Source organism: Calidris pugnax, unplaced genomic scaffold (assembly GCF_001431845.1).
Source record: "Calidris pugnax isolate Ruff unplaced genomic scaffold, ASM143184v1 scaffold41, whole genome shotgun sequence".
Classification (NCBI taxonomy): domain Eukaryota; kingdom Metazoa; phylum Chordata; class Aves; order Charadriiformes; family Scolopacidae; genus Calidris; species Calidris pugnax.
In genome coordinates, this window is record NW_015094509.1 from 27,715,413 (window position 1) to 27,786,227 (window position 70,815).

The following is a 70,815-nucleotide window of genomic DNA, read 5'->3' on the forward strand; positions in this document are numbered from 1 at the left end:
AAATAATAAGGTATAGGACACCAAACCAGCTTCAGCTAAGTTTGCTCTGGTCTGCTGGCAGGTGGCAAAACTATTGTGCAATTTAGAGAAAAAAATCCTACTTTTCTTTGCTTTTTCCCCCTGCTCCTTTGGCAAACTGGAGTCACTGGAGGTTTCTGGGCTGTATGTTTGAATGCTTGTTACAGTGGAGGAGAGAATCTGGGCTTAAAAGCCTGGTTTTCAGCCTTGCTTTGTTTGTGGCTCCCCACATTTTCCAGAGAAGGTGCAGCCCATGGGATAGTGATTTCAGCCAGCCTGAAATCAGCCTGCGCCTCCGAATGAGCCCCAGCACCCAAAGAGCTCTGAACCACAGCCCGTGTTGTAGCCTTCACCACCTCCTGTCTCCAAACAGGCCCTCTTCTTGCTTTTTGGTACATCTAACATAGTCATTGAGGCATTGGCTCAAGCTGAGAGGTTCTACTAGAGAGATGGTGTCTGTTTCCCTCTCACATGGCTGGGTAGGAAATGGTACTTCCTTGAACAAGGAGAAACCATAATGTTTAATACGAGGCACTGGAGAATCACACTGAGAATCTGGAGATGTTCGGCAGATCCTGCAATGTCAGGAGGGGCTGGTAGACATCTGTGAGATGTCTGCTGCCCACAGAGCCTGCCTGAGGCCTGCCTTGATGCAATATTTATATTAAAGCCCAAACTAGTGGCACGATTTTGTACAGGATTGAGAATTATTGATTCAGGCAAAGTGTTGATTTGGTCTTGACCAAAGACCTGGACTCAGGAAGTCTTCCAAGGCAGTAGAGTCCAAAGCTGGAGGGTATCACAATTAGTGCCATAAAAACCCACCTTTTTGAGGGGACTTGCAATCGTGTGCTCACACAAGTGTCAGATATATGCAGTATTGGACACAAAGAGTAATCTTCTTGCCACTCTCTGCACTGATGTAGGATGCTGGCCCAATCTACGAAACATTAGCCTTTTTTAGGAAGTCTGGCCCAGTGATTCCCACTCTTTTCTGTGCCCAGTAGAATCAAAAACCAAAGCTTGCTACAAGCTGCAGTTCAAAGGAGACACCTGGTATCCCTTGGAAATCATCATGGTCCTGGCACTGGGAACTCCTCTGCAAGGCAAATGCCCATCTTATGCTTGGAGGAGCACGAGAAGAACCAAGCATGCCCATGTGTGGACACCTGGACCATCTTGCGTAAGACACTGACACCACTTTGTAGCGGTATCAGACTCACATCAGGAGGTGTAAACACCCATACACACAATACTTCATGCTTATTTCATGCTTTTCACCAGATGATTGCGAATCATCAGCCATTAGCCAAAGGTTCCCCTCTCCTTCTTCTCCTTCTTCCTTCCTCTCCAACAACCCAGCAAAGAACCCACTCATTCTTGTCGTTTCTCCTTCCACAAGTAAGGAAACTGAGGCAGGGACTTGGCAGAGCTGGGGGCAACAAATGTGGTGGACCTGGATGTTCCAAGGACGGGTTAAACCAAGTGCTCTCAGGACTGGTTCAGGCACGCTTGATCTTGCCTTGGGGCAGAGGGAAGGACGAGGTCACCTCTTCATGTCCTTCCCAATCCTGCTCTCAGTGGTTTGAAGATCCACCCAGTTACTTTGGAAACAAGGCCCTCCCATCGATGACACACAAATTTCTCTTTGTCTTCCTGTTTATGTCTTAGAGATGCTCCTGTTCCCACAGTGTTTACAATGCTCAGGGCTCTGGAGCTGTGAACGGGTGGGAGCAGCACATGACACGTGCAGAGCTTCTTGACCTGTGTCAAGAGCACCACAGCACATGTTGTGAAGAGATCCCTAGATCAAGCCCCGCTTGCTGGTTCTTGCTTCTGCACAAAATACTGATGGGTTAATGTTGTATCACCTCTCTGAGGTGTTCCCTCTGCACAACATAACTCAGGTACTATCTCTCCTCCTGAAAAGTTCTCCTAAGATCACGACGCTCACCCACCAGAGAGGTGGACACCCCAAATTCATGGCACTGGGAATAGGGAGTGTGGAGATGACCTCAGAGATGGGACCAGGATGCCCACTGGCACCCTTTGGGGCTTAGAGAGAGTGTCAGCAGCATCGTGGCATGGAGATTGTGTTTGTTATCAGGTCACCAGGTAACGGCTGAGGCTCCTTGGGTGTGACTTCTTGGGAGTCTTGCCGTGGGTGGGAAGGAGTTAATTTCTCCTTGGGTGGGGAGGGCAAGGAACTGGGTGTGGGTCAAGTAGGCACATAGTGTGAAGCACAGGAATGGCATTACCTGGGAGAGCTGTGGCTGGATGTGGACTTTAACAGCGGTTTGAAACCACCTCCAAATAACCCAGCCTGTCAGGAGGACCTGAAGCAGAAGGTGGGTCCCTGGGTCAGCGTGACACAGGGCTGCAGAGGCAAGATGGGAACACTGGAAATCCTGGCAGTGTGACATCTCCCCAGGCACCCAGGTCCTGGGAACACAGTGTCTGTCCCACCTTGACTTTGCCCTAGTGTAAATGATTAAACAGGGTGCTGAGTAACAAAGAGTCCTTCCTGTGGCCCTGGGACAAGAGGAGGAAATCAGGGACTCCATCTAACAAGCATCATGAGCGTTAACGTGGAGGAGCTTTGTTTTTTATACCTCTCCTGCACCATTCTTGGTCCCATGGAAAGATGTGTCTGTGCATGGTGTGGGCAGAGCAGGCAGGCAGAGGGAGATTGTCTTATGAGATACGGTGAAGGGAGGACCTGGATGTGGAAAAAATCAAAGCATCTTCCCTGGAGGTGTTCAAGGCCAGGCTGGATGGGGCTTTGAGGAACCTGGTCTAGTGGGAGGTGTCCTTGCCCATGGCAGGGGGTTGGAACTCAATGATCTTTAGGGTCCCTTCCAACCCAAACCATTGGGTTGGAATCATAATTCTATGACTCTACCTCAGGTTGGGGAGCCAGACTGGTTGTGTTGCCACATCCAGGGTTCAAAGTTGTCATCTTCGCGAAGCACATAAAAAAGGCAACTGTAGTAGCAGCGGGTTAACTGCTGTTATCTGCCTGGCTCCCAAATAAACACCAATCATGTGTTCTGTTGGCAAAAGCCCTGTTCAGAAGCGGGAAGGTCAGTCACCTGCTGGAGAGAGGCCAGAGATAACGCTCAGGCCCTGCTGTGCTGTTGCCCAGAATTGGACTGAGGTGGTGGTGGTGGTGTGCTCCAGCCACCCTGCCTTGGCAGGCTTTCCACAGCCAGGTCTGCCCAGGCCAGCCTGGGCTTTGCTGTCAGGGCTGAGCCTCCCAAGGCCTCCTGGCATGGAGGAGATGTGAGGAAAGGACAAATGGCACAAATGCTGTTATTCTGGAATCAACACAAACCTGCCCCTTAAAGTGTCCTTCATGACATGAAGCCACATCAGTGGGCACCATGTTCACATGGGGGAATCCGTGCTTTTTTGCAGGACCTACAATTGCAGGATAATTCAGATTGGAGTGGGCCCTGGGAGGTCTCCAGTGCAACCTGCTGCATACCTGGGCGGAGGACGAAGAGTACCTTTTCTCATCTGTCACTCCTGGAGAGCAGAGGGTGGTCTGCAAGACCAACACTGGTTTCTGCAAAGTTTCTGACTGGTAGGTGGTGAATTACAGTTAGAGATGTGGTCAACATGGGTAGCTGGACTGTCTTCTCATCCACAGATGTCGTAGGCCTCCAGGATGGGTTGAAGCGTATATAGCGTTTGGGTCATCTTGAGATCCTACATCCAGACATGAGATTCATACAGGAGCCCAGCACTGTGAGTTAAATCAGGAGCTGAGCGTCATTGGTTTTACCACAAAACAAAACTCTTATATTGTTAGTGATATAATTGATGTCTCAGTCAAACACAGAGCTCTGGACTCCTCTCATCATGGAGGATGGCACATGGAGACACGCAGTTGCAGAGGAGTGAGCCATAACATCTCCATTTAACTGATGGGGAGCTGCACCATGAAGAGATTCGGTGGGATTCAGACAGAGGTATGTCCAAGCATCTCAAATAACGTGTGGTGCTTATGTTTAGTGGGTTTGCTTTACATTTAGTCAGTTAAATTGCTTATTAGTCTCCACTGATAGTGCCGATTAGCTCCTTGGTGGCTGTAAAGTGAGATCAGGCACCTAACGCCCATGGAGACACCTACAATTAAGCACTGTAAGCAACTCCCTCCTGTCCCCAACGGCTTTCCAAATGCCTGTTGGACGTCATGTGGGAAGGTTGTGGTGGAGGTGGGGAACGCCTCTGGATCTCCTGACTCCCCAACCTGCAAGCACCCATTCGCTCTTGCCAGGGTGCTGACACCGACATCTTGTGTCCCCACCTCCTCCACCTCCATTTCAGCATCTCCCCAAGCTGCCTCTTGGCTTGTGCTTTGAGGCTCGGGCTGCCATGTCTGGCTTGGCTTGTAGAAAGCCTAGAACAGAGGTGTCCTCACCAATGACCAGCACTCTGAGGTGCTTCAGGGTTACAGGTTAATGACAACAGCATATAATAACAGCAATTACATTATTACTCCTCTAATTGTCAGAGAAATAACAACAATTACTACTATTAATATTAATAACAATGGCAGTAGAAAAAGGCGTTAATATCTACTGGTAATTACTGTTACTTCTCCATATTAGTAATTATCATCTCTGCTATTAGTCCTCCTGAAATTGGAGGGCAGCGGTCAGAACTGAACCTCAATTAGAAAAAAAAGAAATTCCCCTTCCCATCCTCCTCTATATCCCCTGTCACGTAATTTTTTTCAGTGAAAAAAAACGCCAAACCCCAAAACTTTTGGAATATTGTTGCGATGTTGACCAAACCAGATTCTGAAAACTAAAACCTGGGAGTGACAGCAGCTCCTGTCCAGGTGGTTTTCTGTGATGGCAGGCATGGCCTGGCCCAGGTCTCTGTGTCTCCATGGTATGCAGTATGGAGGATGTCACTTGTTTTGCAGAGGCAGAGACAGCGGTGGGGAGCAGGGTTGTGGCAACAGGGACAACTTTGCCCACAGTGGAGGACAAGGGCTCTCGAGGTCTTCATTAGCAGGTGGGTCCTGCAGGTGCAGGGGTGTCACTGCTGCAGCCGTGTATCACCCTACTTGATGTTCTGTCACCAGTAATTAATATTGTGGGTGCTTGGGAAACTAAGCACTTAGGATCCATTTTTAATTGTTTGGGGATGATGCCAGCTCTGGGATTGTATCAGAAACTCGGCAACGCTGCAGCTTGGAAGCTACCCTGCGGAAAGGACAAGAAGTGAAGGGGAACATTCTCAATTCTGATTACCCTGATGGTGCCTGAGCACTCTTCTTGCCAGGTTGGTTGCTTGCTGTGGCTAATTCATCACTTACAGCCTAAGGGTGCTCTTACCATGCCCCTGCTGCCCATGCTGACCTTGGCAGGTTGTACTGGTGGTACCACGTGCTGTGAAACTGGTGGATGTGCTGTCTCCTCCGAGGTGGCACACAGCAGGCCAACATCTATCTCTGGTGATGAAACACAGAAAGAAACTTGTTTCTAAAGGGAACATGGGCTAGTTGGGCTTTTGAGGAGTGGAAGAGATAGAATCACAGAATCTCCATAGAATCACAGAATCTTCATGGTTGGAAGGGACCTTTGAGATCATCGAGTCCAACCATTAAAAAAAAAATAGCACCCTGGCAGGGCTGCGTGTATCTGCAGGAGGAGTGAGTGTGTTATGGACCTCCCCAGGATGGGGCAGAGAGAGCTTGTGCTCTGCTGGATGGTGCTTAATGGCCCCTGGATGAGCAAATCAGCAAGATCCCAGCACATCTATGTGCACTGTCTCAGGACATCTAGACTGGGAGACAAAAGCCAGTGAGTAAATCCTGGTGACTCATGAAGGTAGGTAGGATGGATAGACCCATCACTGGCAGCTCAGCCAGGGGAAAAAACGGTACATCCAAACCATCAGACTGTCACCAACCTGGGAGAAACCCAAGAAACGTGACGAGGACTTGACAGTCATTGTCCCTTGTTCCTGGAGCAGAGAAAAGCTGAAGGGCGATGGGCTACCCATGGCTCAAGATGTGACATTCAACAAGATCCCAAGAGGGTGCTGGGGCAGGAATAAGCCCCATTCGTTCATATTTCTGTAACCAGTGAAAAGCTGTCTTTGGATGTAAAACTGGATGTGAAATTGCCTTTGCCTCTGAGTCATTCCTGAAATCTCTCCCATTGCTATTTGTCAAACGCAATCACTCCACAAATAGCAAGTAGTGGCAGAAGCAGCAGCTGTGGCCCAGGGAATACACTGTAGACTTCAGGAAAATGGTGTCTGTAATGTGCCCAACTGATGCAGAATTAATCAGGTTTGAAAAAAGAACACGGCTCTCGCACCCTGGGGGACTGTAGCTAAAAATTCCTGCCTATGCGATCTTCCCGTCGTGCTCCTTGACATAACTTCTAAGAGAAATAAATGAGTTTATCTCCCACATTGCCTGCAGACCTTTCACATGGAAATAGTGGGATTAAGGAGATTAAGATTTAGCTTCAACTTGGATAAAGAACAACAAAGGAGAATGATTAACACTTGAAATGGTTCCCAGTCATTAGATCTGAAGTCCAGTCTCTGTATATTGCCTCTAGTGAGAGCTTTTCTGTTGTGTTCATTGCTGTCACATCTGATCCCATAAAAGAGCAGGAGTAAACCAAATGGTTCCCTACGCTGGGAGGGGCTGGCTCTAAAACACCCATAGTTTGGGCTATGGAGGGTGTATAAGGCATGGAAAAGAAAAAGGAGCTGGTGAGCTTTATGGGGTGGATGTAGAGAAGGCTCCTCTGAGGAGGACAGGGAACCGGGGAGAAAATAGGGTCACGGAGGTGGAAAGCGGAGGATAAGGACTGAAGTCTTGGTTTGAGGTGAGAAGGAAAGAGAAGAAGGTAGGAGGCCATAGACTTGGAGAAGATCCAACTTGGGATGGAGGACAAGAGCACAGGAGGAGTTTGATGTGAAGCCAGCTGTATCTCGGTATTGGTGGGCAACGCATGGGGATGAGAAGTGGCCATAGACTGTGTGCCCTGTTATGGATTTGGGGGGTTGGAGTTAAGGAGGGGAAGGGTGTGAGTGTGTAGTAACAGACCTGCTCCTTCCCTGCAGGATTCAAGCCTTCCTACTGAATCCAGGCTCGCTTCCCGAGCAGCTGGCTGCTCACAAGTTGTGGTGCTCAGGATCTCTAACTTGGATGCAGCATCTGAGGTCAGAAAAGGGCATGTGATCCCTGTTCCAGGTCTTGCATATCCTTGTACATTTTAATAGTACTCGAGGGACTGCGGAGCAGCCCAAACCAGCTTGAAGCCTTCCTCTTCTTGGCCTGATCGGCAGGTCATTGTTGGTTTCTTTACAGAATAACTTGGTCCCTTTTTGTCCTGCACCAGATGTTAGATGAGACCCAGATGTTTGCTCTGACAATGAGTCATTACCACAGTTGGAGCTGTCAAGAAAGCTGGTGGTTTTTGCAGCTGGAGCAGAGAAAGTCAAAGCCTTTTGCGCGCTTAAAAACACAGAAGTTCACATGCTTTTTTTGGGAGTCTGGAGCCAGCCAGACCGATCGGTCCCAGCAAAGGAATCCCTCCCTGTGGCCAGTGCAAGAATGAATTTATAGTGAAAGGCCTTTGAATCCCTTCTTCCCCTGCCCAAAAGAACACTTTTCCTGTCCCTGCTGTGGTCTCTCTGCCCTGACTGTTTATCCTGCTTGGGGTCAGGGACTTACCACCTGTCTCCATATGACACCATGATGGGGCCTCGCTGGGTTCTGAGGTCCCCAGGAGTCACTGAAATAGCGGTTCTAGGCTCACCCCTGGTGTGTGTGAGTTGTGCTTTCAAATACGTGGTGGTGACGTGGTTTAATCCCAGCCAGCAGCTAGGACCATGCAGCTGCTCGCTCACTCCCCTGGTTGGGATGGGGAAGAGAATCAGAAGAGTAAAAGAGAGAGAAAACTCATGGCTTGAGATAAAGACAGTTTAATAGGTAGGGGAAAAGCCAGTTGGGGTCAGCTGTCTCAGCTGTTTCCCCCCCCCAACTTCTTGTCTACCCCCAGCCTGCTCACTGGTGTGGTGGTATGAGGAGCAGACAACAACCAAACCCACCAGTGTGCTATCAACACTGTTTCCCATCCCAAATCCAAAACACAGCACCGTACCAGCTGTTAGTAAGAAAGTTAACTCTATCCCAGCTGAAACCTTGACATTCTCCACCCCTTATTCCATACCATTTCCATCATGATCACGTAAAAGGACTGGGATTTTCACTAGACAATTTGTGCTAATGGCTTTCATGATGTGGTGGTTTGTCTGCAGGACTTGACCTTCGCAAAGGTCCCTGGATACGCTTCTTGCTCATTCTCAACCCGTCTGGATTCTCATATCCCATTCCTATCTTCTCTGACACTCACTGCCATTCTGGAGTTTACAGCTGCACGCCAAAAGCAAATAGCTTTTGCAGACCATCAAAGATAATTCGTGAGCTTTTAAGCAGAGCGGACGCTGCCAGTGCAGAGAGACAGGCTCTGCATTTGCCACTCAGAGCCAGAGCCAGGCGAAGGCAGTGACAGCATGGGAAGGAATGGGAAGGAATGGGAAAAGTGTCAGAAGAAGCCAAAAATCGCTTGAGCAGAAGTAATTTTCCTGGTCCATCACTGATGTGCTGTCTAGCAGCGGCAGATGTGGTTGCTCTTAGGGAAGAAATGGAGCTCCTGGAGCACTTTCTCCTCTTGCCCTAAAAAGAAGTAGGAAGCAGCCTCTGGGACTTTCAGGGGTTGGGTGTATTTTATTTGGAGGAACAACAGAGGACACAAGCAATGTTACCTCTCTCTGCTGTGGGCATGCACTGAGAGCTCACACCCTCATACAAGCATTAGGAGCCCTACAACAAGAAGATAAGGCTGAGGATGCTGGACAAAAAAAGGAAAGAAAGGGAGAAATACTGAGTTAGAGCCGTGTATGGGTAAGTAGGAGTCAGAGAAAGTGAGGGAGAGGGAATTTCTGCCCTTGTAAGGAGGGCATGGAGACCTCCAGGGCGAGAGCACTCCTGCAGAGGGAAAATGGCACATGCCCCCAAGGGATATTTGTGTTCAGCTTCCCTGGAGAAATACCCACCATAAACCTAAAGAAGGGAAGTTATCCATAACCCAGAAAATACATGGAAATATTTTCCGTGCCGCTCTGGGAGAGCAGGAAGTTATTTTTGGTTTCTGCAGCACAGCAAGTGTCATCGGGAGCATGTGCAACAACAAGAGTTTTCAGCAGCTCCCATTGTATTTGCTGCTATTGACCTTATCGCTAATAAGCGCAGGATGTGAATTATAACGGCAAAGATGTAATCGGGGAGGCCTGGAGACAGCTCGTCTGCTCGGGACGGGCAGTTGCCATGACAGAGGCTCTCGAGTTGCTCCTTCTCAAGTGGAACATCAGGTGAAACAAAGACTCCGCCACTTCTGTTGACTTCAGTGTAATTTAGGGGATAAGTGACTTCACTGTTTTCCCTGGATGTGGGACGTGAGGACATTTTTATGACTGTGAAGAACAGAGAAAGTGGTGTTATTGCACTCCTGGTGAAAGACTTTGATATTCTGCGCAGCGCTCAGGCTGGGACATTAAATGTTATTCTTAGCTAGTGCTTATTAAGCCACAACACATGCAGGGATGCACCAGAGGCAGAGGATCCAGATCCTTCCTGATTTACAGCAGCTTAAACAACTTTGATGGTGCTATTACTCATTTATACCCGCTCAGAATCTGGCCCAGAGTTTCCAAGAGGTGCAGCACCAGGGGTTTAAACACTACAGATATTCTTTTGGCTGATCATGCTCGTTTTGCAGGGGTAGAACAAGCAGCCTATATGAGTAATGGCACAAAAGCTACGTCTTCTCTGTGCTGGGTGAGCGAGGACTGCAGGACACTGACATCCTTCCTTATAAACATGCCAAGGGAAAGAGATCCAGCACTGAGTTTTCACTCAATGTCACTGAATTTTTAGAGTTGGAAGGGACCATAGAGATCATCTAGTCCAACTCCCCTGCTGAAGCAGGATTGCCTAGAGCTTGTCAGAGCATGTTACTCAGGAGCATCCAGGCGGGTCTTGAAAATCTCCAAAGAAGGGGACTCCACCACCTCCCTGGGCAGCCTGTTCCAGGGCTCTGGCACCCTCACTGTGAAGAAGTTTTTCCTCATATTTGAGTGGAACCTCTTATGTTCCAACTTGTGCCCGTTGCCCCCCGTCCTCTCACTGGGAACCACTGAAAAGAGTCTGGCTCCCTCCTCCTTCAAGTGCTTTTTGTCTGTTAGAGAACCATCATCAATGTTAGAGAACATCAATGCAGCCTCTCATGGCCCAAGGTGCAAGGGGAGACCTTGGCCAGGCAGAGATGGTGCAGAGGGCTTCTGAAGGGCTTGGAGATGTCTTCCAGATGTCTCTACCTGACCCTTATGCTGATCATAAGTGCTGTGGTCTGGGAAGGTTAGAGAAAGGAGTCTCTGGAAGTTTCTATGAGTGGCTCCTTTTCTTCCATCCTCCTGTTTTGCCTCTGCAGCGAAATCATCTTCGAAACAACACAGGCCAAAAAGCAGGTTGAGGCTGGTGGCAGTCTCTGGTCTCTAGAGACAGTTGAGGAAGGTGGTCTGAAATTTAGCAGCAGCGATGGATATAGAAATTGTTCCAGGTCATAATGGTTTGAAAGGAAAAAAGAGGCAGGAAATATACCTTGCCATGATGTCTGTCTGGGGGAGGATTTATCAGAAGATAAGAAAGCAGCATTACATTACAATCTGCAGGTGTCTGTGTGTCCAGAAGGACACTGAGGAAAGTGACAGATTGAAGGGGGATGGGACCAGCAGGCAATAACAATAATATTGTTATTGTTAAATGTGTCAATGCCAATGATTCTTGTTTTAAAAGCAGGGGACACATTGTCATTTTAATGGAACAGATTGTTATTCCTTGACAGTACCTGATTCATGGCACTACACCTGGATCCAAGAATGAAGACTTCCTGATGGGAATGAGAATCGACTCAGAAGAGGATTTTTCCAAAGTGCTAAAGAAACAGAAATGATGGAGGGAACTGGGGATTTCAGGCCTTGTGCACTTGAAAAAAAAACACCCTTAGCCTCTCCTTTTGACCTGAGAAATGCAGTCCAACTACCAGATGCAGGTAAGCAAATCCCAGGAATCTCAGTGCTTTTTGCCAAGACCTCACAGCATTTTGCAGACATCGCAAGATGTTGAGGTGGATCTGAGTTCTGTGCTGTCAGGGGAGAGAGACAAAAGAGGATTTTGTCTGGGTGGTGCCTGAGCAGACATCTGCTACAGCTCAGCCCGTGCTCTCCTCCCAGCCAGATTTCTGCCACCTCCTCCAGCCATCGTTCAGTTTGTATGACTTTTATGAATTACTCAAATTTGCAGAGCGGGCGTTATCCCCAAAAGAGGAGAACGAAGGTTAGCGTCTCTCAGCATAACTTCTTCTCCATGTAAACAACCTTCCACTCTTGGCCCGTGTCTGAGTTCCTTTAGCCAGATCCCAAGGAGCCGTGCCACTTGTTGAAGTTTTCTAACACATCACTAGTGATGGCCAGGCTGTCCTTCTGCAGAGCTTGGCAGGGTGAAGCACAGTGTGTTGCGTAGAACGACGAATCAAAGTCCTGGAGGTATGGGAAGGCACCGGGCACGTGTCTGTCCCTGGCTACATTACAGCTCCGTGATTTTCTGTGCGTGTTTTCTTAGGTGTGCACCTCTCAGCAAAGTATTGCTGCCAGTTTGAGGCCACCAGGGAAAGAGGTTTATCCCTGAGACACCCACAGCTATATTTTGCAAGAATAAAGAGTTGTTGACATTGCTATTTACACAAAAAACCCCAAACCCTGAACGTTAACCATTAATTAATTTCTTAGCATGGTCCGGCCTCTCCAATGCATCCAATGCCAGAAACACCATCAGGTCGGTGTTTGTGTTGCTGGATCAAGCTGCTTTTTGGCTCCTGATAACAGGATGGTTCATGGCCTGTGGAACATAAAAGGCCTTATCATAGTCAACTAATGAGTACAAGGATGGATGAGCTGCTGGATGGGTTCTTGCTCCATTCCCCATTTCCCCTGAGAAGGGATGTTCCTAACACACAGTGGTAACAGCCACAGTGAGAACAGCAAAGATTTAATTCATGATCTTCACCACTGGAAATAGATGCTTAGAGGAGACATCTTTTCACTTTTATGAGGGCAGAGTCCACAGAGCAAGCACCTGTGATCTAGTGACTTTCAGCAGACCTCCATCCTCTGCAGCATAGAGCAAGAGTTATTCAGTGCTTCGGCTAATCTTAGCTGTCTCTATGGACCTGCTGCTGGGTCAAGCTGTGCAACTTGGAGTGGGGTTTCCACTCACTAATACAATGGCTGTGCTCCCCATAGAGTCTAATTCACCCTCAAGCACCAAAAAATACCATGTTGATCTGTATAAAACTCAAGGTCTTTGAAAACCTCAGTGTTTGAGATCTGATACAGCAGTCCACATGGGTCATCAGGTTGTGGTGCAACATGGGACAACCCCAGGAGCAAAGTTTGCATAAACACACTGCATCGCCAGCTCCTGCCCCACACCCAGCTGCAATGAGCTAAACTCCCAAGTTCTCTAGAGCACCACTGATTTTTCCATCTGCCTGTTTCTACCAGTTGGCAAGGCAATGGGACTCATTGGCTACAAAGGTCTACAAAGATGATCAAGGGAATGGAGCATCTCTCTGATGAGGAGAGGGTGAGAGACCTGGGGCTGTTTAGCCTGGAGAAGGCTGAGAGGGGATCTCATCAATGCAATATCTAAAGGAGAGGTGTCAAGAGGATGGGGCCGGACTCTTCTCAGTGGTACCCAGTGACAGGACAAGGGGCAACGGGCAAAAACTGGGACACGGGAAATTCCATCTCAACATGAGGAGAAACTTCTTTGCTTTGAGGGTGGCAGAGCACTGGAACAGGTTACCCAGAGAGGGTGTGGAGTCTCCTTCCTTCTCTGGAGATCTTCAAAACCCACCTGGACGAGTTCTTGTCCAACCTGCTCTAGGTGACCCTGCTTTGGCAGGACGGTTGGACTAGATGATCTCTGAAGGTCCCTTCCAACCCCTGTGATTCTGTGACTCAGTACCTGAAGCCAGATCCAGGAACGCAGCCCCAGCAAGCTCTGTGCCTCAAATGCTGGGACTGGTGAGGGTGAAGGGGATAATTTGCAAGTATTTTAAGTCTTCACCTGTTACAACCATGTGTCACATGTGAATACAATCTCCATCCACAAGATAAGATCTTGTGCCCTGCCTGGAGGGGCTTGCAAAGAGCGTGACTTAATGTAGACTGAATCTGAGCTTTGCAACAAAGCAGCACACTTTTATTTTTATTCCTATAGCAGTCTATAAATACCATACTTGTATATTTTGACCATTTGTGCTTTAAAAGGCCATCAGAAACACTCCCCAGCAAGTTGCTGTGGAAATAGGAAGAAGGAAGGGACGCTAATCGTAAATGCTCATATATGCCTGTTGTTTGGGTAAATTTTATGTGCAGTATGAGCTAAAACTCAGATGCAAATTCATGGTGCTTGATCCAGTGCCAAGGGAAAGCTCGAGTTCAATTGCTTCAAGGCATGCCTGTGTAGACATAGGCAATTTGAGGTTAACTGAGATGAAGCCACTGCTAATTTCACTTATTGGTTATAACCTTGGGCAGACTTGAGCCTTCTCCCAGGGCCAGAACATCAGCTGAAACACAGTGGCTGCCTGTACTGCAGCAGAAGGGTGAACTCTCCAAGCAAATTGCCCCATCTTGGGGGGGGGGGTGGTGGTGGTTTAAGAACTTAGTGTCTTAAGTGCACAAAGACTTCCTTCAAATGGTAAAGCACTTGCTTGGTTTGATGAAGACTAGGCTTTAATGGAGAAACAAGTCAGCTTGGACGTTCCTGCGAAAGCAAGGTTTCCAATCCATGGGAAATCTGCTCTATACTTACAAGCAGAGGCATAATTTACACTTAAAAAGATACAGTAGCTCCTTTCATCTTACTGGGGCTTCCCTTCACATGCTTGATAGTCCTCCTGAAGACATCCATCATGTCTTCTGTTTTGGTAGTGATCTATGTGCAACACAGCCCAGGCTTTACTGGCTCCTGTGCTGTCAGCAAGCAAGATTATTTGGGATACAGCTGGGTGGGGGTTGGACTAGATGATCTCCAGAGGTCCTTCTAACCCCATATCATTCTGTGATTCTGTCTCTCTGCTCTCCCGTGCTATGTCATTAATATCAACTCAACTCACCAGATGGATATGACTGGGAAGAGAGAGGATTAGGTAGATCCGATGATGTTGGCAAATGCAGGAGAGAGTAGATACAGTCAACACTTATGTTGAAATCATCTCCAGTTGGGATGTAGATAGCACCCGATAAATACCAGCCAGGTTAATCTTTCCTGCTTGGGGTTTTCAGAGCTTCCACTTCCAAAACCAGACTAAGCTAAAGTGCGGAGATGCCTGTGATAGGTAAAGAGCTGTTATGGAGGAGCTCATCTCTGCAGAGACATCTTTGCAAGTTAAACTGGACTACCCAAACTAGGGTGAATTTAAAGCGTGCTCATTAAACCTGGTCAAAGCGAAAGAAGCTACATAGAAATAAAGTTACTTTAATTCTTGCAGTGTCAACACAGAGGTTTAATGTGGTTTAAGCAAGAATGTAGAATGGAATCAAAGAATTGTCTCATCGAGCCCAACCATCAACTTAACACTGACAAAAAACATCACTAACCCATGTCCCACCAGCACCACGTCTACCTGGTCTTTTAAATACCTCCAGGGGTGACGATTCCACCATTTCCCTGGGCAGCCTGTTTCAATGTTTGATAACCCTTTCGATGTAAAAATTTTTCTAATATCTAATGTAAACCTCCTCTGGCATGACTTGTGGCCATCTCCTCTTGTCCTAATGTGTCAGTATATGGAGAAGACTGTAAGAGCAGGGTAATGTGTGGATGGTTTCAGGGCCCTGATGGACAACGGTGTCAAGGTGGTATCGTTTCTCCATATGGATATTTAGCCAGCTGTAGCCACTCACTGTCCTTCCTCCATGGAGCCTTCATCTCATCTGCAAGGTTGGGGACTCCTCTGCCTCTGAAACAGCAACAACCCCTGGGATACGGCACTGCTTTGCTAAAAGGGAAAAGGGGAAAGAGGGCAGTTTCTGGAATTCTGGCTGTTGCACACAACTGTTTCTGGCTGTGATGCATCACTACATTTTTCTGCATTGACTTGTCCCTCAGAAAAACAGATAAAATGGCCAGCGAGCTCCCCACCTCGCTAGGTTGGGTTGTAAAAGAGGCTTCTTATGTCAGAGCCTGGCTCTGTTTTGGGGCCTGGGCGAATTGCTGTGTCACCCTTTCACCCGTGGCTCTGTGTTTTGAAACAGGCTCCGCAGCTGCCGCTCCTTCTCCTGTTTTATTTGGAGCGAAGCAGCGGAGAGTCATCGTGGGCTGTTCCGAACGTTCTTCCCTTCGTGGCAGTTTGCCTGAGGACGGGATGAGTCACGGGCAGGTTACGTGCCCCGTCCACGTGAGTGTGAATTAGAGGGAAGGCTCCGGGATTACTGGCCATTGTCTCCCTGGAGCAGCCCACCAAATTGTGCATTTCACAGGGCTGGGGGCTGCGATGGCCTCCTCGTCCTTTGGGTCCTGCTGAAAGGGGGATGAGCTATTCCGTTCTGCTTCACCAGCTGGTGGCAAAACCTGTTAGGTCTGCCTGACCTGTCAAATTGTTAGGGTTCAAATGGATTAGGAGAGGAACGTCATAAAACGTTCCTGGCGTATGGATACCTCATGGCCTTGCAGCAGGCTGTGTGCCATGGAGAGAGTGTGTGCAAGCAGGGATGGAAGGGAGGTAATAGAAATATTGGCTCCCTTGCTGCGTTTTGAGCCATTAAAGTTTCTGTGCCAAAGTACAACCAAGGAGGAATTAAGCCTTGTGGGTTACGAGCCAGGCCCCAGAGCGCTGCGCACAGTCTCTGGGAGTTCAGACTGTCCTTTGGACGATCAGGGAAAGGGGGGATTGTTTTGTGAGAAGAACATATGGATCACTTAGTCAACCAAGGCTGAAAGATGCTCTTTGTAAGCAAACCAAAGGAAGCCTGGGGGCAAAAGATGTTAAATATGTTGGGGCACAAGGGGTATTTATGTTAAAAGACAGTACTAATGGAGGATCAAACGGGAATAAATTGGAAATGGGCATCTTTGACTGAAGAAGGAGATTAATATTTCTAAGCCTCAGGGACATTTTAGGAAACCTTTCCAAAGAAAGGCATCAAACCTGCTTCAGTGTGCAGCACATAGAGGAAAGGACTGCACAGGAGGGCAGGATGGCAAAGGACTGCCATCCTGTCAGCAGAGGTGGAAAGTGCCTGGATGAGGGTGTGGGATTTGTTGATGTCCTCAAGAGGGCATTGGAAGGGGACTTCTCAGTTTGTCACATGCTGCTCTGGCTGTGTTGAGTTATTGCCATGTTTCAGGGTTTCTGCCAGGAGGAAGGAAGCCTTTCCTCCTTCATGCAGAACTTGGCTTTGGGTTTAATTTGTTCTGGGGGCTTTTTTCTCTCCCTTCCCTGTTACCACTGGACTGGCCCAAGTGAAAAGCCAAGTGAAAATCAGCTTGGGATGCGGTAGGGTGAGCACTCCACTTGTGCCTTTAGAATTAGAAAGAAATGCTTCGAGTGACTATCTCATTCACACACCCAAAATTTATCCCAGAGTCAGACCTAACGTCAGAGAGGAACTGGGCTGGGTCCTTCCTTCTCTGTAATGCAGAGGGCTGGTGACATCATTTGACCTTGGCGACACACTTGCTGTCTCCTGCAGTGGCACGTTGTCCTTGGAGGCTTTGTATTTCAAGTCTGTTCTTGATTGCCAACTGCTTGGGATGCACATGAAGGCTGGTGGTCGAGCAAGGCTCTGAGCAGAACTTCTCGGGGGCTCTTTCAGACACACAGCTAATGCCTGGGGAAAACGCGTAAGGTAGCCGTGGTGGTCTGGTCTGGAGCTCTGCACTCCAAAGTAAGTGGTTCACAGGATTGATGTGTGGTGACTTATTTCCACCAGGACCTTTTCCTTCCGTAGTAACTTGGTAACCCAAAGAAAATTCCCAATGCAGGCATTGCCTAACCAGGAACAATTTGTGTTTGAGAATGGAAGGGATAAGTCATAGCTTTTTTTTTTCCTCTCTGATTTACTAGCAGTCGAGAAGATGACAAATAAAACAGTTTCAGACAGGAAGACAGGAAACTGTTAGGGTCTAGTGCAGTGTGTAACTGCACTGGAGCTGAAGGGTTCCTTTACATGGTGTCTGTGATACGACTGACCCAGAGTGTTTCCAAGTCCTGGATGCAGCAGTGCACCCAGGGCAGACGCTAATCACAGTTCATTTGGTGGTCGGGGCTTGGACCTGAGGTGGATGAGCTGCAGAAAAGTCTGCTTGTCGCCTGCAAGGTCTGTAGCAGGATGACATCCCTTCCAGGTGTTTAGCTAGAGGAGCTGCCCCTGCACAGCATCACCCAAAGACAATTCCCAGCCGTGACCTTGTTCCATGCCTGGCTGCTGCTGGCATTGGGATGCCCAGAAAGGCTGAGCAAAAGGGGCCAAACTTCAGCTACGTTGTGTTCTGGGGTAGGTGAAAGCGAGGAGCATGTCCATTTTCCTCAGCTCATGGCCTGAGGGAAGCAGGGGGTTCCTGGAGCAATCTTTGGGCTCCCTCCATTGCTAAGCCCAGGTCTTCCAACATAAGGAGGACATGGACCTGCTGGAGTGAGTCCAGAGGAGGCCACAAAAATGATCCGAGGGCTGGAGCCCCTCTGCTGTGAGGACAGGCTGAGAGAGTTGGGATTGTTCAGCCTGGGGAAGAGGGCTCCAGGAGAGATGGGCTTCCGAGAGAAGGCTCCGGGGAGACCTTATAGCCTTCCAGTCCCTGAAGGGGCTCCAGGAGAGATGGGGAGGGGCTCTTTATCAGGGAGTGTAGTGATAGTACTAGGGGTAGTGATTTTAAACTGAAAGAGGGGAGATTTAGATTAGACATCAGGAAGAAATTCTTTCCTGTGAGGGTGGTGAGACACTGGAACAGGTTGCCCAGAGAAGCTGTTGCTGCCCCATCCCTGGAGGGGTTCAAGGTCAGGCTGGATTTGAGCAACCTGGTCTGGTGGGAGGTGTCCCTGCCCAGGGCAGGGGGTTGGAACTCGATGATCTTTAAGGTCCTTTCAAATTCTAACCATTCTGTGATTGTGTGATTCTATGGCTGCTGCTGCGGCCATGGTGCCGGCCCTTTCCCCTTCCCCACGGCAGCCAGTTTGCTGCCTGGGCCCCACTCCCGGCTGCAGGAGCGGTGCCCAAAGAGCTCCAGCACCCCGGGGGCCCTGTCATGGAGGGCACAGAGTGGGGGTGCAGCCTCTGGAGGGTACGAGGTGTAAGCCCCGCCACCGAGGGGCCGGGGGTCCGCTCACTGAGGGGCCGAGGCCGGCGCCCCGCTGAGCAACCCCCCCGCGGCCTCCCCCGGCCCTGCCGCCATGGCGGCCCTCGGCCTTTCCCGGAGCGCCATCTAGCGGCGGCCCAGGGTGCGCGGGGGGGGGGGCGGGGCATGGCGGCGGCGGCGGTGTCCCCTCTGGCCTCTTCTTTGTCTCCTTTCCCCTCTTCTTTATCCCTTCTCCCCTCTCCCTTCAGCTTCCTCCGAGCGGTGGCCCGCATTAGCCCTTCCACACGGCGAGGCCCAGAAACCAGACCTGAGCTCGCAGCTCGGGCAAGGGCGGAGAAGGATGAGGAGGGAGAACGGGCCAGCCCGTGTTTGGTGTCCTGGCCCGGGGTGCTGAGGAGCCCCAGGAGAGGACATGCAGCTCTCTGCCACTGCCAGCCACCCAGACGAGGAGGAACATCAATTCCCTCCCCAGGTGCTGCCCTAAAGACACTTTGCTGTTGAGCTCTGGCACCATTTCTTGCTTGTCCGCAGCTAAAAGCAGCACCTGGGACCATCTGGTCGTGCCCACCTCATGAAGTTCAACCAGGCCAAGTGCAAGGTCCTGCGTGCAGGTCAGGGCAATCCTAAGCACACATACAGGCTGGGTGGACAATGGATGGAGAGCAGTCCTGAGGACTTGGTGGTGTTGGTGGATGAAAAGCTGGACATGAGCAATGTGTGCTCACAGCCCTGAAAGACAACCGCATCCTGGGCTGCAACCCCAGCAGCATGGCCAACAGGTCAAGGTGGTGATTCTACCCCTCTGCTCTGCTCTGGTGAGACCTCACCTGGAGTATTGTGTCCAGCTCTGGGGCCCCCAACATAAGAAGGACATGGACCTGTTGGAGTAGGTACAGAGGAGGCCACGAAGATGATCAAAGGGCTAGAGCCCCTCTGCTGTGAGGGTTGAGAGAGTTGGGGTTGTTCAGCCTGGAGAAGAGAAGGTCTGGGGAGACCTTATAGCCTTCCAATCCCTAAAGGGGCTCCAGGAGAGATGGGGAGGTACTCTTTTATCAGGGAGTGTAGTGATAGTACTAGGGGTAGTGGTTTTCAACTGAAAGAGGGGAGATTTAGATCGGATATCAGGAAGAAATTTTTCACTCTGAGGGTGGTGAGGCACTGGAACAGGTTGCCCAGAGAAGCTGTGGCTGCCCCATCCCTGGAGGGGTTCAAAACCAGGTTGGAGGGGGCTTTGAGCAACCTGGTCTGGTGTGAGGTGTCCCTGCCCATGGCAGGGGGGTTGCAACTACATGGTCTGAAGGTCCCTTCCAGCCCTAACTGTTCCATGATTCTATGATCTGCAGCCGTCCTGCAGGGCATAGGTGGAGCTCCAGGGGCAGAAGGCCTGAAGCAGTGGCTGACGTGGGGGCACTGGTGACTGACCCTCAGACATCTGGGGACATGTGTACAACAAGCTCTGGAAGGGACAAGAAATCCTTCCTGTCCTGGGCCATGCAGAGGCTGTGCTGTTAATTGCCAGCAGTAGGCTGGAGCTCAGGGCCAGGAGATCCTACCAGTGATTTCTCTGGGGTCCAGCACACCAAGGTGTGCATGAGGTAACCCTCAAGGCTCTTCATGCTCTCCCAATGAGGGAAACTGAGCCCAAACTGTGTTAGTCAAGAGAGTGATCAATATATCAATATGAAGTTGAAGGAAGTGTGTAATTACCTAGCCTGGCCTTCCCCCAAACAGGGGCTAGAGACTTCCCCTCCTGTCCATGGCTGGGTGTTGGTGTGGCTTTGAAGAGGGCACCAGGCTTGTTTTCTTGTCATGGAGACTCCCCAAGGTCCTTTAGAAATCAGTTTCTGTGGGTGATTCCCTTCAAACATAATACGTTCCCCATGTCTTTGCCTATTTGGATATGTTCCTGAGATAATTCCCCTGAGAAACTGTTCTCTTTTTTTCTTCCACATTTGCCAAAATCCTTGACCAAGGTAGCTGGTGGAGCAGCCAGATGTAAATGCAGAGTGGGCTTGATGCTTAGCACAAATCAGCAGCCTTCTGTAGCAATGTATACTTAAACGTACTGTAGATATGCAATGGGATGAGACATGGAAGCAAAAAAATGTAGGACTTTGGCAGTTCACCTGAAGGAGAGATTCATGAGCTAAGACGGGGGGAGGAGTTTGAGTTTCCCTCATCCTCCCAGCAAAATAGGATTTCAGCCACAATTTTCTGGACCCTTGGGAGCTCCGTGGGGATTTCATGCTGTGTTCAGCAGAGGGCAGTGGTTGGTTTGGTCACTGCTGGACTGGCAGCGTCGGACGTCCTAAACCACTGCCACAGACTTTGCTGAAATCGTTCTGCTGCAGAGTATCCGAAAAAGCTGTTGAAAAGGATGGTGCAAGCAGGTTCTCCCTGCCTTGCATCAGTGCAATGCAGACGTAATGGCGGGTTAGCAAAATCTCTTGGGGGAATTCAGCAAAACTCCCTCTTCCCACCCTGTGCCAGTTTACAGAACTAAAAAAGAATTTCCAAGGGAAAAAAAAAAGGAATATGATTCCTTGACCTGGTTTGAATCTGCTGATTTATTGCTGGTTTTCAAGAGGTTTGGCATTTTGTTATCTGGAAGTGTTTAATTGAACTAAAAAACCCCACCCTTAAATCTAGTGTATGTGTTTATAAAATTCCCCTAAACAGTAGATGTGAGCAGTGCTGCTCATGGGAGCGAAGGATACCATGCAGCGTCTCATCCTTCGGGCGTCCTGTTCCCGTGGGAAGGGAAGAGAGGGGGGAAAATCAAAAAATTCCTGCAACTCAAGGATACCAGCCACCTGGACTGAGCAACGTGTCTTGGGAAAGTTCCTCAAACATGGCAAAATTGGCGGAGAGCTGCTCTGCACTGCTCCAGCAAGCCTGGGAAGGGGACGCCGGGGGACAACGCCTGTGATGGTCCCCCTGTGGGCTGCTGGCAGGCCAGAGGCTGCTGTGGGAAGGAGGCCAAGGCTGGGGATTCCCGGCCAGTTGCTCCGTACGGGGGCTGATGACAGTCGACGTGACATCAAACTGGTCAGTGCACAGCACCTTTAGGGTTGCTGGAGTAGCCCAGCTTTAGGATCCCACCTCTCTGCAGGAAGAGTTGGATTCCAGTTCAGCGGCGCTGGGTGCACTGGTGTAAGTAAGGGTGGAAGAGAGGAGAGGGGAGAACGACTGTAACACAAGTAAAAAGGCAGAGTAAAGCTTGTGAGGAACTGGACAGACTGGGAGAACTGGGAGTGAAGTTCAAAAAAAAACCCAAGCTCTTCGCCGTGACCTGCCTGCCCAGCTTGGGCCCCTCACTACAAGAAAGACATTGAGGTGCTGGAGCGTGTCCTGAGATGGGCAAAGAAGCTGGTGAGGGGTTTGAAGAACAAGTCTTCTGAGGAGCAGCTGAGGGAGCTGGGGTTGTTCAGCCTGGAGAAAGGGAGGCTGAGGGGAGACCTTCTCCCCTACAACTCCCTGAAAGAAGGTTGTAATGAGGTGGGGGTTGGTCTCTTCTCCCAAGTCACAGGCAAAGGGACAAGAGGAAATGGCCTCAAGTTGCACCAGGGGAGGTTCAGATTGGATATTAGGAAAAATTTTTACACTGAAAGGGTTCTCAGCCATTGGAATGGGCTGCCCAGGGAAGTAGTGGAATCACCATCCTTGGAGGTATTTAAAAGATGGGCAGACGTGGTGCTGAGGGACATGGTTTAGTGGTGTTTTTTGTCAGTGTTAAGTTGATGGTTGGGCTCAATGATCTGAAGAGTCCCTTCCAACCGAGATGATTCTATGATTCTCGGGGCAGGATTGAGAGGGATCAGGGCTGACGAATGGCTCAGGAGTAATTAACTGTCTATGTTAATTATAATTAATATGGTATATATCATATATTTTCCAGCTGGGAAGAGCTGCGAAAGCCTGGAAAGATGGAGGAGCCCAGAGGAAATGGGAGGCCTGTTCTAGTGTATGGCCCAGAAAAGGTGTAACACCAATCCTGCCTGGTGCTGAGCGTCCTCTGTTCCTGCTGCCGGCAGAAGGGATGAGCCCAAGTCGAGAAAGAGCCGGTAAGATATTTATGCCTGTGTCCCAGCAGCTTTATCTTTTCTGCAGTTGCTGGAAAGACCTCGGGCAGGCAGTTTCCTGTGATTTTACGCGCCGCTAGCTGGGCAAAGAGGCCCCCCTGGAGAGCCATTAAAACGTATTTAATCTGTGAAAGGTTTTTGCTGATGGTGGGGAAAAAAAAAATGCACCTTGCCATGTATGGGAAAGAACTTTTGTCCTTGAGGGGACTGGAGAGAGAATGAAGGGACTCTCTCCCCCTTTGAGCTTGCATTAAAAAGCGAACACACCCCCCCCCCAAAAATTGTCTTGTGTTTTTGATCTGCTGAGGTCATCTGGTGGTGCCCATGCTGCTGGCTGCTCTCCCACCACAAACACATCTTGTGGGAAGGGGAAATTCCACAGACCCCTTGGGGTGGCCTTTGGATGTGGTGTCATAAGGTCCCGACATCTTTCACTCGAGACCGCCTGCAGAGATTGTGCCTCAGTTTCCCTCTTGCTTTCCCCCCACACCCCCTCTCATCTCCCTGTCTCTTTAGGGTTTGTGGCCTCATGGTAGGGGTCTGCAAGTCCTCTCCCCAGCCACGCTGAAGCCTTGCTTTCTCCACAGGCACACATGCACATCCACAGGCACACATCCACATGGACACATCATTGCACGGACCTGTCCCCTTTGGATTTATGGTGCTTTTTGTTTTCACTGTTTCTCAGGGTGTTTGTCTCCTGGGGTGTTTAGCTCTCTCAGACCCCAGGGTAGGCCATCAAGAGTGCTTTTCCTTGCAAAGTCCCCAACTGCCCCACACCCCTGGGGCTGCAGGTGAGAAGGGCTTCCAGGAATAGCCCTGAACAGACCCCCAAACGCTCCACCGAAATCCTCTCTGGCTGCCGGTGGGTGCTGGACTGGGATTTGGGTGATTTGCATTGCGTAGCAGGAATTTGCTGGTGTATTTAACAGGCTGTCACAAACGAGAAGACTTCCCTGCCTGCAGCTGTCTCTGCTGGGCTCCTTGCCCTGTTTTTCCATCACATTTATAACTGGAAATGCGCACACTGCATTGCCACCCATGCTGGCTCCGCGTGGCTCCGCACAGCGATGTCCCTGTGCAGGTGTCCTACCCTGCTCTGTGCTGATCTCCCTTCAGAATCTCATGCTCCCTCCTTCAGCAGTGCTGACAAATGACCCTCCAGGACATTCTTGGCACAACCCATTGATTTTTCTTGCCCCCCTGCCCCAGGAGCTTGCAGGACAAACAGCTGCTCTGTTGATTGTGAATGTGAAGTTGCAAAGAGCACATCCGCATCCTGTGTCCTGGCAGCTGCTGCTGCTGCTAAACGTGGCAGCTGTAAAGACAAGGTGCAGAGGACACCCCCCCTTCCAATCCTCCTGGGCTTGGAAGAGCTACACACATGGTTGCCAAGTGCAGAGTACATGGGCTTTGCTAAGCAGGTCTGGCCAGGGGCTGAAAGGGAGCTAAAAATGTTAAGGATACGCATTACTGCTGGTAGACCTGGACTTCTGGGTGGTGGGTAGAGAAGCACCATGGTCCTTGAGAGTCAGCTGTGTCTCTCAGTCCATCTGTGTCACCTCCCATCTGCCCCGGTGTGAAATAAGGGGTTTAACCTACATTAAACCAGTTGATGGACTCACACTCTTCTGTCTCCCATCCCCATCTCTCTCTGATGGCCCTACTTGAAAAAGGCAGCTGAAACATCTGAAGCAGCTCAGCAATTAACCACCAGAAAGTCTGCCCCTGGAAACATGCCTCATAGGAAGAGACAGAGCAATTTAATTTTTTTTCAGAGTGCAGGAACGGAGTGTTGTTTACAAATACCTTTGCTGGGAGAAAAAAAATCTGGCGTTGGGGGGGGTGTAGTAATCTGTTAGACAAAGACAAAGCAAATATCTGTGGCTTGGAATGTAACACTGTGAAGACAAAGAAGGTGCTTTATCTTCCCTAAACCCCACAGGCACGTTACAGCTAAACAGCAGGCTTTTCTGTAAAAGGGACTCCATCCCCAGATGCTGGGAGGACTGGGTGAGGCTTTCTCACGTGCAGTAACCCTAGAAAGAAGTCCTGTGGGCTTCCAAGTCCTCCCAGCTTTGGGTGGCAGCAGGGTCATGGTGCCTGGTTTGATGTTGCACGGGTTAACATACCTTACGGCGGCTCGCTGAAACCTCTGCAGGCCAGGTAACACGTTAGCAGTGGCAGAACTGTTGGGATTGTATAGACAAACCACCCAATAGTTTGCTTTAATTATGACAATACCGATCTGTTTGCTTTATGCAGTGTTTGTCATAAAGATGAAGCATGGTTACCAAAATTATCATGTAGACTAGTCTGTATACAAGAGCAGGCCAAGAGGTTAGGAGAGGAAGGGTTTCCGGGTTGGGTAGGAGGCACAAAGTAAAGCTACCAGATAAACAAGCCATAACTTCTGTCAAGAACCTATCAACAGATTCCCACCGCGCGCGCTGCGAAGGGGCAGCTGTGCGGAGAAGTCCCGTCTGAAGCGGCGTCTCGAGCGCCGCCGTGTTTTCCAAGCGATGCTGGCAGGGTGGCATTTCCAACTCTAAATAATATCAATCAAGGGAGGCCTGCCCTGGGAAGCCAGGCTTTTGGGCAGCCTCAGCTCTCCAAAACGTCAAAGGGTTGGATGCTGGGCTTTGGTCTCGGCTCCTCTCTAATGAGCCTCGCGAGTGGATTTATAGGGGTCCTTCTCTGGCTGGAGAGAAGCTGCCTGTGAGATCAAAGGAAGGATGAGCCAATGGCTGGGCTCTGGCCCAAGGCTTTCATGCTGTGCCCTGCTCTGATATGGATTTCCCCTGGGCAAGTGTCTCTTGGGGAAATCTGTTTAACTGACCTGCAGCAACCTCCACTTTTCTCTGTCCGTGGAGACAAACAAGCACTTGTAGGGCTGTTTTAGAGGCCTCTTTTGGAAGAGATAGAAGTGAAGCTGCTCTGAGTAAAGTCTTGGCTGTTCTTCTGAGCCTGGGTGCTTTGGTTGTTTTAAAGTCATTTCAGGAAAGTCCTGCTAGGGTACACTCAGAGACGAAAGAGAAGCCAAGGGGTCTTCTGCGAGGGAGAGAGGCAAGGTCTTCAGGGCATCCCCAAGAATACCTCTTCTTGGGCTGGAAGCTCAGATTGATGCTTGCTCTTTGGCTGTTCCTGCTGAGAAGAGCAAAGGTGACATGGTTGGCGAAGGAGACGTGTTTGGATCTTGATTGTTATTTTGGCAAAATAAAACACCGGTTCTGGTGGATCTACACATTTATGGAACATGGTTCATTCGCAGCATGGCTGTCTGAGAGTCAGCTGGTGCTCAAATATACTTCCCTCCATAAACCATAGGAGAATCAAACTCTGGATTGTGTTTTCTCACTGAGGCATGGTGCTGCAGCCCATTCTCTACCCACATTTATCTTTTCAACAAGCAGCTTCAAGCCAGGTCTCCAGAAAGCTCTCCTGAAGTGACATCTTTCCCTCCATGCAAGAGGCCTACGTGCTGTACCACACCGACTCCATCACATCTTGTAGTCAAGAGCAGAGCACTCAGAGAAAATCAGCATTTCACAACCTGTTCAACCCTTTTACAGCAGCTGGAAGTCGGATGCTTTACCTGAGAAAACTGGACAGAGTGGGTGATAGGGCTGGAAGGAGGCCAGTAAAGAGGTTTCTTTGTCCAGCTCAAATTGAGTCAAAAGGACATAACATCAAGTGTGATGGGGATCCATGTAATCACTTCGTTTCATCTCTCCTTGTGGTCCTAAGCACGTTTCATTTTTCTGGTGGGCTGTTGCCAAGATGGCCTTATATTGTCAAGTCAATGAAGAAAGCAGACCAGCAAGGGCTGCCAGTTGTTTAATTTTGTGCTATTAATGGAGCTTAAACTAAACACCTACGGTAAATATTTCCCTTTGCTTTTCTGTGGCCTGATGTTGACAGGTGATGGACAGCAGTCTGCCCTTCCCGATATGAAGACTTGGGTTTATTAAGGCAACTACAAGGGGAGAGATGAGAGGAGGCTACTTACCTTCTCATTGGGATGGCAGAAGCTCCTCCCTGCCAACTTCCACTGAGATTCCTGTGAGGTGAACACTTTTCCTTCGTGTAAACTCAGCTTTATTTCATCTGACAGGCTCTTTCTTGTTGCATGTCCACCTGGAAAGGAGAACCTCAGTCCTGAGTAGGGCTGTTAGCTCTACATACAGTCATGAAGGAAAAGCAAAATCACTTGTGTTAGAACTCAAACCCATACCTAAATTAATCTGATCTCTGGTGCTATAGTCCAGCATCCTGAAGGATAGTTTCATGAACTAAGACCTTGGTATACTGCCAGCATTGGCAGATTATAAAAACAGTTAGAGACTCTCAGAAGACATTGAGGTCTTGGAGTATGTCCAGAGAAGGGCAACGAAGCTGGTGAAGGGTCTGGAGAACAAGTGTTAAGAGGAGCAGCTGAGGGAGCTGGGGTTATTCACCCTGGAGAAAAAGACGCTGAGGGGAGACCTTCTCGCTCTCTACAGCTACCTGAAAGGAGGGCATAGCGAGGTGGAAGTTGGTTTCTTCTCCCAAGTAACAGATGATAGGACAAGAGGAAATGGCCTCAAGTTGCACCAGGGGAGGTTTAGGATGGACAGTATGAAAAATTTTTACACCGAAAGGGTTATCAAGCATTGGAAGAGGGAAGTGGTGGAATCACCATCCCTGGAGATATTTGAAAGATGTGTACGTACACAATAGATGCTGCTACTGGCCCATGAGGACACACACCCCACCAGATCCCCTCCTGTACCCCCTGCACCCTCTTTATCTTTCCCAGCACACAGGAATCCTTCCTGTCTTCTACCACAAGACCACAAAAACTCAGATGGATGTGGGGAGATCACTGTTGTCCCTTTCCTGGGCCTCACCATGGGAAGGGGATAAAGTGCTCTGCTTTTAGGCTTTTTCTTCCTAAAATGGGAGTCTTCCAGCTCTGATCCAAGCCCTGGAATCCTCCCCAGAGCTCCTGTTTTTGGGACTAATGATGCCCAGAAGGCAAAAAGCAAGCCAAGCCCTCACTTGTTTCCCTGTGTTGTCCTTTGCTGGATATCAAGTCCCTGTGTTCCCTGGCCACTTTCCCGTGTATTAGCCTCCTCATCCTTGTTCTCACCAGCCCTCCCCTCCATGGAGCTCTGCTTGTTGTTTAACCCCTTGGCTCCCTCTCCATTCCTCCTCCATCATTACATTGTCTGGGGCACGGGTTCCTCTGCAAAGTCTTCCTCATCTCCCCCCATCCCAAAGCAGCTGTGGGGATCTGACCTGCCTTCTCCTCCTCCTCCTCCTCCTCCTCCTCCTAAATCCTTGCCCAGAGCCACTCCTGCCCTTACAGCTGGAAGGAGGGAGCCAACAGGTAGAGAAGAGGCAGGGTTCAGACCAACATCTCGTCACTGCTAATGCAGGTGGCCTGTGCTGGTAGCCCTCATGTGGGGGTAATTCCACTTTCTTCAGCCTTTCTGCGAGTGGAGCCTACACCTGCTGCCAGTGCTCGTTAATGCTGATTAGGCTGAGTAATGAGACTCTTGTGTGCACATCTAAGGGGCAGCAAAGCCCAGAGGGACAAGGAAGGAAGAAATTGCCTTTGCAGATAGCTGTGCTGTTTCCTCTTTGCAGCTCTCAAGATGGTTGTGGAGGGAGGGCAGAGCTTGCTCGGAGCTCAGGAGGAAGTTAGTCTGGCAGATAACCTCATGTGTGGAGTCAGAGGCTCCTTTTCTGGTGTAGAACTGGAGATTTTTGGCTTTGCTGGCCCCAGCTATGTTTGCAGCGTGACTGAGAGCTGCGGCGCAGGTGGGACACAGCAGGGAGAGAAAGAGGTCAAGCTTTATTCCTGGATACCCATCCCCTGGCACAACAAAGGACTGCGGACATCTGTGTGTTGTGACTCAGGCAGGTAAGCTCATGGTTTAGCAGAGATTTCTTGTCCCAGGAATGGCTGAGATCCCAGGAAATATATGTGAGAATTTTTCATGGTCTTTTTTTTTTTTTTTTTTTGCTAGCCTCTGGGCAGCTGGTAGAAGAGGATATTTCTAATTCGCTTTATAGGATTTTAGATGCGCAAGAGAACCACAGCACATCAAAGAGGAATGAATGCTGTAATTCCCCTGAAAGGTCGGGGCTTTTACAGAGCTCTTTATTGCCATTAAGCTCTTTAGGGAACGCCGTATTCCGTCTATTGCAGACTTGGTGGTGATAGCATGATATTCAATGCCCATCCATCCCTATTACTGTTTCAGCCTCTGGGTAATGATCCAGATCCTCAAAGGCTGTTAAGTGCCTGATTTAGTTTGAAACCCTTGGGAATTTGGCATCTAAATCTTTAAATACTCTGCATTAAGGTCTGCCCTGCAAAAGCTGACTTCTATGTGCTTTACCTTAGCAGTCTCTGTGTGTATCTAATGGTGCGTGGAGGTACTCACATTCCCCGTGGAGGCTTCCCTATTGTGTCGTGTGTGGCTGTGGTTGTGCTCTTCTCATCCGAGAAAGGGCAGGTTGGGGTAGCAGCAGGACTATTGCAAGTTGGTGGTCACTAAGCGGCAACCCAAGAAGACACCCTGAGCAGAGTGATGGTGCAGGTCAAGGGGCAAAAGACCTGGCCTCTATCTCCAGAAACACAGAATAGAATCATAGGATTGTCTAGGTTGGAAGGAACCTCTAGGATCATCACCTGACACTGCCAAAGCCATTGCTAAACCATGTCTGTGGGCACCATGTCTACCCATCTTTTAAATACCTCCAGGGATGGTGATTCCACCACTTCCCTGGGCAACCAGTTCCAATGCTTGACAACTCTTTTGAAGAATTTTTTCCTAATAAAAACTGAGGGAGGCTTCAGCAGCAATGAGAACTGGCAGGTGGAAAATGCCTACCAAAACTCTGCCGTTGGGAGGAGCATTTCTGATGATAGCTGAGTTTTCAGTGTTGGTTTTCAACCAGAGCAGAAATGGGTGGCTTTAAATGGGACAGAAGTTTAGCAAATGCTGCACCCTGAGGAAAACCAAGATGTGTAAACAATATGGATTAAACAGAGACCAGAAAAAGTTGCTGAAAAAAAATAGGCTAGTTTGGGAATGATTTAGCCTTTTTCTGATTTTTGGAGACTGTGTCCTTGATAAAGAACCACGCCCTGCTGTGGAGCTGATATAAAATGAAGTACAACTAAAAGCTCTGGGCAAGGCAACAGGTGTTGTCAATTAAAGAGAATTATCCAGTCTCAGGGGGTCTTTATGGGAAGTGAATGATACGCTGACAGTAAAGGGAATTCAGACTACTACAAGTTAAGTTTCCAGCAGAAAGACGGCGCTTCAACTGAGACCCTGTTTAGGAACTTAAAAATTTAAGCAAATAATCTTAGAGATGTTATACTGACCTCAAATGAGCAACGGCACTGAGAAAGATGTTCAGACATTTCTGTATATGGCAAAAATACTGTCGATAGCAAAATAAAGGGAGGTGTGAAGCTGTGGCTTGTTGGAACAAAAAACCTAAAATAAGCTATGCACTGAGCCTGCGCTTTTCCTCCTGTTTCTCTGAAGGAGTCTTGGCAAAAGATAGTACTGTTAACAGCTCTGCATATGTGACAGGCATTTTCATGACAAACATTTCAGGTGGCGTGGAAAGGTCTGAGAGTGTGTTGTGGGTTGGTGGGCATGGGTTTTTGGGATTTGCAGGGATGTGCAGACCTTTGAGGAATAAACTATGTTCTCCAAATGAGGGGCTTTTGGAAAAGGGTGGCAGAAATGTGAAGTGGCCAGCCTGGTTGAGAAGTCAGAGCCTAATCCATGTGTGCTGCTGCATCATTTAACATTGACCTGCCAAGAAGGTGGTGTTAGCTGTTAGGTGCCCGTGTCAGTGATTTACAGATGAATAAGGAAATAGATGAGGTAGGAGGAAAACACAGTACAATTGGGCCCTGGGAAGGCTCGCTATGTTCATGGCCATGTCCAGAATGGGAAACAATGACCAGGACAAGTGTCTTACATCCTGTGGGTAGTGCCACAGTGTTGATGGCACTTATCACAGCCTCTTGAGAGGAATATCCTTTGGGAAAGCCTCAAAGAGATCACACACAGAGCAATGATGATTGCTGTGCCCCAGGATGATCAAGAGCCTGAGTAAATTGACCAACTGCAGCTGACAGTGTCATGCTGGTGGTCTTGGTGAGACCTGCAGGTCCCCATCCTAGTTGACTGAACACTGCCCATTTGTAGGTTCCAGATACATCATTTTATTTTGGGCACAGGACTTGGCTGCACAAGCAGAAGTGAATGCTATGGGATACCTGGGGGTACCATGGTTGGACTCGATGATCCCAAGTGTCTTTTCCAACTGAACAATTCTATGTAGGGCCATCAAGACAGTGCAGGACTTGCAGGAGAACCACAGTCTTGTGCAGCAGGAGCTGAAGGGGTGGTGACACCCCATCATGCCTACCGTAGCATTAGGGACTGTTCTATTGGTGACCGAGTCCTTCCCTTGGGAGACTTTGGTGCTGGATTAAGATGTATGCATTGAAGTATCTCCATGTGTGGCTGGTGTCTAGGGTCCTGTTACATCCCTGGAGACCTACACAGTATGGAGGCCAGGGTCACTCAGCTGGGATATCTCTGTTTCCATAAGCTGAATCACTTTCCATGGATTCCAATGCCTGGAACAGGAACTGGGAGACCCAGTGCTCCTGGAGACAACTCTACTCATCACTGGATAGATCCCTGTATTGCCGTGATGTTGACAATTCAATTTTTATTACCATTGGATTGATTAGGGGAAACATATGTGTGTTGCAAGAGGCAAACTCTTGCAAATTCAGTTGCAAGGGGCACTTTGAAGTGTGGGTTATGTTGTGTTCCTCTGAAATGGAGATGGCTGTCCCAGGGTCAGAGCCTGGAGAAGCAGAGTACTCTGGGATGCTCCAGCTTGGACCAACCATGAAGCTTGTCATTCTGAATGGTAACACCAGTGAGTGCCAGGAAAAGCTGCTCACTAGACTTGATGAAGTCATAGTAGAGCTCCAGCTGGAGGGGCAATAGGTGTGTGAGTGTGGAGACAGGGACCAGCAACACCAGTTACTGCTGTTCATGCTGCAGGTTGTGCTGTTTTCCCAGGATAACTCTTTGTATTCACATTGCTTAATTGGTACAGTGTAATCTAAAACATTTACCCCCTATTGTGGGCAGAATTTTCCGGCATCCTTAGCCTCACATACCTTTTAAATATGGATCTTAAATCATCCCAGAGGCTTTGTGCTGGGGTGAATTTTAACCTGGATGCCTGAGAAGGGTTCTTTTTCTACCCTTGGAAGCATCAGCATTTGAGTGACTGAGTGGATGGACTGATAGTGGGAATTAGGAGAGCAAGCCCTGATTCCACAACATGCCAGGAAGAAAAATCGAACAAGGGTAGTGTAACATCATAGCCTGGTTCTGCTTTTCATCTTGGCTGTTCTTCAGGGGAAAAAAAGAGCAGAACAGCAGACTTTGCTGGAAAGCATGTTCATTTTCACAGCTTTTTTTGTATGCTCATCTGCAGTTTTGGGATATAGTGCTCCAAATGAAGGTGGAACGTATCCTTAACCTCTCCCCAGATCCAGACAATGTGTATGAAAACATATACACCTACTTGTATTTTTCCTTATGGCTGAAATAGTCAGAGGACGCTTTACTGCTTGACTTCATCTTCTCTTCCCTGAGAAGTTTCAGACTTTTTCAGCAACAAATGAGTAGTTACTAATGACAGGTGGGTTGGAATACTTTCTCTCCCACTCTATTTGCATCTAAAATCTTTGTAGTGGATAGCTCTGTAAACATTTCTCTTATCGTTTACTCTGAAGCACATGCCCAAGACTCAAGGGCTTTCATAGAAAACAGAGATTTCTTGCTTTCTAAGTCACCCTGGGAGTGTTCCATTACGATGTCAAACACACGCACACACAAAAACCACAAGTAAAGAATTTGTTGCTAGCAAAATGTCTGTATTAAAATACAAAGAAAACTTTCCTGTTGGGATCAGTAATTAATAGACTCTTTTTTTGTATTGGTACTAACAGCACTCCAAGTTCCATTTTCCAAACAGACCACGATGTTCTTGAGGAATAAATTCCACCACCGTCATTCTGAACCTCAGCCTGAAAAACAAAGACGTCAAAGACAACGGTACCATGCACCCTAGCAATATTCCAGCAGCATTACACTGGTTTACTGCAGCGTGTCCCGTCGGGTGTGGGTTATATCTGGACACTGCTCGGTGATGGCAAGCTCACAGGGCTTCCTATTGTGTTTGTGAAGGCAATGATTGCATTGGGGCCCTTGGAGTTCTTGTTCATACCCAGGATGTCCACGCTGGTTTGCTCTGCTTCGGTTTTCCTGAAGATGTTTTTCATGGTTGACTGAAAGTTATTGGTGACAAAGCAGTAGACAATGGGGTCCATGCAGCTGTTGAGGCTACTCAGAGTCACCGTCACATGGTAGACGAGGAGGCTGGCATCATGGGCCATGCCTGTGTTGATGGAGATTGCTACCTGTCGCACGTGAAAAGGAGTGAAGCAGATCATGAAGATGATGAGGACGGTGATAAGGAGTTGCACAGCCCTCATTCTCCTCTCCCGACTCTGGTGCATGAGGCTGGGCTTGGACAGAGCACACATAATCCTGGTGGTGAAGAAGATGATTATGATGAGGGGGAAGAAGTACTCGCAGACCATCAGGACGAGAATCTTGGAGAGGCAGCACTCAGCAAACTTTATTGCCATGGTCAGGATAGAGAAAGTCACTGCAGTGGCAAAGATCCAAATGAAGACACAGATGCCCTTGGCACAAGTGGGGTTCCTCCACTTACGTGAGGCCTCCACCTGTACAATTGCCAGATAGCGGTCAACGCAGATGCACGTCAAGAAGAGGATGCTGCAGTACATGTTGACAAAGTAGCCAAAGATATGAACCAAAGAACAATTTAGGCAGTCCCCTGCACTATAGAACATGATGATCCGGACAGGCAAGGAAAAGCCCACCAAGAGATCAGTAACAATCAAGTTGATGGTGTAAATAACAGAGGTGGTTTTGTTCTTGGTACGGAAGCAGAAGACATACAGCGCCAAGCTGTTCAGCACGACTCCCACCAGGAAAATGATGGCATTGACTATCATCAGGGCAATCCACAGACTGTAAAATTCTGTGTACAGTTCTTTGTCAGGGTGGATGAACTTGGAGAACAAATAGATGCTGGAGTTGGGTTCCTGGGTGGAGTTCATAGAGTCAAGGGCTGGCAGTTGTGTGGAAGAGGTTGGCATGGTCGCAGACTTCCCAGCGATCTGGAAGAAAAGAAACATAGGTATATTGATGGTTATGTCAGCATTTGTGAGGACTCAAAATATTGTCACCTAAGAACATTTAACCAACGTATTGTACATCTTCAGTAGTTGTATATACTGCTGTACTCTCAGTGTCTCATCTGCCAATATTGAATTGCCAAAAATTTCTAGGAAGATACCTGGGTATATAATTAATGCTTTCAGTGGTTCTAGATGCATATTTTGTAGACACACAATCCTCGCTTCCGCTGCCCTGTGGTTTTAAGGCCTAAGCAAGAACAGAGAAGTGAACTGTGCCAAGAGGAGCAAAGGAGAAGGGAAAGTTGGGGGGATCAACACATGGCCATGTTTGGGCCAACCATGTGGCAAATGGTCCAGAGAAACAGGGTCTCTGAGAAGACAGGGTTCCTGAGTCCAAGCAGGGTGCTTTGATGCTCATGGAGGGCACAGGCCATTTTCTGCTGTGACAGGGAGGGTCAGATCATCATGAGGTTCCTACCAGGTCTTGTTTCCTGAACATGGCACTTATTCTTTGGAGTTCTTCCTCTATTGGAGCAGCTTTTTCCTGACTGGAGGCTCTTCCTGCCCTGCCATAGGAGCAGGACAGTGCTGGCAGCTAGAAGATGTTTGCCCAAACTATTGGTGCAACCATAGCCCCAGTGTCTGACTCCTAAAATACCACATCCCCTTCCTTGGCCAGGTGATCCCATCAGAGAGTGATAGGCAGCAGCATTTTCAGGAACTGTAAGACTTTCCTAAATTCAAAGGATGGCTGAATTTTCTAAGAAAACACAAGCAGGTTGTGTGGCATATTCTAGAGATCTGTACATGCAGCAACACCAGCCGGGAGATTTCAAACCAAGGGCGTCAGCGATGACTCCTGCCAGGGTTTGACAGTTTAATTTGCAAATCATTCCTGACTTACACACTATTTTAAACTGATTTGTATATTACAAAGATAAAAAAGCGCCCAATATATACAGAGACTTGGCTGGTTTCAATAAAAATAAATGGTTGAAAAATGTCTGGAATATCTCAAAGTGGCTGAGCAGGACTTTGAGGTTAAAAAATATCAGCTTGAATCAGCAGAGAATGATGCTGAAAGACTTGAGTTATGAGAGTTTGAAATCCCTGCTACCAGAGAGCCAAGTGTGGAAGGGCTAGGAGACAAGGAGCTGCAAACATCTTCCAGGGCTCACAGGAACCTCAGTGTGCCTAGGCTGTGTGTCTCGATGAGGAAGGCTTGAATTGCTAAGAGAGTATGGATATCCAGTTCCCCCAGTCATGTCCCATCCTCTGGCAGCTGGACTTCTGGCTGCACTAATCCTTTTTACTGCTTATGGGTATTGGGAGGATGGACCCAAGGAGTCCCGTTGCCTGTGAGATGCTTCAAGGTGTTGGTGGCCACGTACAGAGCAGAGGAGGAAGCTACCTAGAAGGTCAGAAGCCTTCCAGTGAAAAGTGGATCCTTGGGAGAGTTTCTGCTGGCCAAAAACAAATGTTTTGCAGGGGTAGTCCTAACCAGGTCCAGAGAGCATCACAGCAGCTCTGACCCTGCCTGACAAGGCCTTTTCCTGCTCAGCCACCAAAAGCTTTCTTGTTGGGCTAATGAACTACAAATCCCTGCCAGCCATACCTCTCAAGCTCTTGAACTCCTCCACGCCTCCTGACAAAAGCAGAAGGCTTCCAGCTCCCTGGAATAAAGATCTGGGGAAGTGAGATTTGGGATAAGAGATTCCCAAGTCTGTGCATTTGCTGGACACAGCGCTTCTGAGATGTCTCCCCAGTGCCGAGCAGAGGGGAAGGGTCTTCTCCATCAGCTCACTGGCAATGCTCCTCCTAAGGCAACCCAGGAGGCTGTTGGCCTTCTTTCTCACAAGGGTTCATTGCTGGCTCATGTGCAACTTAGCATCCACCAGGACCCCTAAGTCCTCTGCAAATCCACTTTCCATCTCTTTGGTCTCAGGCTGTACTGGTGTATTCCTCCCATCCTGGTAAAGTCTCTGCTGGATCCTCTCCTGTCTTTCAACATTCCCCAGATCAGCGTGGTTCCAAACCGGACACCTCACCAGTGATGAATCAGTGGAGGTAATAACTCCCCTCCATCTGCTGACCACGAATCTCCTAATGTAGCACAGTATGTACTTTGCCCTGTCTGCAGTGCACGCTGCTTGCTGGTTCTTTTCCAGCCCAAGATCCATCATAACACCCATGTCCTTTTCAGTAGAGCAGTTCCCAGCCTGTACTGGTGAATGGGATCATGGGATATGGCCAGACAGGCTTCAGTGGAGGACCAAGTGACCGAAGTGTGGGTGCTTTCCTGCCCCTTCTCACTTTGGAGGGAGCTGGGAATTAAATAAGTTTGGTAAATGGTCAATGTTCAAGATCAAGAGTCCTCATGGGATGTTACAGCCTAGTCATGGTTATTCTGCATGGTTCATTCAAGCCAGGTGAGCATGAAGCAGAACATTTGTTGAGGAAAAGCAGAGATTAGGACTGAGAATTTCGAAAACCAGGTGTGAAGTTCCCTCTGGAAATTCTCGGAGAAGTGACTTTGCCGTCATGATTGAGCTTAGGCCTGTTGGCCTGGAGTCTGGTGATAGCTCTAAGTTTCTTCTTGCCTCTCATCTAGTCTATGGAAGTGATATGAAAGAAAAAGCTGGGGTTTAATATCCTTGAGCTTGGAAGGATATTTATGTTCAAATGGCACTTTTTTTCTGTTTAGGTAGCCACTCAACCCCAAGTAGTTGAATTGTCCATTGGAATCATAAAGCTGTCCTTTGATCAAACCCAGTTTCAGATCACGCTGTAAGACTGGCACCCTGAAGCCTGGGGTCAGACCACCAAAGAACTGCTGGGCAAAGAGGAGCAGTCCTAACTCGTGTCCACTTTTGCACTTAGGCCATCTCCAGCAGCAACCGGATGTTGGAACATCTTGTGTTTCGGGAATGACCAGATTATCTCACCCTGCACTGATCTCTGGTGGCAGCCAAATAGCACACATGGTGATATTATTTTGTCTGGGTCTGACTGAGCCTGCAGACTCCTGGGGGAGAGTTTGTCTCTTTATGTTTTGTCCTGAGCCCTCTCTCAGGGAATAACAGGAAAAGCTGGACCCAAGACTGGCTGAAGGCAGCAGATTTGCAAAGTCTGGCACCTGAGGAAGGTGCATGGGGAGGATGCAGAACGCTGGCCCATTTTCTAATGATTTTCTAATAGTCTCACCCTCTGATCGTCTCTGTTTGCTTTGCTCTTTAATTACAAAAACAAACTGAAAGGAGCAGATGCCTGGATCTGCTCCCAGATTTCTCTTTGCAGATGCTGTCAAGAAGAGCACCGTGAAAGCCACTGCACTAGTGCAAAGCAAGAAAACAAGACTTTGTTGCCCCTTGAGTGCAGCGCAAGCTTGTATATCTGTGTTCATACAGAGAGTTGAGCAAGGGGAGAAGACAAAGTCACCCATCCCATCCCTTAGCGTGCCCTGAGTTGCGTATGCATTTGTCCTCTTATTGTAATTCTAAGGCACTGGCCGTTTTCTATGACTTTACAGCTTTTTAGTAGCTTGCCTCTGCTGGGAGATTTTTCTTCAGGCTCAGATCCTTTCTCACCAGCACCTGATATTCATCTCACATTTTCCCTTTCCTGCCTCAGTGAAATTGGTAACTCAAAATGCGTTCAAATGTTCCTGATCCTCACAAATGCTACTGAGGTACGTAAGGCACTTTACAGACTAAGAGACAAAGATCCCCTGGGTACTGTCCATACACAGAAATTAAAATCATCAGCACATGCAGAGTGATGATTTACATAGCCACCTCTTCCACTGAGCCCCATGTGCAGGGAAATAAACTCCAAATATAGTAAACAGCTAAAAAAACAGGTAGCATTTTGCTTGCCAAATTGAATATGCAAGGGAGGAGCTGAATTAGAGTTTGTGTCTTTTCCCAGTCCGTCGCTGCCCTGTCTGAACTCAAAATCCAAGCAACTACAAGAAAGCAGTCCCAACAAATTTAATTAATCCTGAAGACTTCCTCACTGACAGGCCGTGGAAAAGCTGCCTCTCGGGCTGCAGTGGGAAAAGTCTTCCTCTAATCAAATTGTTAACGATGGATGTTTGGGTGAATGGCCTTTTCCTTTCTTTGTGGGACTGCCCTCATCTCATGGCTCACAAGCAGAGGGGACAGAGAGCTGTGCTGGCAGAGCAGCAGCATTCCTTGGAGTGCTTTTAATGAGATGGAGCTGGACCAAACCCCCGGTTAACAGCTACTAAGTATTTTTCCATCGTGGGTCTCCAAGCTCTTGACAAAGGTACGTCGCCCCATTCTGCAGGAGGCCGAGCGAGGTGCAGAATGGCAGCGTGACCTTGCATCTGAGGAAAAACAAACATTTCCAATGATTTCCAATTCTGCACGCCTCCACCCGGACAAAATTACACCAACCAGGTCTCTCTCTGCTGTCAGAAATACTCATACAGGTGTTAAAGTGAGTCACTTCAGCGACCCATCACCATGGAGTGGTGGCATAGCGCGGCCAGTGGGGGTCATGGCTAAAGACATGAGAAGCTTTGCAGCCTCAGCAAACCTTTATTTTGCTATTTTTCATACTATTTATTGCTTGTGGCTCTGCCACCAGCTCATGCGCCGCTATAAGAACCACTTATTGCTTACAGAGTAAAGAGCCCTTGTGCTGACCCCCTTCCTAAAATCTTCAAAGAGTTTGGAGCTCAGCTGCCTTCATGCCTAATTTAGCTCTCCACCCCCCCCCAGATTTCCATACAATCCCTGTTTCTGGGAGCTGCCAGTCTGCAAAGCCCAAGATGGGCAAACACGCATCCTTCTGAGTGCTCTCTGACCGCCCCGGTTGGCCTATGCTGTTATATTATACCTCTCAGGCTGGATTTTGTCTGTCTGTCTGTCTGGGAGAACGTGGGTAGCATTTCCTTAAAAGTCCAGCAGGCATCTGGGTAGAAATGGGATAAGGGGAGGGACGGAGACTGGAAGTTGACCCGGTTTCCCTCGTTGTGATAAAGGTCCCTGCTCAGTGCTGGGAGAGGTGGGACTCGCTCTGAAGTGCTTTCTCCTTGTTGGGTGACACAACCGATTCTGTTCGTTCTTGGCCCAAATGGGAAACAGATGGTCGTCGTGCTGAAACCAGCTCCCCCAGCCTCTTCCCTCCCTCCCTCGCTGCTTGGCATCGTGCTTGTTCATTTAGAACAGGCAGCTCAGAGCTGTGTCTGCCCCAGGAGGATATCCCTGACCATCCTGTGTTTCTTTCCACCCAACTTTTTTGCTTGGTGTCAGCCTTAAGCCTCACCCTCCCCTGGCTGAAACGAACAGGGCTCCCTTCCTTGACCCTGGGGACTTTTGGATCCGGCTCAGCAATTGGAGTGATGGGATGCAAAAGAAAAAGCAGGTCAGGCATCTGAGCTTTGTCCTAACTGCTCTCCAAAAGGGTTATTTATTGGTGTGTGCAGATAGGATCTCTGCGTGCAGACCTGGAGGTGGAGAACAAGAGACACGCTCTGGGATCGGAAAGATGAAAAGGACATTGACAAACGTGAGCGGGTATTATTTAGTATAAACAGTTTTTCTCATCTCCCTGTCCTGAATCATTCCAACTAACATGGCAACCTGGCCCCTCTATCACCCCCCTGTCCCCCTCACCCTTTCTGCTGGTGTTACTCTGCTGCCTGGGATGGCAGCAGCATGTGTTTAGCTTTGCAAACTTTCCGTGTTTAAATTTCCCTGGGTGATTTATCATCGTATTTATAAATGAAGGGTTAAACTCACTCTCTTTCAGTTTAAATTGTATGATTCTCCTTCTGGCAAGCTCTCCCTCAACTCTGGCTCAAACTGGCCAAATATGGTGTTTTTGTGCATGTCGGGGACCTTGCCCTATGTGTGGTGGAGCTTGTTCTGTGCGCCTCGTGCTCAGCCTGGGGAGGGTGGGTTTGCTGGCAACGGAGGGAGAAAGGGGGAGAAAGGGAATGAATCCAACTGCTGAAGGGGAAAAGCTGGTGCCCATCTAGCCTTCAGACTGTGAGAAGGGAGCTAACGTCCGGGGAAGAAAGATCACACCCTAAAGCAAAAACGGGGCTATTCCAAAGACAGGAATCACCCAGTGTGTGATACACCCAACTGCTGGGGAACTGCAGTTGGAAATAGTCAAACTCACTCCAGAGCTGGGTTATTCCTTTCCTTCCAATGCCATGGAAATTAAAGGTGCTTTGGAAACACAAAACGTGTAGTTCTGTGGGTGTCAGATTAAATGACACCTGCTTTCCTATGGTTTTGTGGCTTGCAGTGGCTTGCAGGGCTGGATGAAAGCTTTGCCCTGGTTGAGATGCTTATTATAACTTTTTCCCATGTGGACACTTGGCTGCCTTAATGAGCGCTCACGTTCCAGCTCTTCCCTTGGCTCTGACACTTGTTTGACTTTCTCTTCTCTTTGCTGCCTAATTTCCTGAAAATTGAGGTGATCTTTCCCTTCTGCCAAATTTTGGTTGAAATAAGCCAACAGATTGAAACGCATTAGGAGGATGGAGGGAATCAGAGCTGACAAACACACAAACAGGCACTTAGAGTGGTCCTTGTTTCCTCTGATATGAACCTGCAAGATGTTTGATAGCACTCTCCACCACACATCATTCCATTTAGATCTTATTCTCTGCAAATTCACAATTGCTTTGGTATTGAAACACTACAAAGAGGGCTGGATGGCTTCTTTGCAAAGCCAGAGTATCGCTTGCCTCTCACTGTTTTCCTGAAGTGAAATAATTTAGATTATAATTTAGAACAAGAGGGAATGGCTTCAAGCTGCAACAGGGTAGGTTTAGACTGGACATTAGGAAACAATTCTTTACAGAAAGAGTGGTCAGACACTGGAATAGGCTGCCCAGGGAGGTGGTTGAGTCACCAACCCTGAATGCGTTTAAGAGTCGTTTAGATGTGGTGTTGGAGGATATGGTGGGGGGAGAAATTTGTAGAGTAGGGTAGATGGTTGGACTCGATGATCCCAAGGGTCTTTTCCAATCTGAATGATTCTATGAATTTCAGATTTATACCAAATCATATCTTCCTCATGGCAAAACCAGCCTGGTTGGGGACAGGTGATAGCTAATTGCCTAGTGTCTGCACTGGTCAGCTATGGCATGTTTGCCCACGTGTAATGAAGATCATGATGGCCAACAACTCCTATTTTATCTAGTAGTTTGACTGGTCATGTGCTGAATTACAGCCTTTTTCTGGAAGAAGAAAGGTATGAACTTACTTTGCACAACCACAAGAGGGATTAACCCCCACTACTGACTTTTGCACCTCAGAAGTTGCCCACGAGAATCAAATTTCCCACCTGGTCAGAGGAAAAAAACTTGGATTTCCAGTCCCAGGCATGTCCAGGGGTTGTCCTTCAAGTCATGTAAGCAATCACAGAGTAAGGATGTATGGAGGTTAATGCAAAGTGGGTTGTTGGGCTGGTGTTGCTGATGTGCTATTGAGCCATTTGTCTCTTGCCTGATGTGCCCAGTTAGCCTACCTGTGGTCTTTAATCTCCAAGGCCCTGCTGGAGGTGGTGAGTGGTGATCTGAGCTCCACCCACCATGCTGCGTTTAGTGCTCTGTGTGCACGTGGGTGGATGTCATGCTCCCCAGCAAGCCAAAAACCAAACGCAGGTCCTCTGAGAGTGAGGGACCCAGATGCCTGGTTGAGTTTGGGACAAGCAATAGACTGTGGGTACTCAAGTCGTGGTTTAGTCCAAGAGGTCATCCTAGGCCATGAGGAATCACTGCCAGTTAGAAGAGGGAGAGCACAACTCTCCAAACTGCATTCCTCTTCTTCAAGGAGCAAAGTGACCCAGATGGGAGGGAAGCCACTTGGCTTGGCCCGGATGCCCACGCTCTGTGTCTAGACTTGAACCTGCTGCTTAAAACAAGATGAAGGACCAGCAGTGCAGAAAGATCTGCATGGTCCTCCCCCAGCCCTGTCCTGGGCATGCATGGAAAATATGGAATGAAGCTCTCAAAGATACACAGAGCAGGAAATTCACGTGCTGGCAAATTTATTATGAGCTTATACCTCCTCTGTGCCCATTTGCAGCAGCAATGCCTCAGCTTTTAAAAGAAGGAGCCCAGACAGATGACCATGTACAAGCAAACAAAGAAGTAGGACTGTACATACATTGCCTCTCTGGACCTGCCAATGTGCACCCAGGACTGGTGGTCACCCAGAGGTCCTTCAGCACATCTCTAATGAGGTTTGCTAGCACTGGTCACCTTAAAGTGCTAATAAAGGGTTTACTTCTCCACTTGCTTGTTTATACCACGCTGTGTAAAAAAGTCCCTCCTGAAACCTTTAGACATCTACAATGCCTGAGTGATACCGTTGCATTTTTCATGTCCCTCTTTTCTGCGTTACCAGATCTTGGCCTTGGAGTGATAGAAATATTGCGTGTCTTGCTGAATGCTCCATAAATCATGCTGTTAGCATTTAAAAGACCAATATCTCATCGCCTGTCAGGGCTACTACCAAGTGCCATCTGTCACAGGGGAGCATGGAGTGACATCTCTGCGGTAGGTGCTGTGTATTTCTAGCTCTGATACTTGAAGAGAAATCAGAGCATGACTTCTTGCCTGTATCCCTCTCTGTCCTTTGTGGACCAGTAGAAAGTGAGGGAAAAGCACTTATTTTTTGGAGATTTTTTTTTTTTTTTCTGAGAGGGTTTACATTTTTTAAAAAAAGCTAGATCTGGAAAGACACGTGGATTTGGAGTTTTATACGTCCAGCCAGTAGAGATGGATTTGTGCCTGTCTTCTTGGGAGGCTGTAACAGTACAAGAGAAATGCATTTGATTTTACTGGGATTAGAGTAATCCATCTAGCATTTCAAGGGTGTCTGAGACAAAGTGCTAGAAATGTCAGTTTGGAATAACAGCTATCGTGGCTGTGTACAAGGAGAACCCTGTGCTGAAAATTACCATATAGGCACATAAGGAAACGTTACAGGCAAGTGCAAAAAACTTAGCGGGAGATTAAATCAAGCAACATCTGGCCTGGGCACTGCTGCTTGCTTTCAAGGAGGAAATTTTTAATTTGCAAATTTAGCAACCTTTGAGCGCTTTTTCCCCTTTTCTGCCTTCAGCTGTCTGCTTTCTCTGTCCCTTGGCAAAAAGGTGGAGAAGGACAGAGCGACAGAGGTTTGCTGTTGAGGAATACCTGGGGTCCTGCATGGCCCAGGGATGAAGGAGAGATGAGGTGATGCTCCAGGGAGGTGACACAAATGCAGGAAGGGACAAAGGGGCGATGCAGTGGGGGCCAAGGGCCAGGTCACCATGAGCAGCAGCACAACCCATCTAAGATGCAGGTCTGTAGCTCAGAGCTCACTTCAAGTTGTGCTGCTCTCTTGGCTGCGGGGGGAAACTGAGGCACGGAGCCATGCCTGGGCTTGGCCCAGGGAATGCAGTGAGATGGGACACCTGGCCAGGGAGAAGACTTTTTTTTTTTTTTTAGGCATCCCAGGATAGATAACCAGATCTTAACCCTTTGGGAGACTGGTTCACGTGGTTTCTTTTGCTAGGCACTGTGCTCCCAGTGCCGTCAGGGATTTGCAAGTTTTAGATTTTCTAGGATAATCTGGAAAATCTTTGATCTGTTAGTGGGTGTGTTGCTATGAAAGCAGGGGGCATTTCTGAAGGAACCTGGTTAAGGACCTTGGAAGGGACCTGTTTCTCCTTAGACTGACCCAGCAGGCACATTCAGAGAAAGAAAACAGCATCTTTCCCAGAGCTGAGCTCGCACCCTCCTGCACGGCCAGAGGTGAAACCTCCCCAGTCACAGCAGACCCTGTGCCAGGCACTGCACTGTCTCCTCTCCTGGCTTCCAAACCCTGCCTGAATGCATCTCCCCCAAATTTCATTATGCTTGGGAACACACCGATACAAAGGAGACATCACCCCACCCCTCACAAGAGCTGCCATCGCGCTTTTCAAGGAGGGAAAGCCGGTACCTTTGCACACTTTTCATCAAACTCATCTCCTCGGGAAACAACCAAATACCACAGCACTGTCCCCAAACCCAAAAGCAGAGAAACTCGCAGTGGGGGAAGCCTCTTGCAGCCCCTCACACAGCCCAGATCTCCAGGTCGAGCACCTCCTGATGAACTTCCACACATTGCAAGGGCAGAGCCAGAGAGTTCCCGAGCTCCTCATCCACGTGTTTGATGTAGGACCCTCTCCCCCACCATCCCTGCCAGGGTTCTCTGCATGCTTTCCTCTCCAAACTTGGGGTCCAGTCCCCAGTGATTCCCTCCCAGCCCCCACTATCACCCCTCTAATCCCATGTCCTCCCCACACCTCTTTCTCTCTGACTGATATCCCAAAGCATTCACCGCAGTGATCCCTGCAGCGTATTCCTCCACGACGGATGGACTTACCTCTGGCCCGATCTCCCTTCTATGTTAGAGGAGCTGCCGGTAAGAAAATTTCCTCGTGGACCTGAATGCTATCGCCCCAGGAAAGAGACATCTGTTCCTACAAGCAGAACAACTGGAGTGACTACAGAATACGAAGAAATGCCTAATCTCTCTCTCGTGCTCTCTCTCTCTCTCTCTCTCCCCCCCCCTTTTCTAAATATAGCCTTGCAACTAATGGGAAAAAATACACACTACCAAAAAAAAAAAATATTTCCACTTGTCTTTAGTGTTCAGAATTTCTCCCCAAACATCTGGCTCCTTGCCCTAAATCTCTCTGAAATTTATGAAGTGCTGGAAACGCTGAAGAAGGGCTCCAGCCTTCCTTATGGTGCTAATGCCTGAATGTGTCCAGTGAACTAAACCTGATGGTGCTGCCCCTCTCTTGTCCCCTCCCCAGGTCACTTTTCCTGTGTCTCTGTGGGAACAAAATCTCTTTGCTGAGAACATACCGGCTCCAGGCCACCGCAATGCCACCGAGTGAGACAAGAGGAAAATACCTCTCTTTTCATCTTTCTGCTATGAACTGGGATTAGACAGAAGCATCCCTGGCAGTTGCGAGAAGGAGCTGGACCAAATGCCACAAAGCCTGTGACATGCTTTGAACCAACCCAGCTGTCCAGACCTTGAGAAGAAACCTGGCACAAGGAGACAAAGGGTGAAGCTGCACACCTCGGTGACGCTCTGGCTGCAGTTGTTTGGGAGAGGGGTTAGTAAGATTGATCCAAGGACTGGGCTGAAGTGTCTGAGTGTAGATTAGTCAAGGGTGGAAATAGAGAGTCTGAGGTTCCACCAAGGACCCCCCCACAACATGTTCCTCCATCCTTACACAGCCCTTCCCTACTGGTGGTAAAGAGTCATTGTGAGTTTCAGGTCCATCTCAGAGTGGGGAGTCAAGTGTCCCTTCACCCTTGGCTGTATGAGAAGAGATTGAGATTGGACAAAGAATAATGAACTATCCATTTGTTGAGATGGATTCAAACATGTGGCCAGATCAGCTTTCAAGATGTCTCTGTTGACCACTGCTGTAAGGACCCAAATCTCCCAAATCCCCCAAAGTCCCACCTCATGATGGATTATTTCCTGCTCTAAATTGGGTACCCAAAGAGCCCTCTTTTTGAGGGGCTTGCACAGATGTTCTCTCCCCTGAAGGGTTTACAGTAGCTTTGGAAGTCCCATCTGGGGAAAAAAAGGCAGAAAAAATTAAAGCGAGAAGTTTCATCAAGTTTAGTTGTTTAGAAGAACAGGGAACACGAACTCTGGATTTTCGTGTCAGCCCTGGACTGGTTTTTTCCCTCACCCTTTAGATAAAGACAACACTGGTGCCAATGCAATAAACACGCAGGATATGGCCCATCACAACACGACAGGATCAACTGAGCGGCATTGAATTCCAGGTCAAGAGGCCAAATCCATAAATAGAGGAGAGGTAAACTCCACACATGCGTGTCTCACTGGAGCACAAACAGTAGCTATGGTTATTAGAGAAGGTTGACCTCATTTTCTGGAATTAGTTTTTCACCCTTGGATCTTTCCCAGAAAGACTGAGCTGATCTTTTTTGTCTGGTTATTTTATTGATTTTCTATTTTGAGTTTCCTCACAATGAGGGACGGATTCTTCCCCCCAATTTCAGGAACATCCTCCTTGACTTTATGTGCCCCCTGATCCAAGCATCCAGCCTTTCACGACTGACCTCCAGCTCTGGCACGTGCCTGGGCTCTCATCTGCTTTTCACTTCCTTACAATTTGGAAAGCAAGGGTGACTGGAAGGCCTCCATGAGTCCCATCTGGGTAATAAACTTGCCTTCACTTCCTTGCATCTTGGGAGTTGAACAGGGGGAAGAACAAAAGAGAAGAACACAACTTATAGTCCAACGTTGGGCAGGGTGGACGAATTTGGACCCTAGCATTCTTATTGCCAATGGTGGCCGATGCTTAGTTTTCATCCACCTGTCAACAAAACTTCTGTTCTTAGGGAGTAGCTCTCAGGAGTTACAAATGTGAGATTGAAAGAAAGAGGACACTGTTCTCTAGGATGAGATATTGGTACCTACGGTCTCTTCACCTGCTCTGGGACTGCCTGGCCCTTCCCGTGCGAGGACTGTCTTGGTTTTGTGCTTCTGCATGATGCATGGGAGCTCTGTTCCCATCCCTGTGCATGGGATAACGAGTGCCCTGCACTCCCCCACTATCCCGACCTCCCCCTCCTTGCTGGATTTAGCAGACTCGGAGTGGTAACAGCTGCAAAGTTTCAAGTTGTGCCTGAGATAGTGCAGAGCATGCCATATTGGGAAGCAGATGCTGCTGTTAAGGTGGAGAAGGCACATCCGGGCCCAAGGGCCACGCTTTGTCCCAGATGCTGTTCCCACACTCGGCTTCAGGAGGAGTTGCAACCGTAGCTGATGAATGAAGAGCTTCTATCCTATCTTGGTTTTCAGTCATTTATCAACATCCCAGAGGGAGGGGGAGAGGAAGAAAAAAACCCTGAAGCTTTAGTAAGTGGAAAATTTTCAAGCTTGTTCGCTGAATATGCCACAATATTAAATATTGTAGTGAATGCCTTGAGATTGTAGGTGGAAGAAGGTATTGACTCAGCCGAAATTAGCACATGGAAAAGGAATAATAGCTATGGCAGGGAAAGATGCTACTGGCCCATAATAATTCCTAGCAATTCCTTAGCTGCGCCATATAAAATAGGGATGGGACAGGACTGTTTAAAACTCTCCTGTGGCACAGAGCAACAAAGCAGGAGGCCAGACAGCTCTGAAGGAGGTTGTCAGAAGCCTGATGCCACACAATACCCTGGGGAGATGTCTTCTCAGCTTTTGTCAGGAGAAGGGTATACTTTTCCAGTCCTATTCAAAAATGACAGAATCATAGAATCACAGAATGGTTTGTGTTGGAAGGGACCTTTAAAGGTCATCTCTTCTATCCCTCTTGCAATGAGCAGAGACATCTTCAACTAGATCAAACCTGATTAGACTCTCATCCAACCTGACCTTGAATGGACATCTACCGCCTTTCAGGCAACCTATGCCAATGTTTCACAACTCTCATTGTAAAACATTTCTTCCATATATCTAGTCTGAATCTTTCAGTTTAAAGCCATTACCCCTTGTCATGTTGCTACAGATCCTGCAAAAAGTCTGTCCCCATCTTTCTTAAAAGCCCCCTTTAAGTGCTGAAAGGCCTCAATAAGATCTCCCTGGAGCCTTCCTTTCTCCAGGCTGAATAGCAACTCTCTCAGCCTGTCCTCATAGGAGGGGGTTTCCATCCTTCTGATCATCTTCATGGCCCTAAAAGGGGGAATTGAGTGTCCTTTGATTCTCTGCTCCAGGGGAAGAGATTGAGATTGGAGACAGCGTAATAAAATATTGCACTGCTGAGATGGGGTCAAGGGACGTGGCTGGATTAGCTTTCAAGATGTCTCTGCTGTCCAGGTCTGTAAGGACCAAAACTAGAATCTGATGTCTGAACATGCCTGCTTTGTTTTAGGAAATTGAATTTAGGCTCTGTTATACTGAACAGCTCCTCAGAGATGGATTATCTCCTGCAGTGGTGAAGGAGAGCTTCTACCCAAGAAGGTCTGGAACCCAGACATGACGGAATCAGAGCTCAGAAAATTGAGGAGCCTTTACTATGACTGCCTGGAGGACACTAAAGAGTGGGATCCTCCCTCCATGGAGGACAGTGAAGGGTGGGATCTTCATTGAGCAGTCTGGGAAACCTCTTTTTATCAGAAACTTCAGAGAAAGTGAACTCACATGCCCATAGGAAACCTCCATTGAACATTCTCCCATTTTTCCTCCAATACACATGTTCCTGAGACATTTTTCCACTGTCTTGCTCCTGCACCAGGAAGCAGGAGAACCAGAAGAAGAAATGGGAACAAGTAATGCCCACAGTCAGAACAAACACACAAAACCATGAGCCTGTCCTCAGAAGACTGCTTGTAGGGGAGGTTACCCAGCTGATGTAGCTGCAGGTCAATGGAGAGGAGTAGATGGGCTCTGATCCCTGTCATGCGAGTAAACCCTTTGCCATGGCAGATGAAGTTAATCGCATGGAGAAGAGTCTACAACCATTTTACTCTCCCCAACTACTCTTCCCTCTAGAAAAATCTGCCCCAAAAAGTGCTCAGGCCTTAATAAGTGCTGGAAAACACTCATGTGTGTCCCTACGATAAGCACTGCCCATGAGCCCTAAATTCTTGATTCTCTACAGTCTCCAGGGCTATCGTGGGATGCTGTGAGTCAGATGCAGAGTTGACCCAGAGAACTAGGTTGGTTGTCACTGGTGGACCAAGGGTGGAGAAGTTGCTGTGCTGGATCCCCTTCCAGGAATCACCTCCTACAGAACATAACTGCCAGGAAAGCACCACACGGCGTTTGGTTTAGGGGGAAATCTGTGGACAGTGAGACTCTCCACAAACGTGTGGCAATTTCCCTCCTTGCAGAGGGGCTTGTGCTTCAATCCCATCACACTTCCTTATTGTTAACAAGCGGGATGTTCATTGCCTTCCCCTAGAAGGAGATACTTGGACAGCAGTGTGGGAATGCTGTCAAAGGATGAGGAACAAATCACTGGCTTCTGTCCCAGTCCTTCTGCAGACCATAATGGACCCTGACAGATGAAAGCACCTGCCCTAATTTTACAGCCACCTGCCAAGAGGGAGGAGAAGGGAGAGAAGCTGTTATTTAGCGGGAACAGCTTGTAGCTATTCTGGTTTGGTGGAGCTGAGAAGGACCAGGGAAACCCCCTGACTCCTTGTTTTACTTTCAGATTGGGTCTTGCTCATGCTGTGGGTGGCAATCTCCTTGCCAGCGAGGCACAAGGGTGGGAGGCCTTGTGGACAGGCATGGGAAGGAGCTCAAGGGCTGGATTTGACTCTCCAGGACTTAATTTTCTCAAGTTGAGTCAAAATTGGCCCCTGCAGAGATGCTGAAACTCAGGTGGGTGCAGCAACCCCGTGGCAGAGAGAGAGAGGCTTGGGTAGCCACCACAGGGTCTGCAGAAAAAAGGGAGTTCACAGGGAATCAGTGCTGGAGGTTGCTCCTTATCCCTCACTCAGTCCTGCTCCATCACCAGCGAAGGAATGGGCTTCAGCTGCTGGGCTATTGAGGGTCATTTTCTGCTGGTCTCATAGTGATCCAGGCATGCCATGCTGGGACATCTGGGAGATCAGAGACCCCTTTGGAATCTGAACCCTGAAACATGCGCAATGACTATGCCTAAAAAGGTATCCGGAGGGGCTGTAGGGAAAGATCAGAGCCCTCTGTACTGATCTCCAGATAGAATCTGCAGGGAAGAGGACAACCTTTTTCCCCCTCCTGTGATGCTGGGTCAGAAACACCAAAGAGGCAAAGAAACATGAGGTGCTTCTGCCTGGAGAAGGAGAGCTTGGACCTCTCTCCCTGGTCATGTTCAACATCCCAGGGCTGATTGCCTGACTCTCAGCATGGACAACAGAGGCTGTGGTGAGCCATAAAAGATGGTCCAGCTGCCTCTGAAAAAGCATCTCAGCAGGGCCTGGAGGCAGCTGCACCTACCTGACAGAAGAAGCTCAGCGGGGAGTGTCTCCTGCCAACTGTTTGAGATCACAGGCACTTCCCAGCGCCTGCTGTCCTCAGAGGACAGCAAAGGGCAGAGGCCACCATTAGCGTGTGGCCCTGCCTCTGAAGAGGCTCCCCATCTGCATGTTTATACAAGGAGGGAGATCAGACAGTGGCTGTATGGGGTCCTCTGCTGCCGGGCTCCAGCCACGATTTGTCTGTTTGATGAGGAACAGGGAAAGACAAGTGGTTCCCAAGTCACGGTCATGGCTCCAGTTGGGTGAACCAGGCACGGGGGAGAGAAAGTGTGCAAGAGCCAGTTTCCTGCCCACCCGCCCGCTGCATATTTGGGAATTGACTTTGCTGACCATTGCCTCCCCCTCCATTTTTCTTCTCAGGCCATGGCAATTTTGCTGACGGACCTGCTGAGCTGCAAAAAAAGAATAATGAAGATGTTTTCAGGGCATGAAGAGCAAGCTGCCCCTCTGGGTGACCCTGAGGTCACTCCCGGGTGGCTGGTTTGGAGGACATTGGTCCTGTGTCTCCAGATCTTGCACAATGAATCGTAGAATCATAGAATGATTTGGGTTGAAAGGGACCTTAAAGACCATCCAGTTCCAACCCCCCTGCCTTGGGCAGGGACACCTCCCACCAGACCAGGTTGCTCAAAGCCCCATCCAGCCTGGCCTTGAACCCCTCCAGGGATGGGGCAGCCACAGCTTCTCTGGGCAACCTGTTCCAGTGCCTCACCACCCTCACGGTAAAGAATTTCTTTCTGGTATCCTAAATCTCCCCTCTTCCAATTTAAAACCGTTACCCCGTGTCCTATCACTACAATTCCTGACAAAGAGTCCCTCTCCAGCTGTCCTATAGGCTCCCTTCAGATACTGGAAGGCTGCTCTAAGGTCTCCCTGGAGCCTTCTCTTCTCCAGGCTGAACAACCCCAGCTCTCTCAGCCTGTCCTCATAGGAGAGGTGCTCCATCCCTGTGATCATCTTCATGGCCCTCCGCTGGACCCATTCCAACAGATCCATGTCCTTCCTGTGTTGCGGACTCCAAAACTGGACACAGTGCTCCAGGTGGGGTCTCACCTTCGTGAGGGTCGTCAAGTTGGATGTGCCCTGTCCTGGTATAAATGTACCCTGTTGGGGGTGAGTCAGGATCCCTCTGACAATCCCTCACAACAATGACAAGGATCCTCATCCCAGGCACCAACAAAATGAGCTGCAGAGACCCTTTGGCCACCCAACATGGCATGTCGTGTCTCACTGCCCCTTGCTATCCAACCAGCATCGGGATCCCTTGCGGGGTCCTGCTCTGACTTTTACGTCCCCCCCTCAACCTGACCCTGGCCAACGGCCACCTCTTTTTCTTTTCTTGCTATTTTTTTCAAAGTTTCGGGAGCTAATTGCCAAGAACACAACGTCCAGTGTCACAACCTCACTGCTGAGCTCCCCCCATTCCCAGCGAAGTATTTCCTGCCGGATTTGTTTGTCGCTGGGCACACAGGGACACTGAGGCTTGGAGGGGAAAGCTCTACGCAGGCCGCCAGGGCTTTGGCATCGCTCGGGCACATGTGCCCCGGGGAGGTCAGAGCTGGGCAGAGCAGCTCTTGCCCCGCTTTGGCTCGAGGTCTACAAAGCAGGAATTGGCAGGATGTTTGGCCTGGATGCTGTGGGATGTGGCTTGAGGGTGGAGGAGAAAGCCTCCAGGCAGCTCCCAGCTCTCTGCTCTTGTGTCTGGGGAGGTGGGAAGCACAGCTTGGCAGGGCTGAGATGGGAAAAACTCTGATTCAAGGCGCCCTGTGAGGCTGCAGAGGACAGAAGGCAAGGACAACACATGGCAAGGAAGTGGTGGGGACCTTAGGGGACCAGTCTGGTACCTCCACCTGCTCTGATTTAGCAGTGATCACAAACCTGGCAAGGGGCAGCGGGGTGCTCTCCGGGCCGTCTGTTCAACAGCTGGGGTCCTTTGCTGTACGAGCAACCTCGCCCGGGAGGAAGGACACCTGCAACTCAGAAAATCTGCTATTTGGACCCACGCTCCTCGAATGACTTTAGGGAATGACGTCCTCTCCCCGCTCCCTCTCCTCAAACATGCTAATCCTCCTCTCCCGTCCCCTTTGTCCGCCTGGTTTGTAGAGATTTGGAGTGGCTCAGGGCAGGGCTGTCTTTTGTTAGACATGCACAGAGCTCAGCGATGCTCTGATCTGGAACTGGGCGGCATAAATCTGATGGATTAGAGTCGGAAATGCCACAGTGATGAAAACCCCTATAGGAACAGGAAGAAACGAAAGGGCCCCATTTGGGGAGAAAAAAACCCACCCCCAAACCACCCTGCTGCTGCTGCCTGGCTACAAGTGATTCCTAAAATTGCTGCCTCTGGAAAAAGGCTGGTACATTTGCTGACTTTTTTTTGTCTGTTATTTTTGAGGAGGTGTTTTCCTTTGTGTTTTCAGCTGTTGGGAATTACAGCTCCTGTCCCGGCAGGCAGTCCCTGCTCCCACAGTGAGCTCTGTGTGAGGGGCCTCACCGGGGACAAAGAGCCACTTTCTGAGGAGGTGCCTCAGTTTCCCTGTTGCTGAAATGACCCCTCTAAGCACAAGGTGCAGACAAGCCCTGGGAAATTTTCAGTAATGGAAGGAAGGAATCATCCATGTGATTTAAAGGGGTTTCTTACTGGAAATTGCAGCGCCAGAATACTCAGTTTTCTCTTGAAGACAAATGGGTGGGCAGCAGAAGCCAGCAGGTGTTGGTAGTGTTGGTGGATTTTGCTTTAGGATCACAAGCCCTTCTTCTCTCACATGGGGCAAAGGGGACCTGCTGTGGACCCGAGTCACGTGGAAATGTGCCAGTTCAAGAATCCAGAGCAGTATTTTCTCTGACTGGGATGAGGTTATAGACAGGAATAGATTGACATGGCTGGTTATCAAGGAGGCCTTGAACTCATTGATGTGTGGGCAATGGATGGTATGATGGAGGGAAGACCAAGGCCCTACTCCAGTTTGTGTTTATGGCCTCAAAGCATTTTTTTTTATCAGGAGCAAAGCTCAATCTGCCACTGCTGAATCATTCCTTTCCATAACTTCATCTTGTTATTGATAGCCTCAGTCTTTGTTATGGTAGGAGGTGCTGCAAGGTGCTATTTGACATGCCCTTTGTGTCATCTGCAGGGATTTTTTCTGCAAAAGCACTGTTGGATGTAATAAATAGTGTTAAATGGGCTAATGAAAGGGCCATCTGTCTCTACCTTGGAAAAAGTCCAAACCAAAGCGGTGGGAATGACCTGAGGTCCAGCAAGCATGACCCACCAGGAGAGACCAGCGGAACTGGGCTTGTTTAGTAAAGAGAAGAGAAGATCAAAGGACACCTGTTAACATGTGCAGAGATGTCTGTGGCAGCTTTCTTGGGAATGGTACAAGGTGGGTTCATCTCACAGGGCTTAGCTCGTTAATACAAGTCTGTACTGAGGCACCAGCCCAGTTCGCAGTGGTCCCAGTGTAGAGACCTCCTTTGGATAAGAGGAATCCTATTTCTTATGTCTTCTTCTAGGGCAGAGATGTGCAATCAGAGTCCCTGACCTCTGTAAGGCAGAGTTAGAGCCACAGCAGCGGCCGGGGCAGCTAGAGGATTGCCCGACGGTGCTAGAGCCACAGGTTAATCCCATGGCTGTAACACAACCTAAGTGGCACCGTCTTTGGGGCAAATTCCACTGGCTTCTTTAAAGCAAAAATCCAGCCTGCTGTGGTTGCTAAACTGGGCTCTGCTTCTTTGGGTGTCTTTCCATTTTCCAAGAAAAATAAACCGCAGGCTCTGTATTTTTAGATATGCCATCTGATCGCAGCTAGTCATATATCAGTCCCAATAATGTGAGTCAAGATGCTGAGCTCTGCTGCTGAACTCCCTTGGGCAAGAGCTAGTGGCTTCAGCCATCCCGAGGGTATTAATAAATCAGTGTGTTTAAAATAATCATGCACTTCCCTAGGTGAGCTGCTCGTGAGGAATCATACTGTGAGGATTTATTACTGCTGGTGTCTTAGTAGCGTCGCTTCTCTGGGTGAACTCAATACTGTCGTGAGTGGGAGATGAACAGCCCTGGTATGAGAAGGACCTAATCTAGGCAGAGGCCAGAGGCAGCACGACTCCCTTTCCTTTCCCTCTCCCGCCAGTGACTCTGATTACTAACATCTGCCCCTTGCTATTTCAGTCCTGGGTGTCCTCTGAGGCGGCCGCCGGTCGGAATGACCTTTATGGTGGCTTCCCGCAACAGCAGGATGTGACAACCATCTCTCCTTGTGCTGCTGACCTGAATCTGCATTGCTGAGGTGGGAAACGCATAGGGACTACTCCCTTCATTGCCAAACCCCTTTGTGGGTGGTGGGAGAAGGGGTAGCTTGGGGACAGCATGTTTCCCTGGGCTGAACCCTATGTAACCCTACCCCGTGCAACCCTGCTCCATGCAACCCTGCTCCACAACTCAGCCCTGGACCCCTTTGGAAAGTATCTGCTCAACCTACCTCGCACAACAGTCTTCAAAAATGTGGAGTTACTGGCGTATTATAAATCTCTGTCCCTCCCTGACTCACTCCAGCCTTCACAAGTCTGTGTCTTTAGCAGCAGTGCAGCCTGGGGACAATTTTCTGTGCGTTTGATCAAAGTGGCAGGAAGCCTTGAGGGTGGCGTGTGAAAAATGGGCTAGCTGGTTCCTGAAAGTTTATTTGTTGAGCTACTTCATCACTCTAACGACCATCAATTTATCCACATAATTGGTAGCTGGAGACAGCAAAACATGGCTTGGCAGCCTGGATTTTTCTCAGAGATGTATTGCTTGGCATATTCAACCGAGACCCAAGAAACCAGCCTGGCTGCTGGGGGACTGCAGCTGTGAGCACCAAGGAGGTGAAACCTGGCATGACCACCCAGCTTTCTCTCTCCACCCTGCCAGAAGAAGGATCCTCGGGGTGAGGATGAAATAAAACAGAATTTCAGCAAATCTCCACAGCATCGTAGAATCATAGAATGGTTCGAGTTGGAAGGGATGTTAAAGATCATCCAGTTCCAACCCCCCTGCCCTGGGCAGGGACACCTCCCACCAGACCACGTTGCTCCAAGCCCCATCCAGCCTGACCTTGAACCCCTCCAGGGATGGAGCAGCCACAGCTTCTCTGGGCAACCTGTTCCAGGGTCTCACCACCCTCAGAGTAAATAATTTCTTTCCAGTATCTAATCTAAATCTCCCCTCTTTCAATTTAAAACCATTACCCCTTGTCCTATCACTCCATTCCCTCATAAAGGGTCCCTCCCCAACCTCATCCATGAGGCCAGAGCTTACTGGTGATAGCTTCTCTGTGGGGCAGCTCTCCAAAGAGACCCAAATCCATCTCTCCAGGTATCCCGTATCGAGGGCTGACAACCTCAGTGCATGCAAGGATTGGGAGCTGTCTAGTGGACCATCAGACCAGGAGCCATACCCCATGTTTCTTACCCTTAGGGGCATTTTCCAGAGCACTATCTTTTTGGCAAGTATTTGTAGATAAGGTGGTTGGAGTCATGAAGAGGAGGGGACATTTGACAGTAAATCTTTTTCCACCAGTGTGAAAGAAGTCATCCTTTCTGTTGTGTGATAATGGCTATAGTGGTGCTTCTCAGGCCGTGACAGATGAGATGCACATCTTTTATGAATTCTGCATAAGATGTAATAAAGAATTCAGTTCCTCTGTGTCTATACACTAATGGCATATTGATCCCAGTAAATATCACGCTGAGATTGAACAGCAGCATCCCTGGTTAGTGTCATCCTGACGGGTGACACTGTTTCTTTGGGTGTCACAGCCAAGCTCAGCCCAGTCCCATCTGACCCACACAGCTTTACTGATCTGGCTGGGGGCTTCACTTTTCTATTCCCCGGATTCACCCTTCAACCTCAGCACAATTTCTCCTCCGTCTGGATTTTGTCATGCTCAGCTGGACTCGGCCGTGCCTCTCTAGGACTTACTGGATGGGAAGTGTTTCCTGCAAAGAGCAGGATTCGCTCAGGTATCCTTAATAATTCATTTCGAGCAGGAGTAAAATTTGGGGCTAAAAGCTACAGATTAAAATGCAAGTATGAAAAGCAGAGGAGAGGTAAAAGAGAGAGCAAGAAGGGATGGCAGGATCCTTACAGTGTTTACAGATGGGCTTGTTAAGAAGCAGCAGACGTTCCTCAGAAGACTGTAGACTTTACCTTAGGTGTCACAGGAGGTTCGCTAACATGCACATTTAGGTAATATATTGTCTCACCTCCCCCTAAACCAGCAACTGGGCATTTACAGAAACCTGCTGTAACAGTCCGTGGTGTAAAGGGAAGTCCAAACAGTGTGCGCCGTGTGTGTTGGTCAGAGCTGACAGAGCTGTGTCTCAGCTGACACAGAGCTCCCCTGGGGGATTTTTTGGCTCCCGCTTTAAAAAGGGCTCTGGAATTTGGCTGTCTCCGTTTTTAGATGTCAGGACTCGCATCTCCTTAAAGGGGGAGTTTTCCCCCAACGTGGATGTTAAACATCCCTCTTTACGTGTCTCCGTCCCTTCAAGTACAGACAGCCAAAATCCCACAGCCCTTCGGAGGAGGTGGAGGGCAGGACTCGGTCTTCCCCCCGTGAAGGGGGACCCAACCCATGTTCCCCTGGGGGAACCATGTCATCCCCAGGGCACGATGCACGTAAGGGGGAGCAGAGCCATGGTGGTGGTGTACGTGCGTGTGGTGGGATTTATTGCTGTGTGCAGCAGCCTCCCCCGTTCTGCTTTACTCAGGAGAACGTGCTGTGAGGGATGTTTCATGTACAATTCCTTCCCTGGCCTTTGCCTCCTTCTTCAAAACGGGGGAAGGAAGACTCGTAGGATGTTTTTGGCACCTTTACTCTGAAGAAATGTCTCCCTGTCTGTATTTTATCTCAAGGCACTGGGGAGATGGGCAAGGAGGCTTGAGCAGAAGGAGGCAAAACGTGCTGAACTCGATTGATTAATGAAGTGGCTGCTCAGTTGCACTGCTAAGTTGCCACGTGTCCTTGTAAGAAAGAAGGAGGGGAAGGAGAGGATTTTCTTTCTAATTGTGGATTGGCAGAGATTTTCCTGCACAATGGAGATAGATGGAAAAGAGGTTACTAAAGAGATTTCCACCAAGGGCAGGCTTCTGCCCTCACTTGTGCCGGCAGATGCTGCACGGACGTGGTGGGCATTTCTGCCTCCTTTTCTCCCCAGGTGCCCAGCTTTCCTCTGTCTCTGCTCAGGGATGGATTTACAGAGTGAGCCCGAGATGCAGCATTGCAGCTAATCATGGGTGACAGGGGCATTTGCCCCGGTGGTTTTCAATTGGGACTGTCACGCGCACGTAATAGGGATTAAACATGTACGCCCACTCTCTTTTCTTTGTGAATGGGGCTGGGGGGAGAAAGTTTTAGCTTTGCTGAAGGACCTGCCACATCAGGAAAAGGGCTGGCTTTTTTTTTTTTTTTTGCTGAAGAAGAAAAATTGGCCCTGGAATGTGAGAAATGTTAGAAGAAAAGGCGCCTCGTGTTACCAAAACACAGCTGGAACAAGTCCGAAGAGCCGCGTTGGCAATTCATCACACTCTGCCACTGAGTGTAGTTTGTGTAAACGACAGGAGATGCTCTCTATATGATGTGCTGTGGCCAGACACGTCTCAGCTGGCAGCCAGCAGGGCCATTCATCCCTCTCACCCACACCAGCTCTGGCCTGGATGCCACCCCTTCCTCCATGTAGCACCCAAAGCAAGGACATTTCCATACTGTTTCCCTGGGGAAAGTCTTCTGCTTCCTAACCACATATTGTAAAGCTCATTTTGAGCCTTCTCTGACCACTTTTTTTCATGAGCTGAGTCTAAAAGCTCCGTGCCCAGCTCTGCATCTCTATACAGGTACACTTGCAGGATGTGTACATGTAGATGTAGCTAGCTTTGACAGAGGTAGTCAGTATATGGAGATATACCAGTAGTATTCAATTTTCCATGCAGAATTCCTTGGGCAGCTTTTTATGTATAGACACATATGTATGTGTCCTCATACACACGTTGCTGACTGAGATAACCAGCACAAATGCACTCTGGCATCCAAATGGACCAGTTCAGTATCTAGAAACACCCACATTTCCCTGGATGAGACGTTCTTTTCCTTTGCCCCAGCCCTAAATGCTCCAACCCTCCTCTACCTCTGCAGCCCCCGGCACGGGGGACCCTCCTCTCCCTCTCCACGCTGTTCCCACCTGCCTGGAGCCAAACTGAATCCAAACCCACGTGCTTCCTTTCCTCTCCACCCGGCTTGCGAGGACTCCCATCCCCATCCGCATGCTTCCAACCTCTCCGGGACCGGAGCACGCTGCAGCTGGAGAAGCTCCCTCCCTCCCTCTCCCCCCTCGCTGCCTTTCCCAGCCCGAAGGACACCACAGCTGGTACTTACACAGCCTGGATGAGAAACCTCAGCTGCCGATCCCTGAGCTCTCTCCCAGATTCCTCCACCGGGTGACCGTGCTCCTGCTCGCTGGCTCCCCAGCCCTCAGCCCGGCGCGGGGATGATACAGGAACCAGACCTCTTTGGTTTACTTTTACATTGACGTCAGTGTCTTTCCTAGCCTCCACAGCTCGTTTTGGTAAAAGGATGTCTTCGGGATAGAGGGGAGGGGTCGGAAAGGGAGAGGAGTGAGGATGAGCTGGAGATGAGTTTTTGTGATGTGGGCAGCCAGCGGTGGGAGATTTTAGGGGCTAACACTGAAAGAAGGGGTGCTTAAGGAGCCCACCTTGACCCTGGGTGTAGATCATCACCTGGACACAGGTATGTTGGAGGCCTGACCCTCGCATCTGCACAGAGAGCTGTTTTCCCATCTGCCCCACCACCCCAACTGGGACACCCTGACTTCCCCTCACGTTTGCTGGCTGTTCATACCTGGGTGCTGGTTCAAGGGGAGAGAGAACGTTGAGGGATCGAGGGAGGTCTGTTGTCCCTACACAACGCCACAAAAACACAGCTTCCCTGTTGTGCTGCCTCTGTACCCAGGCCAGGGCCAGTGTCTGTCTCCAAGGAAAAAAGGAGATGCCAGTTTGAGTTGGTTTTACCATCTCAAAGGATGGCCTTAAAGACATGGGCTCCATGGACCATGAAGTTATAGATACATGTGCACCTGAACATGCCTCTTGATGCATTCAGATCAGCCTTTTACAGGCTTACAAGTTGCAGCATCCAGAATTCAGATTCAAGGACCTAAATAACTCACCTCTCCCTTGACCCTTGTAAGGTTGGAGAGTGCTTTTCTCCTGTGGAGATCCTGCTCTGTCAGGATAAGGCTCAGATTTTATCCTGGATTTTTTGCTGCAGGGTGCCCACGTCCATCTCCCAGCCTTGTGCACCCACTGTGCATGGGTGTGTTTTTGGGGCATGTACAAAGTTGGTGCTTGTGAGGAATTTGGGGAACACCAGCAGAAAGTGCAACCTGTTAGTGCGATGGTTAATGCTGAATTACTCAGAGGAGATCAATCACACCTGTGTTTAGGGCTGTTTTCTGGCTGGGAGCAAAGACAGATTTTTTTTGCGCGGCCAAACAACTTCCAGGAATTACAACGTAAGGCTTTCGTGACCTAAATGCTGATAGTTTTCTATTAGGTTCCTGCGTATTCATTCACTTGAGTATTGTGATGCAAACACTTGAGCACTCGGATGTTATAGCCCCGTGTAAGGGCAAATATGGAGCTTGCCCTGGTGCTGTTGCACAACAGCAATTAAACCTGTGCCCTCCCTGGTCATGGATCACCTTCCTATGATGCATTTTGTCCAGCTCATAACACAACTGGTCTGTCATCTGTTATTAAACCATCTGTATGACACCTTGATGCAAAGCATTCATTACAAGCTCTTAGGAGCCAAGCACTGAGATTAGTCTGTGTGAATCCAGGCACCAGCGCCCATAAACAGCCCCAACCACCTGATGATATCGGTGTAATTGGGCTGGGAAACTGTAGTAATAAAACCTTCCAGGGAGCGGGGATTATTGACAAGGAAGCATCACCTGGTACCACCAGAATGACTGGGCTGTACTGGTTTATTTAAAAAAAAAACAGTGGTGAGAAAATAGTTCTTGAGCCCAGTGTACTATCACTGCAGAGAAGAGACATAGGAGGGGAAAGCTCTTTGGTTGTTCAGCACATCCGTGGCGGAGCCAAGTAATAAGTCCGGTTTCTTGGCCATTGGATCACACAGTCTCCATCATAAATAACACTAAAGTCTCAAAGATTCCCGGTGTCCTTGTCAGGACCAATACATTGTTCACAGCTGAAGAAAGACAGAGTCTTATAAAAACCAGAAAAAGAGGTCCTCGTAAATCACCGTGTCTATACTTAGAAATGTGTTAAACCTTCTAAGCTCCGTTTCAGAGCACATAAAGTTTTTTTTTTTTAATTTTTCCGAGTTGAAAAATCCATCCAAAGGTCAGTCAGAAACAGGACTAAAACTGTCTTTGAAATCTCAAGCTGCTGTAATAGCATTTTTGGCAGTAAATGATAAACTTGAACCGTTGAGGTTTACATGGCAGATGAAGTGAACACGTATTTGTCTATACATTAAATGACCCAGCAGTGGCCCTTTTTCATGTCTTCTCCCAACCTATCAGACTATTTATAGTTTTTTACTACAAATGGACCTCCTGAACAGAAGAAGGCAGACCAACTAGTTCTGAAGAAAAAGTCACAATGGAGCTGTGCCCATAAGCCATCATTCCTGGGCAGGAGTCCCATTTTAATGATAACCTCCCAGGTAGCAGGAATATTAACTCTTCATTTGCCTGGCAGGGATTTTTACAGTCTTTCCCAGCTTTTGGAGGGCATGAAGGGTTGTTCAGGGAGATCCTATGATCTTCTTGCTATTCTTTAATTGCATGGGCTCACACATGCCTTAACTGGGTGCCGAAGGACAACTCCAATGGCTCAAGGTGCAACCAGGTGTAAAACCAAATTGAGCCCCAGCACGCTCTCCCAAGATGGGTGGCCAGTGGCCTTGTCACTTGGCCAACTGACCGACTGAGGGGTGAAACAGGTCAGATTTCAGCCACTTTCACCTTCATTTAAGCCTTCAAGCAATGCCTTATCTCTGTGATCGGTGAGTTCTGTGCTGGAGAGAGGGAAGGCAAGAGAAACTGCTAGAGGTCCTTTAGCTCCAATGCTGCCCCAAACATTAGCCCCATAGGGAAAACTCCACAGCAAAGTTTACAGACAGAAGGGACTGAAGAAGACAGTGAGTGGATTTGTCCATGAAGACATTTTGATGCTGTCCATGCAGCTGCCCAGGGTGAATAACATCTGGGTTCTCACAACGCTCCCATGGTGCCCTCACCACGTGGGGCCTCACTTCTGTGCTTTCAAATGTGTTTTTTTTTCTCTTGCCTCGCAAAAGCAGCTTTTTGTGAATGAGAGCTGGTCCATCAGTAAGGGAAACAATGGCTCGTAAAGACAGCGTGGTTCATTTGGGACCCTGCCAGGAGTTATTATTTCTCCCAGTGCACTTTCGCCCGAGCTGAAGGTTTGCTTCAGAGGCTGCATTGTCCTTGCTTTGCTGCTCAAGCACCTCTGTGGAAGTGGCTTCAGGGTGAGGATGGTGGGAACTAGGGCTGAGCTCACTTTGCTAAGAGCTTTACCTTTCCCTCCTTTCCCATTTTGCAGAAATTTAGGTATCAGAGCAGACTCAGGGAAAAGCGAAACAATATCCAAGGATTTTGCTTACAAAATGAACATGTGGCAGCAGTTATCTGGATATTTTTCTCCCTTTCTCAGTGACTAAGTGAATAAGCTGATTGCAACCAATCTGCATCTTTACCCATCCTCTTCGCAAGGCAATAAGCCTGTGATCTGGGCAAATCTCCAGAAGTCTTTAATCTATATCTGCAAAAGCCTTTTGCCATGTGAACATACCGGACTGTGATGCCACTATCTAAGGAACATATATGGTGGGGCTGCCTGGTCCCATGGGCTGCCTGGCTGTGTAATAGCACGGCTCCTGCTTTCTGTTGTGAAGGAATATGTGTTCCCTCCCTTCTAGGCTTGCCACAGTAAACAGAGCCCTGAGAAATCACCCTTCTAACACCAATAAAAATCTGTTATTTTAAAATTTTTAAGGCAGTCTGTTTTGGAGCTATTTCTGGGAGCTCTGGCCTGTGTAAAATTCCATGCCCATTTCAAATACTCTTACTACATTTCTTCCATCGTCTTGCTCTTCCATTCTGGCTAATATTAAGATTAAAAATATAAATAAAAACCCAACAGCAATGTCCCGCACTGCCCAAAGTGTCTCAGACAAACTGGCAAAGCACAGCGATTTTAAGGCTCAGTGGCCCAACCTTCCGAGCCCTTAAGGCTTAACTTTCCATTAGTCAACAGGACAACTCCTATAGGTCTTAGTTCAGTTGGTCAGAGAAGGACATACATAACTAATGGACTGATTTGCAAATGGCAGATCATCTTGTACTTGAGAATTTTCCATGGTTTAACCTTTAATGGAGGAGGTCAGGTTCTTGAGGGAACCACCTGCTCCATTCCTTGCAGTGCAATAGGACGGGTGCCCCACAGCATAGCAGCAATGCCAACGCCAGCTGATGTGCAGAGCTGTGCCCAACTGTGACAAGAGCTAGAATAAGCTGTGCACTGTGGGAACGCCAGTTGGATGCAAAGCTGGTGATTTGTGCACTTGCACCTTGGCTGCTTAGTGTGGGTTTGACAGGTAAAATGAAATTTCTTGTGAATACAGTTGTCGTCACAGGACATGAGATGTAATAGCTTTTCCTTGGCTTTCCTAGAATAGTAATTTTGGATAAAAGACTTTCTCAAAACTATTTGTGAAAGAAAACAACAAACCAATACCTGAGCTGGAGCCCAAATGATTTTGACCGATCTTCTACATAACATCAGGTGGTTCGTGGCTGAATGCTCCTCCTCCCACGAGCAGGGGTATGCATATCTACAGACTGGCCTTGTCTACACCCAGATCAGGGGATGGCAGCAATCTGCCTTGGAAAGGAAGTTTTCTGGGCTGTCCCTGAACTACAGTTTAAAACGATCTATCAAACCATTGGTGGAATTGCCATCCCTGGAGGGATTTAAGAGACAGGTAGACGTGATGCTTAGGGAGATGATTGAGTGGTGGTTTTGGCAGTGTTAGGTTGATGGTTGGACTCGATGATGTTAAAGGTCCCTTCCAAACTAGATGATTCTAGAATTCTATGATTCTAAGCCTTTGTATGCATATGCCAAGCCATTAACATGCCATTTGCTCTGTGCAAGTGATACGTTCCTAGAGACAAACTGACTTCTGAGTCTTATTCTGAATCAGGCAGGAAGTTCCCTCTGATGATGCAAAATAGCCTAAAAGAGGATGCAATTTTTAATTTTTTTTTAATGTCTGCTCTGGCTTGAAGCAAATAAAGATATGAACAGAAAAGGCCAAAAGGATCTGGTAGTAGTGCCAAAGTTACCACTCTCAAGTAACTGTTCCCCATGCTGGAGGACACATCCTCCTAAGAAAACCTGTCAGAACCCACTTTTGCTGGCCTTTGGGTTGAACTGCAGGACCTTGCACTGAAATGGATGGGGCAGGTTGCCACGAGAGGCTGCTGTGTAGAAACACCTTGCAGAGGGTGGTGACAAATGTCCACCCTCTCTGAAATTGTCTCTGTTGTCTATGGGCAAGCAGGAGTCATGCCTAAGGATGACCTGCTGTTACTTCCCTCTGCTTTGGCCAGAGCCCGGCAATCATTGCATTGTCCCCTCCTACCCAGCCACACGTTTCTCCTGCCCTATCTGCACTGGGCAAATGCTGAAGTCGGTTCCTGGGAACTGACTCAGAGAAGTGATGTGAAAAGGTCTTGGAAAAATGAAACATTGCTTAATCCCATGCTGGACCAGTTCCCTGACCAGCATTTCTACATAAAAGTAGTGTAGGAGCTCACGTGTGCTAGGAAGGTCATGGTGGATGAAGCAGGACTGGTCCTTGCTGCAACAGCATGGACTTCGTGTTGGTTGGAGATGACCGCAATGTTCAGCTGTTGGTAAGGACACAGTCCCATGAGTCATTGCCCTTCTGGGCTCAGAAAATGCTTCTTTTTCTGAGTGTGTGCTTGGCCTCTACCATCATTGTCTGCACTGTTGTGCCAGCCTGCTGGAGGGGCTATGTTGTGTAAGCTTGGCTGATGTGACTTGCGTAACTGGAGGTACCCATCAAACTGCCTTCAGCCTCAAGCCCATCAAGATGTACGAACACAAAAGGAAGCAGTAAAATGTTTAAGGAATAGCTAGTTTATTGGTATATTTTATAGATTGTTCATTTGCACTCTCTGAAGCCTTTCTGTGTGCTTGAGCAATGAGGCCAAGGTCTTTCCTTTAGGAGCTTACCAGAAACAGGCCCACATTTCATTCCTGGAAGTGATTACAGGCCTGTTATTGATTTGTTCCTATTGATGGTGTTGGGAGCTTTTGGCAAAGGACAGTGGATGTAAAAACGGGGGGAAAGAACTAGATCTCAGCAACATATTGTTTTGCTTCCATCACCCAATGGCTGTGTGGGACACAGATTAATGAGAAAGTGATATTAATTATCTTTGGCTGCCAGCACAGCTCTGAGGCAAAACCGTATCAAGTGTTGATGAACAAATGCAGGTTGTGCAGTCGCTCTGTGCTGTTATCGGAAATGGCCTCCAGCTCTGAGGTCTTCCAAGGTTACTTCTTACCACTTTGGGTGGGACATGATGGCATACACATGCCCTCCCATTTAGATTATATTTGCAATGACCTGTCTTTGATCTAATTAAGACTATTCTGATACCCCATTATTTGGAAAGAGTCTGTATTTGCAAATGATGTTCTCATCTGCTTTGTTCTTAGTTTCAGTTCATTACTGAGTCAAAAGAACTCCTCAATCTCCTTCCAAGATATTCTTGGTCTTAAAAGTGCTATAATGACACCTACAATCCCTGCCTATGACTGTTTAGTAAACGCATCTGGCAAGTGAACTGGCAGGTCCCCTTCAAGCAACGACCTTCTTGGCAGCATCTCAAGACATGACCACCTGTAGAGATGCATCACCCACCCAAGAGGTGGGCTTGCGTGTGGGGATGTTGATGAACTGGCACATGATAGCTTGCTAGGTAGAACCATACCCATGTGGGCTCTATCTAAACTCATCTTCCCTCCTGAAGGGCAGAGACCATGGGCAGTTTCTTTTCCTCTGGCTTGACGCTTATCATCTTCTCTCCTGGCTTTGGTGGTTCAGCAAAGATGAGGTGTTCTCACCCAGATTTCTCCAGAGCCTAGAAAACAGCGTGATCTCTGGAAAGGGGAGTGTGACGTTCCCAGCTCCAGCCTGTGCTTGCACTGGACATGCTGTTTCTTTGACTGGGTTTTGTGCTCTGGCCAATGTGTTTGCTGCAGAGGGCTGCTGCAAGGGCAGCATACCAAGGGCTTGACTCACCACTTGCTTTGTTTTTTATGGGGTCCCCATCCAATAGAGTCGGGGTGCTTGTCTAGCCTGAGGTCGCCTCCTGAGGCAGTCAGATACTGCAGAGAAGTGCAAAAGCCTTTGTTTCACATGCGGAAAATGGATTTCTGTGGAAGGCGATGACTATCTGGTCCCAAATCACACGTCTCTATCTGCTTTCCAGAGATAAAGTCCTCTTCCCTGAAGGAGGCAAAGCGTGGTGCGTGTTGCCTTCTCCCTCCCATCCATCAATCCTTCTCTGCCCTGAAGCAAAAAGACTGATAACCTTCTCTGAAGGGAACAATCTGAATCACTTGAGGATGAGTCAGGTTTGGATGGTTTCCCCACAGGCAGGCTTGGCAGTGGGCCTAGCACCCTTGCGAAAGGATTAGCCAGCTCTATCTGATCACAGCTAGTGGGAGAAGAGTTCTTCTCCGAGTGGCTCGTGTTTCCAGACTGGAGCCAACCATGTTTTGCACAGCTGAAGGTATTTGGGGGAGGTACATCAGGTGCCAAGTACAACGTCCCTGGCAATTTCACTTGTGGATGGGGGTCCATGTGCTTGAGGAGGAGGTTGAGGCGGAGGGGGCCATGACAGTGTGTTGGGGGAGCTTTGGGTAAGGTATTTTCTGTGATTTCCCTCCTTATCACTTGTCTGTGCATTTTCCACCACTGAGGGCTGTGACTTCTGGCCCTCTTCTCTGAGGTCAGTGAGAATTTTGCTATGGACACCAAAGGGAAGGAAGACCTGCCCATTTCTGGACTCTGAACAACCAAATGTTACAAGCTGACCCCACAACTGTGATGGAGATGCTGGATTTGGGTGTATGAGAAGCTGGTCAAGCATGGCCAGGCACCAGTTACCTAACAGGAGCATTTAGTGGTATTTGAGATGTCCTTGGGAATACTGCCCGATCGACTGGTTCAGAAGGTGATGGACCTCCTGCATCTGCTGGGTGGCCAAATTTTCCATCCCCAGAAGGACCTCTCAGACATTCTGGCATGAGACACTTTTGTATGGACAATGGTTGGAGCCTGCAGAGGCTCTGGGATGCTGGGCAGTGGCATAGTAGAGGGAGACAGTTGTTTTGACATGGAAAGTAGATTTTGGCCCTGTTTGTGAAGACTGAACTAATGCACAGACTTATTATCTGAGACTGGGTGTCCTGATGTCTCAGCATGTCCCTTCTGGTCATTCCTTGTAGCTCTTGTCAGGGAGTCTGGGGCAGGGTGCTCTAGTTTTTCATGGAAAAGGGATCTATTTGGGGAATGCCAGATATATCTTCTCAGTATGTAATATCCTCCAGCTTAACACCCTTCCTGACCGGAAGGCAAGCACTAGATGCTCGTATCATGAGTCAGTACTTGCTCTTTGGACTCCTCTTTCCTTGCTTAAGGTCTTCCACCTTCAAAGGAATTGAACCTTTGGGTTTAAAGATGAACTTTCCAGGAACTCTGTCAGGTAGACCTTGCAGCAAACCCAAGTTACAAAACCTGCTCTTCCCCAGTCAGTCCTTGCTGTGTAATTTCCATGGTCCCCATACCCATGAAATCCTTTGGGAATTCATCTCACCAGCTCCAGGGTGGGATTCAGCTCTGGATGGAGACCCAGACATGTAGGAATCTCTGTGTCCCTGTTTCCATGTGTAATAGGTGTCCAAGCTCCCATATACCCTGCAGAAAGCTAGTTGACAGCAACCAGCCAGAAAGATCTTGATTCAGTTGCAAATGTGCAGGCTCCTAGCACTTGTGTGAGATGCTCTCCAGCATCTCATTGGCCTCCAGCTGCTCACAGGGCATGGGTTTTCCAAAGCCCTGCCACACATTGTCCTAAACTTTCCATCTCTCTGAAACATTCCCATCCCTGAGAAGCAGGAAAAAACAACAGCCCAGGTCTCTCCAACTTTCCTCCAACTCTAAGAAGTAAAAGGACAGCACAGCCTGATCCACTTGTCCCCCCACTTTCCCCAGCTCTTCCAAGGGAACGCCGTGGCCTGTCCTTCTGCGGTGCTTCGTGACACCAGTTTCTCCGAAGGCAGCACAACCGCAGGGCAGAGGCGAGGCACATTCCTGATAGGACCAAGATAGCTTTTTCCCATAGCTCCCCGGCAGTGGGAACGGGGTGCTTTTTCAAAGGATTGCTGTGCTTAAAGTTAAAATAACAGGAGGAACAGAGTGGGAGATCCAAGCTGGATTATCGTACTCGGGGCTCGATGCCTCCGAATTAAAAGAGAAGATGACAAAAAGATGCACTTTGGGGAGCTTCCAAAATACTTCTGCGACCACTTCGATATCTCTTCAGCCTCGCAGCACCACGGGAGTAAATTTGCCTGATTCCAGCTTGTACATACAATCTGAGCTGCAGTTTTGTTTTTATTAACAGGGATTACCCAGGCCTGTGGTTTTGTTGTTGTTTCCAAAAGATTTCTCCTGCTGTTGGGGTAGCTGGGTCTCTCTTTCTACCCTCCTGATGGAAGAACAATATTGATAGAAGGTCTAAAGCACTTAAAATCATATGGGCTGAGTGTTGTTTTACAGCCTCGAAGCCCCAAGCTGTCTTTGTCCCTCTGATTTTTCCACAACTTTACAAGCCATGGAAAATCTTGTTTGTTTTCAACTTATAAATCTCCATCAGCTACAGAATTGCCTCTCATGAGAAAATAAATAGACAGGGTACTCTGGGGTTACTATGGTGTTGTAGGTGACAATCTTTGAAAGCTTTCACAAAGGAGCCCACGCTGCCTGTAAGAGCAAGGAAAGGGGAAGATTGCTCTTTATTATTTTAAAGATATATCTTGAAAAACAGGAACTCGTGCCAGGACAGTTTATTTTGGTTAAAGCCCAGTTGTCCTTCAATTCCCCTGAGACGAGACTGAACTTGAGGGCATGGAGCAGAAGAGAGAGGGGGGAGACCGAGTGTTTAGTCGATGCTGAGCGATTCTTGATGCTCAGGAGCATCAGCAACAGGGTTGGGTCAGGTGGAAAATGTTATCTTCTCCCTCCAGATCCAGACAGCTATAAGCAAAGAGGAATACCATGGATTTAAGTCACAGTTGGACTCCCTTGTCCAGCACCCTGATGTTACTGGAGCTCAGCCTTGGGGCTGTTTTGGTCTCACCTGTCCCACCACGGCTGAGCTGGGAGGATGTCCAGGCTATGTCTACACCAGCAAAAGATACAGGAGCATCTCAGGAACCTGAATATGATCTAGAGTTAACTTAAACACAGGCTTACAGGGTGTGGTTGTGGTTTGGTCACACCAAAATGCCGTGTTGCATTGCTGTGGATTTAACCCTGCAGTGATGGACCAATTGCCAAGGAAGCAATGGAGGAATCCAACCATAGCTGCAAGTAAACACCAGCTCACAGGCTGATAATTCAGGTCGGAAGGGACCTCTGCAGTCTCTAGCCCATTCTCCTGGCTTAAAGAAGCATCAGGGACATCCAAGGGATGCTTGGTGTTTGTTTTGTGGTGAAACATCAAGTAGGTACATTATCACAAGCACCCCATGGGGAACTTAGCCTGCAGCAAAGTAAGGCTGTTCATTGTGTCCTGGGACACACAGAGTCACCTCTGATCAAACTGCTGCTTCCTGACAGCACCCCCAGGGAAGCAGTGATGCCAGTGGATGGGGATTTTCCCTTCGTTCATCCTTTTGTTACTGGAGAAGGGCCTGTCAGCTGGGAATCAACAGAAGGAACGAACAGTCCCTGACTGGGCTGTTCTGCACAGCCTTTGGGTTCATCTGCTTCAAACCACAGGACCAGGGGCATTTTCCAAGTTATTCCACGTGCTACCCAACTCGGGGTGGCTGGATGTCTCCTCTGGGCTTACAGAGGAATTGAAGATTTATGGTCTGGATGTACATGCACTGTATAAGAACAGAGGAAACACACATGAAATTTTTCCTCCAACTGCTCTCCCTGCCTCCAATACTTGTGCATTAAAGGTCTTCTGAGTTGCATGTGAGTTTTACAAATTTAACAATCCTCAGGGTATTTTTCTTCATGGCTTACTGTCCTTTTGACTTGTACAATTTTTAGCACCCCCAAAATACTGTGTCAAGGATTTCCACAGTTTGACCATACGTTACATGAAGAACTGTCTTGCATTTGCTTTGAATCTTCCTTGTGTTGGCTTGATCAAAGGCCTAGATTTTGCATTAAAAAAGACCATGAAAAATCAGTCTCTGTACCCTTTCTGTGTCTCCCGCAGTTTTTTCTAAATCTCTGTCAGCCCTCCTACTGCTCATCTTTTTTTTTCCAGCCTGAAAAATCCTGGCATACAATTCATTTCTAACTTTCAACTTGCCGAAACCTGAGATGATGCTTTCACGGTGCTCCTAAACCAAGATCGTGTTCCAGCTTATCATTTTAATCTGCATTTTGAAACCCCTCTTAAACCGTTTCCGATCCTTCCCATATGGAACAAGCAGCACAGCTTGATACTTAGAGCAGCTAAATTTTCCATACAGAGAGATGTGATCACTTCATGAAGAAACGGAAGTCGTCTGAAATAAATGTCGATGGGAACATGTGGCGGTTAAATGTGAGCAGCAGAAGCAATAACCACCCAAGCCCCACGAAGAGTGCGTGTCATCTCCTCCTTGTTCACCTGCCAGGGACGTGGAAAATGAGCAGCAATGCAGGGAGGCAGCACGGACCGTCAGATGTGAAATCACACCCGGGGTTTTGGAGCCAAATCTCTGAAACTGCAAACTCCAGCTGTGCATGTGAGATCTGCAAACCGGAATCGCCCTGGCTAAACCCTCCCCGATCCTCCCGGGAACACGGCTGTGCAATCACAGCTCTGGGGACTTCTGCAGTGTCTTCCATCTCTTTGAGGTCTCCTAGAGATTTGGACCAGCTGGCTTTGCATGGAGAGCGTGGAAAGCTTATCCTTCAGGAAACCAGCTGGGATGGACACAGCTCAAAGCTACCGTGAGACACAGCAGTGGAAAACGTTGGAGGTAGCAAAACAGAAACGGATGAACAAGAAATTGTACAAAAACTTAGCTCATCTGGATCAGGAATCATCAGGGGCCTTTTTCCCCCTCTTGCTCAGACTCCTTTCTCTTTGCAATGTTTGCAATGATCACCTGCCCTGGTGGGGCTATGACTATGGGTGTTGTGCCTGACATCAACTGGAGTGACAGGATGGGGGGCAACTGTGCAAAGATGAGGTTGTAGAGAGGTTGGGGTTGGTGTCTTCTCCCAAGTAACAAGCAGTAGAACAACAGAAAATGGACTCAAGTTACACTAGGAAAGGTTTACATTGCATATTAGGAAAAATTTCTTCACTGAAAGGGTTTTCAAACTTTGGAACAGGCTGCCCAGGGAAGTGGTGGAATAGCCATGCCTGGAGGTATTTAAAAGATGGGTAGACATGGTGCTGAGGGACATGGTTTAGTGGTGGTTTTGGCAGT

The 70,815-nt window shown here is 48.6% G+C and overlaps 1 protein-coding gene and 1 long non-coding RNA gene across 5 annotated transcripts; one reads left to right on the plus strand and one right to left on the minus strand.

Moving 5' to 3' along the window:
- Positions 1–3,351: 3,351 nt before the first annotated feature.
- On the plus strand, positions 3,352–11,149 carry LOC106902121. Its single transcript, XR_001414432.1, has 4 exons — positions 3,352–3,768; positions 3,853–3,992; positions 4,955–5,046; positions 10,965–11,149. It is a non-coding gene; the product is annotated as an uncharacterized LOC106902121 (long non-coding RNA).
- Positions 11,150–32,527: 21,378 nt separating this feature from the next.
- GPR20 (G protein-coupled receptor 20) lies at positions 32,528–58,478 on the minus strand. Of its 4 annotated transcripts, XM_014965267.1 has the most exons (4): positions 58,343–58,447; positions 51,813–51,904; positions 44,308–44,404; positions 32,528–33,883 (listed from the first exon to the last, which is right to left on the minus strand). In XM_014965267.1, exon 4 carries the CDS (start codon positions 33,860–33,862, stop codon positions 32,801–32,803), a length of 1,062 nt encoding a protein of 353 aa, XP_014820753.1. In that variant the 5' UTR covers positions 33,863–33,883; positions 44,308–44,404; positions 51,813–51,904; positions 58,343–58,447; the 3' UTR covers positions 32,528–32,800. The 4 variants fall into 4 exon arrangements, with proteins under 4 accessions (XP_014820753.1, XP_014820751.1, XP_014820755.1 ...); XM_014965265.1 differs by lacking the exon at positions 51,813–51,904 and having other exon boundaries at positions 58,343–58,478; XM_014965269.1 differs by lacking the exon at positions 44,308–44,404.
- Positions 58,479–70,815: the final 12,337 nt, after the last annotated feature.

What these genes read in the sequence shown, in the direction of transcription:
- GPR20 (XM_014965265.1), bottom strand. Translation starts at nt 33,862, where the DNA reads ATGCCAACCTCTTCCACACAACTGCCAGCCCTTGACTCTATGAACTCC.